Genomic DNA, 60,948 nt, shown 5'->3' on the forward strand with positions numbered 1-60,948 from the left:
CAACTCTCAGCACTGCAAAAATAAAATAGAACAACAATAAACAAAAACAAGGAATGCGGCCCCAGGCCCCATAAGGTAATTTTTAAGTAATAAAAAGCTGTTTCTCAATTCTGGAGGCTAGAAAGTCCAAGAAAGAGGAGATGGGATATTTAATGTCTGTTGAAACTCTTACACTTCATAGGTGGCCTCATCCAAGTGTCCTCCCAAGGCAGAAGGGACAGAAAGGCAAAAAGGCCCCAAAGTAGTTCCCACCTGCCCTTGTACAGGCACTCTTCCACACATGTGGGAGCTACTCACAGCAGTCTGTCTGGGACATGTAGTTTTTCCATGTTGTGTAAAATCAAATGCAGAGTGTTATGTATTTAGCTGATGGATAGTTATTTTATTAAATATTAATTTAAGGCTGGAGAAATGGCTCACTGGATAAGAGCACTGGATGTTCTTTCAGAAAAGCCGAATCCAATTTCCAGTACCCACATGGTGGCTCAACCCATTCATTACTCCATTACCAGGGCATCTGACACCCTCTTCTGGCCAGGAATGTATAGACATATAAGCATACAAAACATCCACATACATAAAATCAACAAGTAAAAGTTAAAAAATATTAATTTGATTTGCCTTTACACTAAAATTTTTCTGGCTAGAGTAGTCTATATAATAATTTGTGTCATTAAGTAAATCAGTATGGGGGAGCAAAGGGGATGTGGTTTGGCAAAGAAGACTTCCTGAAAAGAGATACCTTGCTGGAGTCCTGACGTACTTGCAGGAGTGGGCCAACGGAGGTGAGCAGAAACACACCAGGAGTGCTTCAATTTCAACTACAGGAGAAAGAAAGAAGTGGCTTTGAAGTCATGGTTCTGCTGTGAGGAAACTCATGAGACCGGGAAGTCAGGGGATGACAGGAGTAGACAGAGGAAAGAGCCCTGGGCCGAGGGAGTTCTGAGTGTTTAGTTGAGCCCATGAAAGAAACTAGATGAGCAGAAAAGCTTCAGTTAGAACAGTCTCTCGAGACTCTGTAATTCCCAGAATGCCATGGGTTTGGAGGCCATTTTGATTACATAAAAATCAAAGTCTTTTCCTTCTAGTTGATACTTTTTTACAGCAAATGTTAGAAGAGAACTTGTTTTATAACAGTGTATTTGTGTGCATGTATTCTGTGAAATAAGGAAAGATCTATTTTGAGTCTGTGGTGAAGTATTGGGTCTACTAACATTCCTTTGAGGGAGGGTTCATGGGGCACATGATTCAGCTTGGGGGGAGGTAATGTTCACTGCAGTGCATGAGGCCCAGCCCCTCTTGGAGAATATATAGGCAGTTAATCATTGTATGGTTCTTGAGGAGCACTCTTTTGTGATGTAGTGGACAGTAAGTTGTCCATGCTCCTATAGGGAACCCACACCCATACTCCTAGAGTAACACTAATAAAATTTCATGTTGAATAAACTAAACTTGAGTGGCATTGTTTTTTTGGTCTGCCACTGGTGCCCTATCTGAGGTTTGTTTGTAGCTCCCCAGGAAAGGTTCAAACACCACCAAAGAACACTCTAAGTAAGTGGGGAAGCCTGACAGAGCAAAACATGGATAAGGCACCACCCAGGTTCTGTACAAGTTTCTTTCCTCTCTTCCTCTCCCCCATCTCCTGTGTCATTAGTTTTCTCTTCTCCTTTTATGCATTTCTAAGTTTCCAACAACTAACACAAATGGTTTAGTTTCTAAAAGTGCTCAAGATTTAAAAGTTAGCATGTGCTCCTAGGGAAACTCAGTGTTCATAATGTTTCTCTCTCTCTGCTCCTCACATGTTTACCCTTTTCTCAGTTTGTTGGTGAGCTTTTGTATGGGTTTATGTTTCCAGGAGTCCCGTTCTCCTTTTAATCCATAAAAGTCACCTTTGAGTGGTGGAAGTGCTATACTCTGAGTCCCATAGCCCCGGCCGGGTTTTTTTATTACATAAATGTTGCTAAACCAGTTTCTTGGGAAATCTTCCTAGATTTAATCTATGTGCTGGTTTTTGTCTCGTTCCTTTCCTGACGTATTAACGAGCATCGATCCAGCCTTGTTTCTGGTGCTTTAAATGTTTTATGTGTGCTTTTTCATTGACACAGCTGATAGCAGTAGATCTCCTTAGGCCAAGAACTGCAGCTTTTCTTTCCTTTCTCTGACTCGTCTCTTCTGAGCGCGATAAGGCCTAGCATTCAGACCATGGGAAAAGCTGACAGGGTGGAAGAGAGCTATAAGCAGAGTTTAAGGATGGCTCCAACCAGTAAGATCAGAGTCTTGACATGTACATTTTGGCAGACTTATCCTTGAATCTTCTCAACATGGAAGATATTTTAATATATGCATTACCATTACTTGACTAAATGATGCTAACTTGATATTCTCATGTGAAAATGTGATGTGATTCTTTTGCTCATCCTGAATTTCTTGATTTTATAGCCTACCTCATAAACCAGTGTGATATTGACAAGCTGATGAAAGTGCTCACCCAACAGACCAGAGTACAACAAAGAAAACAGCTGTCAGCGCAATGACAGAATGAGCTGTGTAAGACTATGGTGGTCTCCATTTTGGAGCAATTCTCCTTCAGTGAAGGTGAGCTGTGGAACTCATCTACCGGGAGCTCTGGGAATCAAGGTGTGAGTCAGTCCTCATTGGCTGACTCAGTCATATCAGTTTGCAGTTAGAACACAGCTGCAGTTTTCTGCTTGGAGACTCTTTTGGGATGAAGATTGCACTGGGGACCCATTCCCTGTCTGGCTTCTCCATCCTGGTCTTCTTTTTCTATTTATTGCACATCACTCCTTTATTATACTGATCTGGAAAGATTTAGTAGTTACGCCCAAACGAATTCTGAACCCACATGGTAGGGCCAAGCAGCTGGAACATGATTCAGACAGTGAAAGACAAATTCTGGACATGATCAAGAGGCACTTCACCTCTACAAGACACGGCAGAAGTAACCAACACACAGCAAGCACTCCTGCCCCAGGACAAGGAGTTTATCCCATCTGACAGGAGGCTTATTTTCTGGTGACCACATGGAACTATTTCAATCACCACTAGAAACAGCAGAGGGGCTTTTTTCTGCTGATAAATATACACGTACTTTTTTTTTTTTTTTTTTTTTTTTTTTTTGTCAAAGTAAAGTTAACAGGATTGATCTCAACCTTCCGGGGCCAGCAGCTCCTTTATGCTCAGAGGAAGGAAGAAGGTATTAATCACCATGTGAGTTACTTTCACCTTCCACTGGAAATGACTACAGCCCCCAGTTACCTAACTGCAGGAGAGTGCAGGACAAGCTCCAGGGACAAAACCTGGCTGCAGCTTCTCATTGGTCATTCTACTGCCTGGTTCCTTCCTGACCTCTTCCTAAAGCAGATCCTTAGTAAACAGAGGACTAAGAAAAACTAATCACTACTCTCAATCCTCCTGGTAAGAGGAGCCATCCCTGGATGGTGAACCAAGAACCTGCACCCCAGAGGTGTTTTCCTGACTGGGTTCTATGAAGGGAGTGGGTGCAGGGGATAAAAGACTAAATGAAAATGGGAGCCACAAGTCCCCATCTACAGCTACAACTGAAATTTAAGATCCTAAAGATGTGGTCAGTGTGGCAGGAGTTGGGGAAGGGTGCAGGAGGTGTAAACAGGCAGGGAGGAGGGTATTAGGGTAGGAGTCTGCCTGCTCGCCTCACTTCTTGACCTTGCCCTGAGCGGCCACAGCTTCCATAGCTTTCCGCACGGTCTCTTCATCTCCCAGGAACTGCATGGGTTTAACAGGCTTCAAGTTCTTGTCCAATTCATAGACAATAGGAATGCCAGTTGGCAGGTTCAGCTCCATGATGGCCTCTTCTGAGAGCCCCTCCAGATGCTTGACGATCCCCCCCCCCCCGAAGGCTGTTGCCATAGGCTGCAATTAGGACTCTTTTTCCCTCCTTGATCTGGGGGACAATTTCTTCATTCCAGAAGGGCAGTGCTTAGCAGCAGTTTCTGCTTTATTGAGACCAGTCAGACGCCCGTAGTGTCGCTCATTGAGGCGCCTGACCACTGGCAGCCACATCTGGTCAGTGGCATCCAGGACTGTTCAGAGGGTCCGGATTGCTCTCTTTTGCAGATGTCAAATTCATAGCCAGCATCTCGCAATGCCTGTCCACCGCGCTTCCCCTCCTCGTGGTCCCCCGGGCTCAGGTAGGCATAATACCAGCCGCTGAAGCAGTTCTCTAGGTTCCAGGTGCTCTCCCCGTGCCGGATCAGCACTAGCTTGTAGGCGGCCATGGTGACAGGCAGGAGAATGTGGCAGGGACTCTTCCCTCCACATTTTTCTTGAACACGATGACAAACCTAACTTTGGGAAGTTGGCTGGCTATCTCTTTTCTTCAGTGGTCTGTTGTCCTAGTTGTCATTTGGTACTCTGGCAAGGCTTCTGAAGGGAAATGTGGTGGGGACCACCACCCCTGCATTTTCCAAGTTCTTGACATTGGCCCTAATTTCTACAGTTTCTCCAAGGAAGCAATACCGTTTTTGAGTCACTATTTTCTTTGACAGAGGCAATCTTAAAGGCTTCCATTTAGCCTTTTCAACCAAAGTAGCCCTCACTCCACAGGTCAGCAAACTAATTTGAGAATTCTGATAATTTCTATCCCATGTATACATTCTGGGAATGGGTAAATAACCACAGGATGAGATTCACTGGACCTATTATGAGTTGAACTTCAAACAAAACTCTATTAATTCCTGGCCCCTTAAGTCTCTACTCTAACTGGAGGGTCACAGTGTTTCTTGGGATCTTGCAGAGTCAGCATCAATTCAGAACCAGTATTCAGTACACCCTGGAAAGCCTGATTATATCCTTTCCCCCAGTGTACAGTTACCATTGTAAGAGACTGTAGGGCTCTGTGGTGAAGGACTGGAGAAAGGGTCTACAAACTGGCTCAGGTCTGGAAATTGGTTCATGATCCAAAATTCCCATTTGTCGAAATTCACTGGAGCCTTTCTTCATTAGATTGAGATTTTTTTTTTCCTGCTTATACAGATCAAACAAATATTCAGTAGATGTGGTAGTTTAAAGAAAACGGCCCTAGCATGCTCACAAAAGTGGCATTATTGGGAGATATGGCCTTGCTGGACTAGGTGTGGCATTGTTGGAGGAAGTGTGTTACTGGGGGCTAGAGTAGGCTTTGAGTTTTCAGATGCTCTAGCTAGGTCCAGTGTGGCTGTCTCTTCCTACGGCCTGTAGATCCTAATGTAGAACTCTCAGTTGCTTCTCCAGCACCTTGTCTGACTGCATGCCACCATGGTTCCTGTCATAATGATAATGGAATAAGCCTCTGAACTCTAAGCCAGTTCCAATTAAATGTTTTCCTTTATAAGAGTTTCCATGGTCATGGTGTCTATTCATAGGAATAAAATCCTAACTAAGATAGAAGATTGGGGTATTGCATGGATAGGCCTGACCATATTTTTGTTTGAATGAAGGCAGACCGATTTTTAGGAAGGCAGTTGGACACTTTAAGTAGGCATTAATGGGCCATCCTAGTAAGAACACGGAACACCATGGTTCTGTGGATGATTTGAACTGTGGTGGCCTGGCTCAGAGGTTTCAGAGGAGACCTAGAGACTGTTCTTCTGATATCTTGGTAAGAATGTGGCTGATTTTTGCCATTGTCCAAAAAGTCTTTCTGAGGCTGAATTGAAGAGTTTTAGATTAATTCTTTTGACACAGGAAATCTCAAAACAGTCTAGTATGAACTCTGGCCAATGATTATTAGTGTTTACTCTTATGCATGTCTGTTACAGGAATTTTGTTTATATTACTGCTTAGTTATCCAGTTGAAAAGAGCAGAGTGTTTTCAGTCTGAGAGGTGGAGTTTACTTCTGTTGGTGGGAAGGGATCAAAGACCTGGGAGAAGAGGCAGAGTGAAAAGGTGGAAGAGTTGTTTTCAAACTGGGAAGTGAGTGGTGGCAGGTGGTTTCTTGGTCACTTGTGCGACCTTACCTCAGGTTTTTCTCTGTAATATTTGCCTATGAGTTTTGTTTTCTAATAAATGGCTAAAGAAATCTTTTCACACATCTGTAATGAAAATGAGCAAATTGAGCAAGGAAAAATATGAAATATACATTTTAGGAGAAAAGAACACCAGGAAGTGGAATGGAGTTAAAACCCTGTCTTCAAGGAGATAAATTGATTAAAGGAAATCCTTTAGGAGTGATAACCTCAGGGCAAGATCCCACCCAGCTAAGCTTCCAATTTGTGAAAAGGAATTAAAGAAAAGTGAGAAAGAATTAAGGAAGGATAAACTCACATCTTTAATCCCAGCACTCAGAAGACAGAGGCTGGTAGATCTCTGAGTACAAGGCCAGCATGGTCTGTAGAACAGCCAATCTTATGTAGTGAAAGAAAACATCAAAAACAGAACTGGTGAAAATGTGTGCCATCTTCAAGCCCTAACAAGCAGCAGAACTTGGCAGCTTTGACCATGTGGTTCTGAGTTTTGAGTCAAGGATAGAAGAAATGAGTTTTGGAATCTCCATCTGAGACTAAGGAAAGCCGCTGAGGCCAAGTGTGTGTCAGGAATGTTCTTTCATGGAGGCCTAGAGAGGCCATCGTGTGAAGCTGTGAAGATGAATCCTGGATTGCACTGGAAACCTCCAAAAAAATGTTGGCGATTCCAGAGCTGTGGGAGATACCTGCTAAGGAAAGCTGCTAACAGGGAATGGGACCAGCAGAGAGACATGTGTGTTGCAGCCAACAAAGCCGAAAGGAGTTAGAGATCTGAATTGCTTTGACATCAGACATGGAGATGTAGACTTTGGAGTTGGCCCTGCTGGTTTTTGATCTTGCTTGGTCTAGTATAGCCTCATTGTTTTTCCTTTCCTTGATTTTGGAATGGTAATATATACCCTGTGCCATTATATGTTGGAAGTATGTAATATGTTTTTTGATTTTCATTTTATAGGGGATTACAGTTAAGAGATTTCCATGAGTCTCAGGAGAGACTTTAGACTTTGGACTTTTACAGACCATGGGGACTTTTAAAGTTGGACTTAATGCATTTTCTGCAGTATGATATGGCTACAAGCCTATGGGGACCAGGGAATGTGGTGGCTTAAATGAAAATGGTCCCCACAGGCTCACAGGGGATGGCACTATTATGAGGTGTGGCCTTGCTGGAGTATGTGTGGTGTTATTGAAGAGGTGTGCTACTGGACATGGGCTTTGAGGTTTCAGATGCTCAGGCTAGGCCCAATGTGACTCACCGTCTTTTCCTACTGCCTGTGGATCCAAATGTAGAACTGTCAGCTACCTCTCTAGCAGTATGTCTTCCTTCTTGCTACCATGCCTCCCATCATGATGATAATGGACTCTAGACTTAAGCCAGCTCCAACTAATTGTTTTCCTTTATAAGAGTTTCCAAGGTTATGGTGTCTTTTCACAGCAATAAAACTCTAACTAATACAGTAGACTTCTTATCTTCTTTGTGTGGCCTATATTAAAGGTGTATCTTTCCACCTCAATGGTCTGGATTAGAAGTTGGTTTTCCCACTGCCAGGATACCTGTCCCCTGTTGACTGTAACTTTATATTGGTTCTATTGCTCTGATAGGCTCTCCTGCTGCTTGTGCTCCCTGTCAACATCTCAGCTGCACTTGAACCCTAGTCTACATCTCCAGCCCACCCACAACAGTCTCACCTTCTATCTCACAGACCACTTAGCATCCCATTTGTAGGGTTATAGTTCTGAGCAGAAAGGTTTCACCAATGGAAGTGTTACAGCTCTGAAGGAAACAGTATTTTGGCAATTGGGAGCCAAGGAATACCACAAAGTCACACCACACAACAAACTCCACACACGAGATTTCTTGGGAAAGACACAAAAGGGTGGTGGCCTCTGCAGAGAAGCAGCAGGAAACTGAGCAGGAGACAGGCTTTACATAGGATTTCTCAGGTTGGCAGTGGGCATAGATTTCCATGGTGGCCTGGGATTGGTGGGATTTTATGACTTGATCTTGGGGCAAGCTTAGGGATTGGTGGGATTCTGTGGCTTGATTTTGGGCTTTTTCCTCTGTAGGATGGAGCTTGATCACCTGCATCTTCAGGGTCTAGAAATGGCCTTTTTTGGCCAATACAGTAGTCTGCACTGGTGCACTGTCCACTGGTGCTCCTAAAGGGGCTCATACCATCAACCAACAACAATTAGCTAACTTTGCATTTTGCTCAGTGTAAATGCTTCCTTGAAACCTAGGAAAAGACCACTGAGTGTCTGTGGCACCCCTCTGGTACTCTGGGAGGTGGAGGTATGCTCAGCAACAGTCTTTAAGTCTATACCTGGCCCTCTTCACTTGAGCCCATCTTCCCTGATCTTAAAGCTGCAATCCTGCAGTTTCCTTAGACTCAACCCAGCTATTGCACCCTTTCTGCCCTCTTCTTCTGCCTTCCCTTTGGAGCTGCTCAGAATCCCACAGTTCCTCTAGAACCATGTGGGGTTTGTGACTTCATTCCCTTACATTTCTACTGGATGAGATTTCATTTCAGACCTTGGTGTTTTTGTTGCCTCCTGGAATGCCCTGGTACCAGGCACCAAGTCTTGGTTGGGTCTTAGCCCTGACCCCAGTTGATTGTGGTAACCACACACTCAATCAATGGCTTAGCCATCATTCAGTCTTTCCTGAGTCCTGGGGATGCCCGTGACTATAACCTCCAGTGACATTTTAACTTTCCCTTCTCTTATCCACGGGACTAGTGTCTTCCCTACTCTCTCATTTCCTTTTGAGATGCCTCTGATAGAAAACCTCCAGCCCCTGCTACTTGGTACCCAAACTGAAGGGCTCTAATCTTGTTTGCCATTGCAATCAGATTTGGCCTCAATACGTCTTAGATAATGAATCCAAATGGCCACTTAATGCCACTCTAGATTCCCAATATTATTCAAGACCTTTACAAATACTGTGAGTGATCATGGAAACAGAGATTCCTCATTTCCTATGTTCAAGTTTTCTCTTTTCTCCACTCCATGCCCTATTTGTTTTTGTCTCATCTCCCTGATACATTGTATAAATATCCTGTGTTTTGAGTTACTGTTGATGAATCTGTAAAATTGTTGCAAAGTGGGAGCAAGGAGCGGGACCTACTAGGAGGGGGAAAAAAGCAAGGGAGTAGGCCAGCACACACTTCTCACTGGTTGGTGCATCTCTCAGTTCTTTCATGCAATGTCCTCTGTCCATAGTAAGGGCTCAAAAATTTGCTATCTCTAATGCCTCTTTGTTCTCAGTTTACTGGGTTCAGTTTTACAGGGACTCGGGTATCTTGTAAGTGTCTTTTAGGTATGAGTGACATCAGATTTTTGATTTTTTGCTCTTCCACTTCAATTAAAAGCTGGCTCTGGAGTTTGATAATGGCTCCTTCTTCTCTAGATCTGAGCAGGTTTCTTCCAAAATTTCTGCCCCATATCAAGCAATCCATCTGATTATGTGACGGAGAAAGGAGATCAAAACAAACTAAAAAGGCAGGCTATTCCCAGAGGGGATGATTGCTGCTCATGTCATACTCTTTTGGTTTTGGTTTAACTCTTCAAAATTTTGCTGAGGTATAAATCTACACATAGGTAATCTTAAAGGAAATATGTGGTTTTCTACCACCTTAGTTACTGTCCTCCCACTGGGATGGAGGCAGTGATGTGGCTCATAGTCTTCTTTGATGGGGTTGGATGGGATGGGTTTTATCATGTGACTTCACTCCAATCTTGATTAAAAGTGACCATATAATATAAGAATACCAAGAGAAAACAAACAACAACAAAAACTCCTCCTAGTTTTGAAGCCCAAACCAGATAATTTTGTCACTGTTTTTGATCATGCGGACAAGCATCCCCCTTATCAGCCTCAACTCATAGGCCCTTCTCTCCCTCTCTAGCTTCTCTTATTTCCCATCCTCAGTGACAGGACCCTACCTACAATCGATCCTCTCGGATGCCCACTTTCAGCCCAGTGGCAGCCCTTACTTCTCCTGCTATTTGCTCCTGCTCTGTCATGAGATTCCCTTTAGCTCCCCATACCTGGCCTAAACTGGCCACAGTTCTGCCTTGCAGGAGGTTTCTGGGGTGGACAGCTTGGTCAGGGACATGTCATTGTATTAATCAAACACTCTCAAATAGAAAAGAATTTGTGTCCCACACTGCTACATCTTCCACCTTTATTAAAACAGTTCAGTGTATTACCCAGCTTTACAACCTTTGCATCCATGATGTTTATATGATTTGTACTAATAACCTGTGGAACACAGGTGAGTCTGGGACCAGACCAGAGCACTTGCTGGCAAAACCCATGAAACTAATTAATGCCACCCACCTAGCTGGGTCTCAGGAAGTCCCCAGTCTTGACCTTGAATGGAATTACAAAACCCCAGCAGGCAACCCAGCTAGAAATCTATTTATAACTGACCTCCTGGCCAGCTTCTGCAAGGCCACCCTAAAAGTGGTAAATTATTTTAAAAATCCAAGAGGTCATCTAGGACAAACACAAAAAACCCCACCTCAATTCCTAGACTGCCTTACAAATGCCCTCTTACAATGTATCAGTCTTGATCCTGAGACCCCAGATGACAAATAACTCCTTATGACCTACTTCTTCTCCTTGAGTTTCCCTGACATTAGGGCCAAACTTAAATGCCTAGAGAGGGGCCCTGATTCCACAGGCAGAAGTCTTAGCTGTAGCCTTCAATGTGTATCATGGGAGAGATGAAAAAGACCTCAGACTAAAAATACCCAATGCTAGCTAAGGCCTTTAAGCTGGCCATAGCAATTTCCCAGGATCCCTTGCCTCCCAAAGCCCATGAACCTCCAGATTCATGCCTTAAATGTGATCAGTAGGGTCACTGGGCCCTTGAGTCATGTCAAAGGTGCCATCAAGGGAAACATTGGGCTGTTGACTACCTAATGTCCCTCATGGAGTGAGGACAGTAAGCCCAGCTTGCCCTCCAGTAGACCTCCTAAGACTGGCCATGGATGATTGAGGGGGGCCTGACCACTACCATCTTTGACAGAGAGCACCAGGTAGTCTTTATGGTATCGGGGTGACCCAACTCCTTCCTTTTGTACACTGGGATCACTTATTCAGTCCTAGTGTAGTTTTAGGAACTGTTTCTCCTTCTCATTCCCCTATTGTTGGGGAAGGGGGACAGCCTTACCAACCTCACCAAACTCCATTACTTAGCTGTATCTGTAGGGGTATTCCCCTTCCCACTCCTTCCTACCTGCACCAACCTGCCCCATCCCCAGAGAATAGCCCCAAATTTAGTTCAGTCAGATGCTCCTAAAAGTAAACCCCCACAAGATTATGGTACTTCCTGCCTTCATGCACTCATGGGTAAGCATATATCCTGACATACTTCCTGATCAAGCACATCCTGTGCAGTTGGGGAAACCAACCTTGTTTAGTAAAGTGGAAACACGTGGCTTTGTATCTCATAAGAACCACAGCCCCCAGCATTCCAGGAAGTTATCTATCCTTGGACAAGTGGGGCTTACAGATCAACATTTGCACTTATATTGCCCCCTCAAATTGTTGTTAGTGGGAGCTGTTTATACTTCACTCTAATAACCATTAGTTTAATGGCACCCAATGGGAATTTATGTATCTAGTTAAGGCTTTGATGATGCATGTGCTGATAGTAATGAGTAGAAACAGAAGGGCCAAAGGCCCTGTGATAGCTGATATCAGAGTTACTGTGTGTCTTAGGTGGGGTTTTTTTTTTGCTGTGAAGAGATACCATGACTATGGCAACCACATAAAGGAAAAAATTTAATTGGGGCTGGCTTACAGTTCAGAAGTTCAGTCCATTATCATCATGGTGAGAAGCATGTAGGCAGACATGGTACTGGAGATGGTGTTGAGAATCTTACATCCTGACTCAAGGCAACAGGAAATGATCTGAGACACTGAGTAGTATCTTAAGCACATATGAGACACCAAAGTCTGCCTCCACAGTGACACACTTCCTCTTATAAGACCATACGAGTCTACAAGGCCACATGTCCTAATGCTGCCACTTTCTTTGCGGGCCATTTTCTTTCAAACCACCACACTATAAGAATGAGAAGTAGACACTGTTTATCTTGCCCCCCTTTTTTCCTACAATATTGTTTTTGAAAATTCTAATAATTCTTGAGTGATTTGTTCAGAAACAACAACTTTCTCTTAGAGTCACATATCTCCTTGTTCTACATAAGGCAGATTAAATGCCCTGTCATATTATAGAACTATTTCAGCTAAGGAATCTACCTTTTGATAGATTCCGAACTATTTGGTTTTCACAGGTACCTTTCCTGGCATGTCAATAGGCACTATAGGCAGTCATTTTCCTTTTGACCTAATATTACAGCCTATTGAGGATATGAGGTGGTTTTCTCTCTTTCACTACTCCCTTCTGAAACTAGGATGTTGGTGTCGGGCCCAGGAAGGCTGGAGTGCTAGTCAAAGGCTGGGAGGGATTCATTCAGACAATGAGGCATTCATCAGAAGCATCTGGTTAGCTGACCCAGCTGAAGAGACAGGGAGCAATCACATTGGCTGGACCAGTTCACATCAGCTTCCAACAAGTCCAGGGCTCCCAGCCATTTGGAGCGATTTGTAGTCAGTAGCTGATTCCTGGATGGTGTCTGTCAGCCACATGGAAATCTGTTGAAACAGATATAGACTAGGGACTAGGGACAGAAATTAAGATTCATACATTTGGATATTCCAGGCCCATAGTCCCAGTAGTTGGGGAGGAGTTCAAAGAGCAGAGGAGAGAGAGATCACACCCTCAGGAATACACAGGCGGGGAAATTCAGGCTGTATTAATCTGGAGTGCATTTGATTTGTGAGAGACAGATCCAAATCTTATGACTTCCTTGACATCCTGACACTTACATGAATTTGTTTTAAAGAAAAGATAAAAGTTTTTGATATATCAGTATCACCACTGTTTGTAATCCATATTGAAACCCATATTGTAGGAAAGGCAGCTAACAGGTGTCATGTCTTTGAGTCACAGCAGAAGCTTTGGTTTAAAAAACATGAATACTTTTCTCTGATATAGAGTGATGGACATATAGACTTGACAGAGATGTTGTTAGCATGATGAGAAGCACCTTCAAGTGTAGTGAGGTAGTCCTTCTGTAGCACTGACCACGCCCATTGGGGGGTGGAGCGATGGGCGGAGAGGACCTGAGGAAGGAGGTCGGAGGGGGCCAGGAAGGCGCTCTCTTTCTGGCGTGACTCGGACAGGAGAGGATCGGGTTGAATTTCCTGGTGTTCATCTGTCTAGGTTGTAAGTTATTTCTCCCTGATTAAACATCTATTCGGCCTATTTGTTTATCCTGATCCTTATTTACCGCAATATTCAAGTCTATACTTAGAAGAAAACCAAAGCTTGTGGCTGACAATAGTAGTCAGTGCTGTATCAGTGTATCAGAGTTCACTTGTCACTATTAAAACTCTGAACCTTCACAATAGAGGGGAAAGAAATCTGAAACATTTTCATTACCTTAGATTATTTTCTTATACCTACTTGTGTTACTACCTTAAACCACTGGCTTTCACATCTTCATACACTTTTTAGACCCTCAGCTTACTTAAGCTTTTACATTCTCCATCTAACCATTTACCAGAGATATGAATAGTTTTTTTTTTTTCAGCAATCGTTGCAAAGAAAGTTTCTTTAAAGCCTGTTGTCTTGTTTTGTTTTCCTTTCTCTGTCACAGTACAGCAACCTGCCTGAAACAGGACAGAGCTTTTGGAGGAACCCTCTAAATAAACATGCTTGGATCTAGAGGAATGGAGCCATAGCCCAACTCTAGAATTAGCTTTCCAATAAAGCAGAACTTTAATATTATCCACACTCAAAAGACATTTGAATCCCTGCTAAACTGAATCCAGTGACCAGAAAGCCCAGAGATGAATTCTGAGCCCTGGCCCTCAAAGCAACCATGGCAAGTGGCATCAATAGTGGTGGCTGGCACCTGGCAGCAGCAGGAAAAAAAAAAAAAAAAAGCACAACCAGAAAACACAGAACAGGGAAAGCTCACACACTCAAAGGAGACCAATCAGAAACAAACCACACAGTGGCCACCATCATTCATACACTCACTTGAACCTGACCCATGTCTGTCTTGTCTCCCATGTTTGTCGCAAATCCTGTGGACACACCAGGAAACACAGACCCATCTGCACATAGAAAACAGAGAAAACTTTCCAAATAACTAGAACCAAGTCTCACTTTTTGCCCTGGATGGGAGTAAAAGAGTTTTATAGTTGACTAACGGGAGGGGAAAATGTTTGGCTATAGAGAGGTTTTAGGTGTCCCGTATTCAGCAATGCACCTGGGAGGCTGGCGAGGGTAAAAGTATGTTGGGTTGCATGGTTTTGAGGAGAAGGAGGAGCCTGTGGTCAAGAGAATGGCAGAGTGAAGGAAATAGAGGTTCCCACATTGGCTAGGAGGTCCCTTTCCAGCAAGAGGATGGGATAGGTTGATATAGGTAGGTATAGGTAGGAAGGAGTGGGTAAGGGGAATACCCATATAGAACAGATAAGTGGTTGTGTTTGGTGAGGTTGATAAGGCTATCTTCTTACCCCAACAATAGGGGAATGAGAAGGAGAAATAGGTCCCTAAAACTCTACCAAACTTGAATAAGTGACCCAGTGTCCAAAAAGACATGTCACCCTGATACAATGATGACTACCTGTGGCTCTCTGTCAGATATGGCAGTGGTCAGGCCAAGGGTGCCTGGGCACCCTCAGTCATCCATAGTCAGGCCTAAGGGGGGTTATCTGGGTCTAATGCCATGATGCCATGAGGGGCATTTCCAATGTCACTTTTGATGATGCCTGGACATGATCTAGGTGGTTTATGAAGGCTCAGGCTGTTCCAGGCCCAGTGACCCTCCTGACTGCCTTTGAAAGAGGAACTGGGAGGTTCTTGGGCTTTGGGAGTCAAGGGAGCCTGGGTAGTTGCTATGACCAGCTGAATGACCTTAGCCAGATTTTCCCCTGTTGCTTGGGTAGAAGGTTTTTGGTGAGAATCATGTAAATGTCATGAAAGGTGAGGTTGTAAGATTGGGTGATATATTGGAATTCATTAATAAGGGTGAAGGTGTAGCGTGAATTTTATTTGGTTTTAATAATAAAAACCTGGAGTCAGATATAAGGTTGATGCTGAAAGATCAGAGAAGCAGAGCAGCCAGCCACTAGTTCTTACCTCCACTGAATTCTCAGACCAAAGGGGGATCCTGTCCCTATGGATCCTCAGACGGAATGCTCTGGGATTCTGTCTCCTCCTATCTTATATTCCTCTCTCTGTCCAGCCATATCACTCCTGTGTCCACCTCCCTAGTTCTTGGATTAAAGGTGTGTGATCCCAAGTGCTGGTATCAAAGGTGTGAGCTCTGTTTCTCTTTTAGACTGATTCAGACTTGTATAGTCCAAGATGGCCTTGAACTCACAGAGATCTTTCTGCCTGTCTCTTGAGTTCTGGGATTGAAGGTGTGCGCCACTACCACCTGGCATCTATGGCCAACTAGTATGACTATCTCTGCACCCTGATCTTCAGGCAAGCTTTTTTTGTTACAGCATAAACAAAATATCAGCACATGGAAGAATTAATGGTGGGACACTCCAATCTTTTTTCTATTTGAGAGTTGACTTATTGAGAAGGGGATATGTATCCCAACCAAGTTGATCACCCTAGCAGCCTTCTGCAAAGAGATAACCATGCCAAGTTAGGCTGGGAAGGAGGAGGTAGAAGAGGTCTTATGGCAGGGCAGGAACAAGTAATGGGGGGACTAAGGGCTGCTGGTGGGCTAAGAGTGGGTGCCAGGGAGAGTTGAGTTGGGTGGTCTGTCACTGGGGAGGAAGAAAGGGAAACCTGGCTGGAGGAAGAGAGGGAGCTGTGGGTTGAGGCTGATAGGGGAAGGCTTATTAGCTGGATAGAACGTAGTGGAGAAGTCATCTGGTTTGGGCTTCATGGCTGGGAGAAGCTAGGTGGGGGAACAGGAAGAACAGAGAGAGGGCTTAGAGCCGAGGTAAGAAAAAGCTTGGGGATAGGGAATCTCTTTCCATTTCCTGGATGGCTGATGTCACATTTGTTATAAAGGTCCCAAATAATACTGGGATCTAGGGTGCTGTTATGCAGTCATTTTAATTGGTTACCTAAGGAATATTGAGGACAATTTTGGTTGCAAAAGGAATCAGTTTGGAGCCCTTGAGGTCAGGTACCAGGTGGAGAGGCTGGAAGTTTCTTAAGAGGCATCCTAAGTGGGAATGAGAGGGTAGAGTTAATACCATTCCCCATGGATGTGACATGGGGGTAGGGAAAAAAGTTACAGCAGCCTGTAATTGAGGGTGTCCTCAGGACTCCGGGGACCAGGCAAGAATCAAGCTGTTTAGTGTATCATCAATGCACTCAATGAGGGTTGGGGTTAGGTCTAACTCCACAGGAGACTTGGTGCTTGGTACCAGGGCTTTCATTGAGGTCTGAAAGCTTGACAGAGGCCATGAAAAGCCAAGCTCAGAAATGAGGTCTAATCCACAGGAAAGAAATAGTAGTGGGGTCGTATGGTATCATAAAAGCCATGAGAGCATAGAGAAGCTGTGAGATTTCAGGCAGCTTTGAGAGGGAGGTGGCAAAGGATGGGAAACATGAAAAGGTTGCAATAGCCCAGTCGAGCCTTTGGAAGCTGCAGAATTGCAGCTCTGGTAGCAGCGGTGCATAGCTGTAAAGACTAGCTAGGGGTATGTCTGCCTTCCAGAGTACCAGTTCCAGACACTCAGTAGTCACTTCCTCAGACTCAGGGAAGTGTTTACACTGGTTGAAGGGGAAACTTACTGAATTACCACTGGTGAATGGGATGCTTAGCAATCAGTGAGCCAGAAGGTGATCTGTTGTGGGTGGACTGGAGATGAGGGACCAGGTCCTAGTACAACTCAGACCCTGAGCGGGAGCACAGGCTCCAGGATGAGCTTTGAGTAATGACACTAATGAAAGGGTTTTTTTCCAGCCCAAGGGCATTGTCTTGGCTGTCAGGAGCCAAGGAATACCATAGCCACACAGTGAAACAAACCTCACACAAGAGATTTATTTATTGGGAGAGAGGAACAGAATAGCACTAATCTGAATGGGAAAAGACAGCAGCTAGCTGGGTGAAGTGGCAGCTCTCCCCCCCCCCCCAATCTGGGGTTTTTGGAGCATGTACACTGAGGGAATGGAGCACTCGAAGGGAGCTAGTGGAGAAGTGCATTTCACCTGGAAGTACCGTTTGACCCTTGACCCTGGTTTATGGCGATGAGGATTTCCAAGTCCCAGGTTTCAGGTGCAGGTCAAGCACAGGGTGATTTTCATCTGTATTACCTACATATACCAGGCTCAGTCTCTGTCTCTCTCTGCCTGATGACTGTGTATCAGGGTGGATAGCTCTCAGCTCTTGCTCCAGCACCATACCTGCCTGCGTTATAACTTATGGACTAACCCTCTAAAACTGGAAGCAAGCCCCAAATCATATGTTTTATGAGAATTGCCTTATCATGGCATCTCTTCACAGCAATAGACCAGAATGTGAGAAAAAATTCCCAAGAGAAGGAGGTGTTTGCAAAAGAGGAAAAAGTTTTTTAACCTTTTTATTGACATGCTTTTACTGGGCCATAACAGAAACTGGACTAAGACTGAAGTAATTGTTAGGAGATAGGGTAGTTATCTGGGATATGCAGATATGAGTCAATGAAGGGTGTGCCCACTGTGAGAATGTTCTCTTGGCCCAACCACTGGTGATTATATGCTGTTCCCATGCTGACCAGTCAGCTAGTAATGGTTGGACCTCTCTGTGCCCACCCTGGTTTCTGCTTTGTCAGATGCTAGCCTTGACTGCCCAGTAGTTGTCACCTTGGCCAGTGTTACTACCCTCTAACCTTTCTGGTATTTTGTTGTTACTCTTTGTTTCACATTTACATGATTAGCCTGTAGCTTTGTCATGGCACAGAGTTAACTCTATCATAGCCACCATGATGTAACTGCAGGCTTTCTTGGGTACCCCATACTTAGCTTCTTGTGTGTGGGGTGGTCCTAGGTACAAGCTTCGTGTTAGAAGCCATTCTTACAACTTGTTCTGCTACAGTTAGTTGCCTTAGAAGTAAGGATATGTGAAGGAAAGGGTACAGTATAATTTTTTCTCAAAGGTGTTTGGGGCCCATCTGGCCCAGAGCCCCTTTATTCCTCTTTCATGTTTAGCTTGGTTATCTTATATCCAGATGCAAGCCCTCTTTTCTCATCCTCAGTGTTCCAGAGTTTGCCAAGTCAACCTTTATTCTTCCTTTTAACTTCAGCCCTGTTCTCAAAGAAGCATGAGTGACTTGCAATTTCACATGGGCCATCTTCCCTCTGTCTACAGAGAGCTGTCTCCTGCACCAATGCTAAGACCTTCATTTCATATGTTCACCCATGCTTTGCTGTGTAGAGAGGCCTTACTGGGCTTCTCATCCAATCTATTATCAATCAAACCTATGCAATTAAATACCCATAAAATCCAGAAGGAACAAGGTCTGGAGAACTTGCAGATAGCTGAACATGGATGTTCTATGCCTCTCCTCTCATGCCTTACGCTGACAAATTTTCATTTGTAACATCCTTTATAATAAATTGGTAAATGGAAGTAATTGTTCCCCTATACGGTTCTAATAGCTGATTTCTTGAATTAATTGAGCTTGTGGAGCAGATTGTAGGGACACTGATTTATGGCCAGCTGGCTGTAAACACATATAGAAAAATCTGGATCTTACAACTGGCATTTTAGGTCTTGGATACTGAGACCTTAACTTGTGGAATATGATACTAGATCAAGGTAGGTCATGTTGGAAAAGAATGTTGTGTTACACCACAAAGACAGACATAAACAAAATGAACCTGGCAAGGCCTTTTTTTTTTTTTTTTTTTTTTTTTTTTTTTTAAAGAGTATGGTGTGATCCAAACCAGGCTAGCTTGCACCCTGAGGCAGGAGTCCACTTGGTTTTTGTTCTAATGCATGAAGCCACTGTGTCTCATTCCACTGATGGGAGCTTGACTTTATTGTCTAATATAATCGGCTAATCAGTCTTGTGGAATATTCCTTTATACTGTGTGAAGATGTGTCGCTGTGGTTGGTTTAATTAAAAAAAAAATGGTCAATGGTTAGGCAGGAGGTACAGGGGGGACTTCTGGACAGAGAGAGCTCTGGGAAGAAAAAAGGGGGAGTCAATAGCCAGATCAAGAAGAAGCAGCAAGCAGAGTACAGAGTGAAAGTAACTGAGCCATATAAAAGAATGTAGATTAAAAATATGAGTTAATTTAAGTTATAAGAACGAGTTAGAAGCAAGTCTAAGTGAAGGCCAACCTTTTATAATTAGTGATGTCTCTCTTGTTTTTTTTTTTTTTTTAAATAATGAGCTGGCACCCCAAAGAAAAATCCATCTACAAGTTAGTCCAAAAGGGAAGAATGTGATAGAGAATCAAGTCCCAGGAATATCTAAGGGTTAGGCAAGCAGGAACATCATAAGATGGGGAAGGTTTATGGAATATTGGTCTTTGGTAGGCTACCTAACTTTGGTAGAAAACAAACATTAAAAACAACCATTTTCTTGCAATAGTCCCAGAATTAACTGGGATTGGAGAATTGAGAGACATAAAAAATACTGACCAGTTTCAACTTGATGACTACAGAGAGTTGGTATGTTAGTATTCAGAGCCAAGTTCATTACCCACCTCTATGTTTGACCTAGTATCCATTCTTGTGAGTATAAGGTAAAATTCTTTCAGGGACTTTCCTGCCTTGCCAGAGGTTTGGTCCATTGTCATTATGGTGGGAAGCATGGTGGCATGCAGGCATACATGGTGCTGGAGAAGTAGTTTAGAGTTCCATATCTGGATCTTCAGGCAGCAGGAAGAGAGAGTGAGACTGGGCTTGGCTTGAGCATTTGAAGCTTCAAAGCCCACTCCCAGTGACACCCTTCCTCCAACAAGGCCACACTTCTTCATAGTGGGGTGGATACTTTCCATTCAAACTACCACACCTTTGAAGTGAGGGCAGAGCTTTTAATCAATGGAGGACACCTAGTCTGTCTGTTGTGTAAGAAGGATTGCTTACCTGCTGGTGGGGAGAAGCCCTCACCCAGTGGATATCAGGGGTCCTCTGTTGACTGTGGTATAAGAGTAGAGGAAGAACAAGATGCCATTTTTCCCCTCCTTGGCACACATTTTATTTTCTGGGTTTGTTAAATGTGTGTATACCTAAGTTCATTCTTCACTTGTTCCTCCAGCCTTCACCTGAGAGCCCAGGATAGAAGGCCAGGCATTACCAACAGCAAAAGATTGTTAGTTCATGAAGCATTACGGCTCTTTTGAAAAAGAAAATCTCAGCCTACAGAAGAGATGAGATTGCCTTTTAGTTCATATGGCAATAGCTAGGGCAGCTACAAACACTGCCAGGTAGGTATTGTGGTCTTGAGTACATCATGTTCTTTCTATTGCCTGTATGTTCTGGCTCTGGAGTATGGTACATCTATGGCCAACATAAGTAATGGGAGTGTTCTAAAGGCATACCTGTGCCACTCCCTTTGACTGTGAAAAAAATCCAGGTAATTAGAATTTCTCAATATATTGAACTCAACTCAATATATTGAAGCCTGACTCTAGTCAGAGGGAAAACTTAACCCCCAGAAAGAGATTTCATGGTGCCACAATCTGTCAGAGGATTTTGGAGGATGAAACTTAAGTCTAGACAGTGATGTGTGTTGTGAGGCATGGGAGGCAACATCATGCCTTGACTGAGGCTTCTTAACTATGCACAACTCTAGCCTTCTTCTTAAACACTGTATCCTTAAGTCAGGACCCAGAAAGAAGAGGCAGTGGGATCTCTGTCCATTTTCCTAATGTGGATTGGATAAACCTCTTTTTTTCTACTGTTAACTATTGAATTGACTCTTTTTTTATTTGCATAGCAAAGATGAGTATGGCCAAGCCTGGATCATAGGGTTCCCAGGGGCACAGGCTGACCCTAACACCTGGAGTAAATCCATGCTATTCTGAACAAGACAACCCATTTGGACATGATTCATCACATGTACACATACACACACTGTCCTGTGAACCATCCAATTGCTCACCTTCCCTAAGAGGCCAATTAAAGAACAGAAAAGAGACCTATACAATGTGATCACACTAGGAAGAGTAACAAAGTTGGTCCAGTGACCCTTTAAGATTATCTTTGGGGCCCTGACATGAAGTTTAAGTTTAAATAAAGGGCAAGATATATATATATATATATATATATATATATATATATATATATATATATATATAAAGATGCAGTCCTGATCAGCATATGGTGTCACCAGTAACTGATCTGTCTTTGTCCCTGCTCCAGTCTCTCAGTTACAGTGTTCCGAAAAGTTGACAGTACTGTACAAAATGTCTTCGAAGGAGATGATTTCCTCTTCTGGCCAACATTGGGCTTCAGCATTTTTCGTCTCCCAGTAGTGAGTTTCCTAGAGAAAAATCTAGCTTCTTGGGTCTATTGTTTCAATAGTGTGATAGCCAAAGGAAGGGACATAAGTGTTACCCTTTAGAATATTTTCACTCTGGCCAGAATGTTTCTATTAGTACCTCTCCTAAATGACCTAATTTTAAAAACAATTTATTGAGATGCAACAATTTGCATTCTATAAAATCACCTGTTTAAAATGTACTGTGTGTTGTTTGGAGTCCTAGAATCATTACCATAACCCAATTTTATTTTTTTTCTTGTTGCGGATACTTTAGTCATATTTTTCCAAAGGTAGCCAGCCACTGTACATTGGCATGGAATGCTGCTCTGAAATTCTTCTCCCCTGCCTTTCTTTCCTATGCGGTCTGATGGCACAAGTAAGCTTCTTTCGTCTCTTCCAGAAACTGGCTCAGATCTGTGTCAGCCCTGTGTGTGCTGCGTCAGTCTCTGTGAGTTCATATGAGTTCACTATTACTCTCCTCTTTAAACACCTCTATCATCTTCACAAGCCTGTTTTAATGTCTTTTTCTTTTGCTTCAGATATGTTGGAATACTCAGGGACTGCTGTGGTAGAGACATGCCCTGGATGTTATTGACAGTGATTTCATGCTGGCTTCTAGGCATCTGCGATGGGGATGATTACAGGTCCAGGTGCTGACTTCTGCTTTTTTCTTTGTATGGGTGTTTTGTTCAGTGGTTTCTGTTTCTTCTCGGGATTTTAGGAGAATGTGATGACTGTGTGTTGCCTGGTAGGAAATTTTCTGAGGATCTGATAGCTTTCAGATCCTGGAGTTTTCAGGTAAAATGTGTTTGTGGGTATTGGGAGATGACACACAGGAATGGGGATAGGCTGGATGTACTTCCTGAAGAGGCTCATAGGAAGGAGAGTCCAAGATCTTCTTATTTAGTCTCCTTGGAAAAGGCGGTACAGTGAAGAGAGGTCATCCCAGAAGGTCAGCGATAGTGCTGGTGATGAGATGGGCAGATTGCATCTGTTTCCCTGGCCTCAGGAAATGCCTGCTGGTGTTGGAGACTAGGGTGATGGAATAAGTCAGGTAAGGACGGTTGGTGGAGATTTTTGTGATCCATTGTGGATGGGGTGAGAGGGGAAAGAGAGCTCACAGAAGGTTTTCTGCTACATCTCTGGCCATCCTCCAGACCTAGGAAAGAGCTAATCAACTTTTATAATCTACTTTTGCCTGTTGCAGTGATTTTGCTGCAAACTAGCTTGTGTAATGTGTGCTCTTTCACTTGGCATAACTTTCAAGTTCATCTATGGGATATCCAACTATGATGTGGCCATCTATGTATGTCATTACTTTTACTTCCATTGCTTATTCCATTGCATGAGTATATTGCATTTTAAAAACGTATTTACCGTGTGTGTGTGTGTGTGTGTGTGTGTGTGTGTGTGTGTGTGTGTGTGTGTGTGTAACTTTCCCACCTTGGATTTCTTAATATAATTAAAAATGTCACTCTTACAGCACCACCTTGTGGACAGTAGTGATAATACTTTGTTTGGTTCAGTCACTGAACCAAATGAGGCAAAGTTTTGCAGACATTTACCATTTACCAGCCACCCCACGTCGTCCTTCTGCCTCAGCTCACTCCTTCTTTGACTTTTTGAGTGCTTTCCTTAAGGGGCACACTTCAGTCTCCTCAATTGGCTCTGATCGGTCTCACCCACGGATGCCCTAGCCCTTAGTCCTAGTCTCCTCTGGGCTCTTGCCAGTCTGTTTTCACACCAAGGCATTTGTTAAGAATGTAAATCCTGCCAGGACTATTAAAAATCCTTCAAGATTCTAATGCCCCCGGGTGTAGACCGCCTCATAGTGGGCCTGCCTGCCTGCCTGCCAGTCCAGCTGTTCCTCACCCACTCTCCACCTCATACTCTGCAGGTCGGCCCTGCTGGCTTCTCTGTTCTTCTGGCAACTGCACTGTGGAGCTTCATACCCATTTGTTCATCCTTCACTCATCCAGTTACCTCTGCTCAGCCTTGATGCGGCAGCCTAGCTGACCCTTCCTTGGAGATGCATTTCCCCAACCTTCTTATAAAATTGGCATACAAGACTACACCATCCCTCTAAAGGCTGACCTCAGTTTTCAACTTGGAATCATCGTGGTGGGTTTTTGACTCTTGCCACCTCCTCAGGAAAGTTTCAGTCTCACGAGAGGTGGGAGGAGGGACGAATCTTGCTGATTTTGCTGTGTTTTCAGAGCTGCAGCACAGTGCCTGTCACACAAGGTGGAAATGGCCCCTGTAGATCTGTATTATACACTTGGTCCCCAGCTGCTGGGGGACATTCTAGAAACGTTGGGAATTAAAGTCTAGGTAAAGGAAGTAGGTCACCGAGGATGTATCCTTGAACCTATACATTGCCATGGCCCCCTTCTAGTGTCCTGTCCACCATGATATGAACTGCTCTGCTCTGGTCTACCCTTCCCACCATGATTGAAACCTATGAGACAATGAGCCATTAGAAAGAATTCCTTTAAGTTGTTACCAGATATTTTGGTCAAAGTGATGGGGATATAAGAAAAGTTGATTGAATGAATGAACAATTGAATGAATGGAATGAATAAAAGATGGTGTCTCAAAGGCCCTAGCAAGGCCATTGTGACAGTTGATAATATTTTTATTCATGTGTAAGTAAGGACAGGTCCAGGTGTGACTGAAGGTTGCATGTGATCTGGACAGCTCAGCATGAATCTCATCTGGTTGCTTTGGGCTATTTCTGCAGGATAAGGTACAGGAAACCCAGGCCTACCTGCCCTTTGCCTAGTCCTATCTTGTCTAGTGACATCAGTAAGCTTATACTTGAAAAAAGATGACCCATGTTTCTCCTCTGATAGTAAACTGTTGTTCTGAGGAACACCCTAGCCTAGGTTTCTCTTAGTTAGTTACATTGCTGTGATAAAATCTTGAGCATAACACTTGAGGATAAAAGGATTGATTTTAATTTACAGCTTATAATCCATAATCAAGAAATCTGGGCAGGAACTCAAGGAGGAGCCTGGAGGCAAGAGCTGCATGGAGGAGTGATGCTTATGGACTTGTATCCCATGGCTTGCTCAGCCTGCTTTGTTATAGCATTCAATACTACCTGTCCAGGGATGGCATCACCCACAATGGGCAGGGCCCTTCCACATCGATCAGTAATGGGAAAAATGCACTAGTAAGTTGTGTACAGGCAAAGCTTATAGAGATATTTTTTTCAATTAAAGGTCCCTCTGCCCAGATGACTCCAGCTGTGTCACATTGACATAAAACTTGCCAGAACAAGATTGATATTTCAAAAGGAAAATATCTCCATCTCCTCATCATCTCATTCCCACTAAAAGGCATAGTCAGTTTAGATCACTATTCAGGAAAGTTAATATATTCATTTTCGTGTAAATAGTTTCCCCTTAGTTGAGAAACTAAGGGAAAAAATAATAAAATTAATTTCCTTCAAAATACAAAGTAAACTCAGATACTCAAATACAAAGTAAAGCTCAGATAGCTCAGGAAATGTAGCGCCTGTGTGAGATGGGGTGGGACAGGGGAGGTTGGAAACCCTGAGAGAATGAAGTCCCAAGTCAATGTGAATGTGTGTTGTTGACATAGGCACAGTCATGTCAAGGACCATTTATTTACACCAGGGGAAAAGCCTTGTCCCACTTAGGGTGAGGCTCAGAGAGATGGCAAAGTCTTTCTTTGGTTGGTGTGTGGATGTCAATAGTCTAGAAAATGTCTATCATGTTTTTTTCTTTCCAGATATTTATGGCCTGAAGCCTGTTCCCCTACAGAGACTGCTCTGACCTAGATTGGCTAAGCCAACCAGCTTTATATAGTAAACCCTGCCTTCTCATTTATCAGGATGTAATAAGTCTGCCTCTTAGTTCAGTTGTGTGCTATAACACCCCACTTCTATAGTCTGCTGTATAAATATATCGAGCTTCCTGCTATTGAGGTGCCTCCATATGAGAGCTCAGTTCATCCATCCCAGCTTGTCTGTGTGTCTCTCTTTTCTTCATTTTCTCACTACCATAGTCAGGTTCACCCCTGGAGCCACACTGGGTGCAGCAATTGTAAGTAACATATCTCCACCTTAAAAAAAAAAAAAAAAAAAAGATCCAGATATGAACAGGTACTTCACATCAAGATAAAATAAAAACTCATTTACACAGAATATTGGCATGATATACAAAGTGAAGGATACCTTTAGGTGCAACAATTATTACCTTCACATGTAAACATAGGAACTTAATCTTTCCTTCATTTGTTTATTAATAGAATTTTGTTCCAGAGATAATTTAACATAAATTATAACATATGCAACACAGCAAACTTGTCTAGCTATTAAAAGAATAAAACTTCAAAGACTATGAGAAAAAAAAATCAAAGAACAAAGGCAGGATTAGAAAATAGAGGAGTTGGGCTATTTTCCACAGGCTGGTGTAAGGAGTGCTGAGCTTTGGGGGTCAGTTTCTGGTGTTTTCTCAGTAGTTATGACCGCTTTTTCCTTCTGCAGACCCTGAATTTGTGTAGCAAATACACTTGTGCTCTGCCATATAGGAGGGACCACAGTTGATCTCAGAGAGTCATGGACCCCCTCCCAGACTGGGGCCTAGACTGTTCTTGTGCCAAAAGAATGTCCTCTTGGATGAACTGCTTCCTGACCTTCAAGCTTTCTAGTCACAATTGGAAAAGAGACAAATTAATGTCCCTAGAACAAACTGAAATTTGTTTTAGACCCAAACCTCAAAAAACCCAAACCAAAACAACCAAGAATCCCATAATGCTGCTAATACTGTAACATGAAAAAATAAAAGACTTGGAGACTGATACTGGAGTTCAACCTGAAGATCAGGGAAGCAAAGCTACCAGAGAGCTCTTACTTATAAAAGGCTTGGGGTGTTTCTATTCTCAACGCAGCTGGAGAATGAGTGCCTGATACTGACTACTGAAGATCCTGCTCCTGTCTTTTATAACCCTCTAGTGCTGGGATTAAAGGCGTGTGATCCCAGGTGCTGAGATCATCTTTGTGTGAGCTGTTTCTCTTTAGGACTGGACCAATCTTGTGTAGATCTGGGTGACCTTGGACTCATAGAGATCCATCTACCTCTTAATCCTGAGTTTTGGGTTTAAAGGTGTATACCACCATCTCCTAGCTTCTGGCTGCTGGGATTAAAGGTGTGTGCCTGGCTATCGCAGTTAAATAAGGATTAGGATAAACAAATAGGCCGAATAGATGTTTATTCAGGGAGAAGTAACTTACAACCTAGACAGAGGAACACCAGGAAATTCAGCCAGATGCTCTCCTGTCCGAGTCACACCAGCAAGAGAGCTTTTCCTGGCTCTCTCTGACCTCCTTCCACAGGTCACTTCCGCCCATGGCTCCACCCCCAATGGGCGTGGTCAGTGCCACAGGAGGACTATCTCACTACACCTGGCTTCTATAGCTTGAGGCTGACTTTGCTTTCTGAATCCTCAGGCAAGCTTTACTAAATCATAAACAATATATCACCACACTGAAACCAGGGTCTGTAGGGCTCCTCCACTCACTTGTCTGATGTATTTAAAATTCTGGCTGAACCCACTGATGATGAAGATGCCATGATCAGCAATCTGAGCCACAGGCTTCCTCTTCACACACAATGTATTACTGACCCTGAAGCTTTCTTCTCTATATTCATCTCAGGTTGTACACTATTCCTGAGCCAAATGAAAAGGCTTCTAATAAATTAATGTGGACACTGAATGCACAGACATTGTCCCTTGGAACCTGACCTTTGGTTTCCATATCCAAAGCCCTAAATCTATGAGTCAGCAGATAGGGTATGGGGGTGGGAAAACATCTAGATGCTTTTCCTGTACATCTTCTAGAAAGAATATGTGTCTAGTCCATGGATCTTTTCAGACAATGTGTAGGCATTTAGCATAAGAGAGAATGATCACACTCTTTAAAGAATTCTTTTCCTCCTCTAACACTGAGATGAGGTTTTATTTTTGCAGAATCTTATTTTGTGTAGGAGTAAGACTGTCTCAGCTTATGCTTATTGCTATTATTTATATCTAGTTTAGGAGAAAGAAACAAACAGAATACTGGTAGGAAGAACACGCCTTTCTGCCTGATGCTTGAGTCTTCTGCACCCCTGCCAGTGCTCCCAGCCCACAGGGAATAGACCCCTCGCCAAGCAGGATGAAACCCATTTCCACTTTACTGAGAAAACTCATCTAACGTGGCTGTGGGAGCTGTGTCCTTGGAAAGGAGCACTGGCTGTACCGGGAAGGCTTGAGGAGACTTGAGTTCTTGCCATTGCTAAAAGCTGATGATGTATTCCTGATGACTTCATCCCCAAATGGAAGTGAGCTCCCAGCTTCAGTCCTAGTGATGTCTCAGAAAAAGAATCGTTTGGGAAACATGGAGAGGGGAGACCATATTTTCTCTTCTGAATTTAATAAAGGAACCACTGTTCAGAGCTTGGGATAAAAACACGTTCTCTACATGACTGCAAAGGTACAGCCAAGAGTAAAACGAGAAACTGCAGTGGTGTTTTTCAGTGGGGCTCATGAAAGAAGAATGTGGGGATTAAATGCCTACCTCTCTTCAGCCCTTTTGATATGACCCTTCAGACCAGTTTCTAGTCTTCTTTTTAGAAAAAGGGACTAGTTCCATTCCAGTTGACAGTAGCCTCTCTCCATTTAGTTCTGATTGCCATTTCCACTGGAGAAAACCGTCTTCCTGATCCATGTTTATCCTCATGGTGGTCCCCTTCCCAGTGATGGGAGTGAGTATCTGAGGATGGAATGGCAGCATTGACAACCAGGCCCATTGACCTATTCCCAAAGAAGCCAGCACACAAGGGAAAGAGACAAGGTGGGTGGATCTGGCCCAGGAAGCCTTAGAATTGATTAAATGGAGGAAGGTTCTTGCAGATGATGGGTTGAAATACACATTAAGAATACATCTGTACTAGCTAGGCTTGCTGATATTACCAGGAAAACCGGCAAATGGAAGAAATATTTAGAAAGGGAATCTAGAAGCTGTTTTCCAGGCCTAGGTTAGTCTCACATGAGCCAGGTGAAATTTGAGAAATACTTAAAATACCATTGCTGCACTTCATTGATTCATTTAGTGGCTAAACATAGCAGCAACTATACAGACAGAAATAGATATTAGAGTACCTGCTTCATATGGCTATTGGGAATTTAATGCTGTGTTACATACATTCTCAACACAGTACTCAGAATAGAATATGTGGGATGTTTGTAAACTGAAAAATATAGGGCTTACCTCATAGGACAGTAAAATAAAAATGGTAATAATAGATACTAAAGAATGTGTGGCCAAAGTCACACTAAAGTAAATGAGTTAATATGCATCTCTCGTAATTAAAGAAAAGCATAGGAGCTACACAAATATGTTCTGACAGCCATTTCTAAATGCAGAGAGAACAACAAAAAGTTAGTTAACTCTAGACTTATGATGCTAAATGCAAAGTCAGTCATTGACAAAATCCCATAAGTGGAACCAGGGTTGCTGGACAGAAGTCAGGTTTGTCCACTCTTGACATTTTGTCAAAGATGCCAGTATTTAAAGACATCTTACGGTTAATAATTTTCTGCATGAGTTTAAGGAACTGGAGCTGTAATTGAGGGAAAAAAAAACTGTCTGTCTGCTTCTCCCAGGACAGCTTAGAGGTTTGCTGTTTATGTCACTGGATGATGCTCCTGTGTTAGCTTGTATACAGAATTGGCCAGGTGGAACTCTGTGTCTCCTTTGCTTTTGCGTGCGTTTCCTGGGGTCTTGAATACCTCATGATTAAAGTTAGAGTCTTGGAGAAAGATTTCTGGAAATTTGACTCTTCAACCTTTATTTTTTTATCTTAATTAGAATTTGTTTATTTTTGTGTTATTTCTAACGCCTACACATGTGTGCGTGCACGTTCGTGTGAGCACACACACACACACACAGGCTTCAAAGCCCCACACAACAATGGATTTGGATCTAGGCAGGGGCTTCATTTTAGAAACCTAGTCTAAGTAGTTCTTGTAGTGGCAGCACTAATGACCACACAGCAGTTAGACAGTGACAGCCACATCTTTGACTGCACTAAAGCCCACACTTGGGAGTCTCAAGTGCTCACCTATTGTAAGATGTACAGGCTTCTTCTGTGAGGGATGCCCACTGTAAAAGTGCAGATCAAAGACACGCTCCATCTTCCAGTCCGACAAGAGCTGCCTATTTGCGCAGAAAAGGATGCTATAATTTCCATTGATGTTGCACAGCCAAATAGGAAATGTGGGGGTCTTCAGCATGCTGCCCACCTGGAATGGGAAAGGAGCATGAAGATGAACATCTAGATCCTTCTCAGTAATGAAAGATGCTGACGCATGTTCCCGGTTAAAAAGCAGGTCTGAGCTCCTTGTTGCACATATACCTTGCAGGCCATTGTATGTGATATACAATCCCAAACCAAAGCTTTGTGGAGAATGAATTTGCACTTACAAATGGTTTGGTAAAATAATAATGCCTTGCTTTTCTCTGAATGGACTGTACTCCTAAAAACACAGTGGCCTTAGGGAGAAGGCAAAGATTTTCTAGTTTGGCTTTATGGTGAGGTCATGTAAAGTGAGATATAAACATAGGTATGGAAAATGAGAATGGCAATTTTTATCTGTCATTGGCTAGTGTAGTTGCTCCCAGTGTAATTGCCAAGCTTGGGCAAAGTTTCATGCAGCCAAAATCAACTCTCTGCTAACACTAACCATTTATACTGGAGGAAAAAAGCTCCTAGGAAATGGAGACACACTTGTGCACACATACCTACAAGTTAGCATGTAGATTATTGGTGAAGATATACATACAGTAATGGTGCATCAAGTTATAATTGCAGTACTCAGGAGACAGAGGCAGGGGATCACAGTACAAGGTCAGCCTGAGTTGCACAGTAAATACTAGACTAACCTGAACTGCAGAGCCAGGCATTGTCTTCAAGTAAGAACGAGGAAACAACAACCAAGCACCAAAGCTTCTTTGTTTTTGTTTTCCTACTTTGAGAGACAAACATGAGCTACTTGGAAAAAACCATGATTTCTGCATGAAGATGGGAAGAGCAAGTGGCCTCAGAGCTTGTTGTGTTCCTGGGATGGAATGGCCCAGCATTCCCCTTTCCTTCAGTCCTTTGGTCCTGTTTGTTCACGAGTCAACTCAGTTCTATGTAAAAGCAAGCTTTGAAAGATAATAACATGTGCTATAGACCCAAGTACTATAGGCTAATAACATCACAGCAATAATAACCCTAAGACACTAGGTATCTCACCTTCAAAGCAGGGGCAAGCATACACTAGCTACAAGCAAAGAGAAATAGCCTGGGGGTTGGTTTCACACACATTTCCCCGAAGTTGTGAATAGGTAATTACTATCCATCCGTTAAACGGAACACACTTTTCTAGGCATTCTTGCAATAGTACTTGCCTGGAGTAAGATTTATATGTATACAAATATGACATACAGGAAAAGCAATTATTAATATTAATATTTTGAGACTGTTTTGGCACATACTTGTCATGTAGCCCAGGCTAGCCTCAAGCTCATGACCTTTCTGCTTCTGTCTTCTAAGTGCTGAGATTGCTAGCATGTATCACCGCACTCAATTGGAACAGGCAACCATTAATGTAAGCACAGGATGAAGCAGCTAGAGATTGAATGCTATTTATGATAAAGTGTCATGCCATTTGAATTTAGGTATATCTTACGATTGATTTAAAAATCAATGGAAGTCCCTGTAAATTCTGGATGGATGGATGAACTGCATATATAGATATACAGATAATATATGTCATAGAACATTTGTAAAATGGGAAAAATTCTGCTGACCTGTGGTTGCACATGCCTGACATTGTGCTGGCACCCCAGTACTGTTACTTTATATAGTAATTCAACTGATGTCTATCCTGAATTCAAAGATTGCTTCTGAACCCCACAGTGACCAGACTTTGCCAGGAGCAGGCAGTGTGGCATGCCGGGAGAGACTGTGGTGGAAGGGAAATGCCCCTCATGACTATCCATGACACTTTGGGTAACAGGAGATGAGCCTTGACATTACCATTGAGACAACAGCTGGTTTAAAGTAATGTAACAGGTGGGGAAGAAATGAAAATCTTCCAAAGAGACACTTGCGGCTCTCTGTGTGACTATCAGACTATTAAAACAATGTATCTTAAAGAAATGGGACTTGCTCCGGGGATCTCATGCTGGGAGAAGGAAGAGGTCCCAGCCAAGGAATAAACTCAGCTCCTGGACAGTTTTCAACCAGTTCTAAAGTGTGTCAGGCTGCATTACAGGACTAGAACTGAACACGGATGGGACAATGATAGGCTGGAACACAGTGCCTGGGACTGTTTAGCTTGCACATCCTTGGCCCTCTATTCAAGCTTTGATCACATTCAGGACCCAAAGATAAGCTTATGGGGGTTGCTGGATCTGTCAGTCCTTCTCAATGTGGCCACACTGACTACATCCCCCTTTCTGCTTTCCACTCTTACTGTAGCTCTTTTAATTGGCTTACTGAAGATGGGTGGCTGAACCTGGCTTGAACCATAGCTGTTACCCCCACATTTGAAAACAGCAAGTTCTACAAAAATCAAAACAAAGCACCTTCTGGTTGAATCTAGCAGCTGTTACCCCACCCCCTGCCCTGTTCATGTGTCCATCTGACTGACATTTGCCAGTTCAAGCATTTTAATTGTTTTTGTATAGACGCGGTTTACCAACCATTCCCCCACCCCCTTTGCAGGATTCTAAATATATTTTATTGGTGAGATTCCACCAATTCTGAATTAGTGCATGTTGCCATGGTAAGAAGGAAATTAAATTTGATACAGTGGTACTATAAATAAAATACCTTTCTCCTTAGGTTCACTCATTGTGTAATAAGCCCAGTCCTTTCAGTATTGCCTTCGGCAACCAAACCTTCTGTCGCTCAAACCTTTCTTTAAGTCACTGTAAAATGATAAGGACAGGAAAGACGGACACCTCCTAACATTAGAGAACAAGAATCGAGTCCAAGTAGGTTTTCTTTTTTGTGCCACAAGTACAATGGTGCTTAGAAAGTGCCTTTGCATAATGAGCTCAGTATTACAAGCCCCAGGGCCCCTGACTGGTAATGTGAGCGGGAGATGGTGTCAGAAATGGTGTGCTTTCTTCATTGAGCCCTGGTGACAATTCCCGTGCATAACTGTTAATGGTCTGGCTTTCCTCTCTGCCACCTGGAACACACAGTTGATGTAACTTCTCTGGCAGAGTTTGCAGGTATGTCGTAAAAACAAATTAGATCATGCTTGCGGGGTGTCACCTTGGTGACTTAGTGGCTGAGTGCAGTGACTATCACTTCATTGGTTATTTTCAAGGTTGGATTTCTTCCCGTCAGGCTCTCCAAAGGGAGGATGTAAAGAGAGAAGAGGGTACCATCGGGAGGGAAGTAGACACTGCCAGGGCTACTGTGGGAATGATTCTGGAAAGACCTAAATGACTCCAGTCCCTTCTAAAAATCAGAGTTGATTTTTCTTCCCACTGGCAGGTGTAACGATAACGTGAACCTCCTAAGGCTTTCCAGATGGTGTTAGACTGAAACTGCTTTATGTTCTCACTTAGGTATTGGAGCCTCACACTCAAACTTGTACCTTCAAATAGAAAAGTAACAGGGAGGCTTCAAAATAGTACTTCGCCTCGTGGGTAGCTGGCTGCTTCCTGCAGGAACTGTCAGTCTGGTGGGCTCTAGGGGGCTTGCCTCATCATCTGATGAGAGGGCCACCTTTTTCTTTTTGAATCTCACCCACTGAGCTGTGACATTGCTACCGAAAGATGTGTGTGTGTGTGTGTGTGTGTGTGTGTTTTGCAATCTCTGCAGTTTTATCACAGCAGAAGAAAAGATTGACTTGGGAAGACAAAGGCAGAGCTATGGAATGGCTTTCTCCTCAGCCACAGAACCCAGCTGCTGGGCACCAGGCAAGTTGTTTTCTGAGCACGGAACCTTTCTTCTGCTATGTTTTCCTCATCAGTGCACACACATACTATTCAGATGTATTGTACCCACCCCTGACAGGACCCACCAGATGCCCTTAAAACAATACATGCTCAGTTGCACAAATGTGGGTCTCATGCAATGTTATCATGCCTTGGAGCAGGAAGGAAGGACTCTGGCTGTGGAGGGTCTCCAAGCCAACACCATGTGTAACACCATTCTGAAACCTTTCCATTTTCTTTCTTAAGTAAATGCCTCCTCTGCAAAGTGTTTCCATTTCAAGCTTGGATGTTGTGAAATATTTGACTTTAGGGTCGACTGAAGTCAGTGCACATGGGAATTTGGTTAGCACATGTCTAAGCACCCCTGAGCTTGTCCTAATGAGGATAAACAGTGTTGGTACTGATAGACTTGATCTGCCTGTCTAGAAGTTGGATGGAGGCAAACACTTTAGACAACACATGACCAAGTACCTGTCATTCATAAACCCATAACAGCTTTAGCATTAAACTATTCAACTGTCATTCATTAAAAAATCCCTGCCACTGTCAAAATGTAGGATCCCACCACCAAATGCTAGCAAATACTAAAGGTGGTGTAAGACCAACCTGCATTTATAGCTGATTTTTAAAGTGCTAATTATAGCATACAGTTCCAAGAACTAGTATTTATATATTTATAATTGATTGGAGAATGACTGGCGTGGTACAGCAGAGACCGTGAGTTTTGACTGTAGATATAACAGGCCTCTCAAGCCTGCTCTGACAAGTAACTGGTCAAGGCTTTGGGCACGGTCCTCTAACTCCCTCTGGCCTTTCTAATCTCTTAACTGAATGACCGAGAACAAACTGAATTTAGGATTGTAGCTTTGAGTTATAAGTGAACAAGATACCATAGCTAGTGTCTATCGCTAGCACTGAGTCTGGCAAAACTGGGTGATCTCTGCCCATGGCTGTCAGTGTTACAGTGAATGAGGCCACTCCATGTTACACCCTCTCACGACTCTCCACCAGGGGTAGGGAGAAATACACACGTGATTGTGTGTGCAAAATTACATCAATGCTTCATGAGTTGAAAATTGTTTTTGTCCTACTATAGGGAGATGATATGGAAAGAATGAAAAAAACACTATGTAAAATCAACTGTGAATGTGTGTGTTTTGTATATCCACGTTTCAGAAGGTTAAGTAAGATGACTGTCAGCCTGTAGCTACTCTGTGATACATAAAAAAAAAAAAAAAAAAAAAAAAAACAAAAAAAAACCTCTGAGTACATGACAGAAGCATCATCATAAATGTCCTCAGGGTTTCAAGCCATTAGTGTACAATTTCAGGCAATTTCCACTGAGGGCACATTTACAGACATCTCCCTGGGGAGAGAACACTGAGTCCAAGAAAGCAGAATGAAAAGTCACATTAGTCACTTTCCCAAAAGCTGGAAGCATTTTAGATTTGATTTCAATGTAGATTTTCAAGTGACCTCAGGCAGTCTCTAGCCTCTGCCCTACTTCGAACTGGCAAGCAAGCTTTTGGATTGTCCCTGCGGTTCCCTACATCGTGCCCTCTCCCCAGTGGGAAAGCTCTTGCTTTTTTTTTTTTTTTTTTTCCACCCATGTGCTGTGGGCTCTCAACTGCCTTTAAGGTCCTTGAAAACATCCTCCTCTTATTAGAGGATATTTTAGGCTCTGCAGGTAATTTTCTTTAGAGCATGGCTTAGTGCCGGATCCCTGCTAATTCTTGAATCTGCTGCGTGCTACCTCTTCGTGGTGGCATTTTCTCTGATGCGCTCCTTTCCCTCAGACCAGCTTAGCTGCTGCTTTGCAAACACCTGTTCAATTTTAGCCTCAGATAAAGCCAGCAGCTCATTCCCAAAGCCTTGTCAATGCTGAAAGGGAACAAAAGGCTGCCCACCTCGCCAACATTGGTGAGGCGAGAGTACGCTGCTTCTTGTGGGTTCTGTTGAAATAGCTGGCTTCCCAGTTCCTCACACCATGGATTTAATCCCGAAGCCAAAAGAGTTCATTTAATTTCCTCCTTCCTTTAGAATAGTACTTCTCATCTGGGGACAATTCTGCTCTCACCACCCCCAGGGGACATTTGAAAATGTCTGCAAATGTTTAGCATTCTGATCACGGGGATAGAGCCACTGGCATTTTGTGGGTGCAGCACAAGAGCTTGCAGTGGGTAGCACAGGTCCACAGCCATAGGCAAATATTCACAATGCCCAAAGCTGAAGCCTCCATGGGACAGAGGTTTCTAGCTCTCACTGACTGTGGGGGGGGGGGTCACCTGTGAGATGAGTTCACATGTCCACTGTCCCTCAGAGGAAGTAACATTTGGAGTCAAAATGGCTTTTTATTTATAGGACCCCATGAAAAACGAAAAGGTAGAAAAACTTAGCAACATGGAGCTCTATGTGACAGTATGAGTGCCTTACTCATGAAGTCAGTGCTGTCCGAGGATGCCCCAGGCATTGATAGTTTCCAGAGCTTTCTGAATGGGTTTCATATGCAGTCAGGTTAATATTGCCCACCAGCATTTATCACTGTGTGCTATTCTAGAATAGCAGTTTGCAACCTGTGGATCAAGCTCTCTTTGGAGGTCAAACAACCCTTTCATAGGGGTCACCTAAGACAATAAAAAACATAGATATTTACATGATGATTCATAACAGTTGCAAAATACAGCTATGAACTAGCAATGAAAATAGTTTTACGGCTGGGGTTATCACAGTGTGAAGACCTGTATTAGAGGGTCATGGCACTGTGAAGGTCGACAACCACTGCTCTAGAATAATCAGCATATGCCATGTGTGGCCCACATAGGACTCCTCCCAACTAAGTGATTCTGAGTGAGCCTGGCTGACTGAAGCATTAGAATGTTATTTCTTGTCATCTACCAAAAGTCTCATATATGCACAGGATATTTTGACTTTCCACAGGGACTAACACTCATGATTGTGTTTGCTTCGCACCTTCCTATAGCCCAGAGATTGGGAGAACTCAATAGTCACCAGCTCAGAAGGATAAGTGGTTGGGCAGGTCTTGCCCCCCTGAGGTCTCCAATGTTTGTGGATTTCCAGGTAGGATTATTTTCTACTTCTGTAGGACCTAATTTGCCTTTGCTCCAAGGCTTCTAAACATGGGAGGCATTGCCCATTGCTGGCATGTGACATAGAAGCCAGTGTCATGAGAAGAAATTTTAAGTAAGCATTTATTTATTTAATGCATACAAGGGGGGAGCCCTTTCTTGGTTTATATCACCAAGGAGTAAAGGTTAAAAACAGTCTTCAAATTGAGTTGGTTTAAGGAAGAACATCAATAGTAGCACAGGTGATGTAGAACCATGACACATTAAACTACAACACTGTGAAAGAGCTTTGTCATAATACATGGAGCACTAACATTATTGTCATTTTTGTGTTCCATCCTTGGAATGTGATCTAATGTATTTCTCTATTTTTTTTTTTCAAAACAGAATCTTGGCACATAGCTGAGATCTGAAACATACAGAATACAAGTCCATAGCCTTGTGGTGACTATGTGTGGCTATCAGAAAAGCAAAATATGTAAAATGAACCCTTGTTTCTGCCTGGGTTTTCTTCACTGCACTTGCTAAAGTCTAGAGTGAACCCTCAGCTCTTCTAGAAAATGTGATAAGGGACTATGATTGTAATCTGTCTGTTTTTGTCCAGGATGTACAAGGTTTAGTCTTAAGAATGCATATAAAGTCCCTCACAGAAGGGGGAAGGGACAAGTCCCCCAGAGCACATGGGAAGTGGGGAGGGCAGTGAATGGAGAGAGGAGTAGGAGAAAGAGAAGGGGAAGAGAGGAAAGCAAGTACGACTAGGAAGATTGAGCCAGGGTAGGAATACAAGACAGGAGACAGAAGAGAGAGAGAGAGAGAGAGTGAGAGAGAGAGAGAGAGAATGAACATAAAAGAGGGAGCCATTATTGGTTTGAAGAGAAAACTGAACCTAAAGAAAGGTGTAGAGACCTACAAGACTGCCACCAACTAACAATTTGAGAAACTGTGAGTAGGCTACCATAAATGCCCTTCCCGGATAGTGAGATCAACAACTAACTTATCCACCATCATGGAGCCCTCATCTAGTACCTGTTGGAAACAGAAGCAAACACCCATACATAAACACTGAGTCGAACTAGAACCCAGATGCAGAGAGAGAGGACAAGATCAGGTTGCAGAAACACATAGAGACAGCTGACCTGAACAAGGAGGAGCTGATGGGCCCCCAGACTGATAGCTGGGAATCCAGCATGGGACTGACTCAGCACCCCCCCCCCCATTATGGGTCTCAGCCAGAAGGACTAAGCAGTCTAAGGGACCTCAGACAGTGGAGCCAGGATGTATCCCTGGTGTACAAAAGGACCTTGTGGACACATCCCCCATGGAGGGATAACTGCCTTAATCTAGAGACAGGAGAGAAGACCTAGTCCCTACTTCAAATGACTTGACAGATTTACATGACCCCACCTGGATGGCATTGTCCTACATGTGGAATTGGGGTGGGGGGATGGGAGGGGAGGGTGGTCAGGGTGCATGTGAGGGGGGGAGAGAGGATAAGAGGGAGGGAGGGAGGGAAGGAGAGGGAACTGGGATCAACATGTAAAATAAAACATAAATAAAAAAGAAAGAAGGAAAAAAAAAGAATGCATATAGTCATTTCTTTGCAACCATCAAGGGCACTAAAGGCCAGATTCTCACCAACATATAAGGATAAATGTGAGAAAGATTCCAGGAGAGTAGTATGGGGAAGGAAAAGAGAGAGATGTGGTTCTGTAAAGAGATACCACTGGATAATGGGAGTGAGTGAATTTCTCTTAGTTTATTTGGCAATTCTCGTGTGTGTGTGTGTGTGTGTGTGTGTGTGTGTGTGTGTGTGTGTGTGTGATGTATCTAGATTATACAATTAAGGAACAATAAGGAAACTTTCAAAACTCATTTGCGCATAAAAGCTACCAGCCTGCCATGGTGAAATGCTATTTTCTTGATGTCATCCAGACGTGGACACAGGTGGAGAGGTGGGAAGGTTATGGATTTGAAGACATCTTGTGAGAAATTTTGTATACACGAAGGGCATCTGTATCAGGAAGAGGAGACCCGACAGGCAGGATAGGTACTGAGCAGGGCTTTGCTTGTTACCATGGTTAGACAGGAAAGGCAGGGGTAACTCCATCAGTGGAACTGTCTTCCAGCAGTGTCAAGGCTACTCCAGAGAACTGCTGCTTTCCACAGTCTTTGCCTCTTCTGTGGTCAGGATGAAAACCTTGGTGCAATACCTCCTAAGCCACTTTGGTCTGTGGTCTCTGTTCCTTATTCTCTGTTTGTACACGGTCTGCTTTCTGGCCATCATAAATTGTATGGTTCCCTGAGCTAAAGATGTCTGTGACAGGTGTATCAAAAATGGGGCCCTCATTCTAGCATTTTTTAAAAAAAATGTTCAGCAACAGAAAACATATGCACACTCATTTGCATAAATAAAGGATTCGGAGGACACCTGGGACTGTGGCTACCTGGGCATGAAAGGGAACCTCCATCCATCTGTGTATTTCAAATACTGTTTTTCAGTAATGTTCTCATGCGGCTTTCATTATATATACTTTGTAGGCATTAAGTTATGTGAAATAAAGTACAAAGAGCATAAACTTGAATGTTTCCATGTAAACCCTGTGGTGTGTGTGTGTGTGTGTGTGTGTGCTGAGAAGGAGGCATACAAAGGGAAAAGAGGTTCAGATTTGAATTAATATAGATATATTTAAACACAACAAAATACTTGCTTTCTGGTTACAGAGTTAACAATCAAAATGCACTAACCTGTGAGAGTCGGTCACGCTCAGAAGTGTTCTTACCCCACTGCAAGTAGCCAACATCACTGCGGGTCAGGACTCCATGTAATGTTTCCTCAGAGCTTCCTTTTTCATAGCCATTAAAGATGTTTGGACTTGCTCTCCCAGTCAAAATCATGTTTATAACTGCCTAGATTGAATAGTTTCTTAATATTTACATTTTAGGTAGCAATGAAATGAAGACGATTTTCTTTAAAAAAGTATTTCAGAAATGGTCTGGGGGGGGCAGTTCAGGGGCAGAGGGCTTGCCTCTCAGGCTTAAGGGCCTAGATGCAACCCTCAGCACAAAAAGATGGAAAAAAAATCATTTTAAATGGCCATCTTTTTTACTAAAATGAATGCAGCTATGCAAACACAGTTCTGTAAAATGCATGTGTGATATAAAATCAGTAGAATTAAAACCATAGTTGTTTTTTTTTTACTCCTCCCCCCCCACCCCCCCCCCCCCCCGCAGTCTTACGCTAGAACTCACCCCTCTCACCCATTTACTGGCTTTTCTTCCTGTGTATTTGTTTTAAATGTGTTTTGCATTGTTGTGACTTAGGAAGCATGGAGATAAAATGTTGTATGCCATTTGTTTTGTTGAATATTAGGGACACCTGGTGAGTCTTGTCAAGGTATCTTTGTTTCTGAGATCTCTGGCTCTTGTGGGTAATCTAGGAAGGACTATGGAAGCCAGAAGGTAGGGTTTGAGGTAGTAATATTTCATCAAAGACAGCGTGACCAGGTTTTTGCTCAAGGAGAAAATGGACTCATTAAAAAGCAAGCCTGATTCAGAGTCTATGAAGAAATGAGAAGTCTTCCTACCTACCTGCCTGCACAGGATGCTTCCAGCATGAGATTGCAAGAGATGAGTGGTGGTGATATCCAGGTCTTTCTGAAGCCTGCAGGATAAGGGGAGCTGTCAGCATCTGGTCCAAAACAGTGATCATATTAGGGAATACAGCCATAACAAGGCCTTAACATGCCCTTCATGTTTCTACATCTCTGGGGACTAGGACCAGGGCTGTAGGAGTGACAGAGAAGCGATGGTTTGGATGGTGAAGTAAGGAATAGGTGGTAAGGAAGGAAGAAGAAGACACATATGCCATACAATAGAATCCCTGTGTGTGCTCTAGATGGATGCTGGGCTCACCCTAGAAGAGGCTAGAGGCTTATCCTATATGGCAGATGTTTGGCTGACAGCGGTGACACATGGCCTCATCAGAGTGTTGGCTCAAAGCAGGACTGAGCAGGTTCACCAACTGGAAACCAGACTGGCTGCAGTTTCATTTCGTGGCTTAAAGGTCAGAGACTAGAGGACGGTTCTATCCTTGACCACATAAGGTGATCTGTGGCTCTTGTCACCTGGGAGAAGTATAGTACTGAGTTGGAAGCAGTATGTGTTCTTGAGTTGACTTATTCGTAAGCCTGGAGGTTATGTCCTCTGCAAATGACACTTGATGTCATGATGTGACTGAGGACAATGCTCTTCAAAATACAGCATTAGAGAAGGTGGTAGAGATTAGAGCATTTAAATGTTAATAGAAGCTAAATGTGGTGGTGCTATAACTCCACCCATATGGGAGGCTGAGGTAGAAGGATGGCAAATGTGAGTTCAACCCAGGCAATTTTACAAGAACATGACTCAAAACACAAAAATGCAACATTTTAAAGTAGCTGGGCAGCTCAGTTCAATAGTACAGTTTGCCTAGTATTTGTGAGGCCCTGTGTTCTAATCTCAGTGTGCATACGCGCGCGCGCGCACACACACACACACACCTTATGATGATGTATTTATTTAAATATAGGGTTTTAGTTATTAATCTTGGTTTGATCCTTAGGCCTCATGCATGCCAGTCAAGGACTCTAGCACTGGGATATATCCTTAGTCCTCTTTTGATAAAACCATTACACAACTATGGACTCCAGGAGGCAACTTGTGAGGATCTATTCTCTCTCACACTGTGGCCCAAACTTAGGTCCAAAGACCTGGTGACAAATGTCTTTTGCCTGTTGACCCATCTTGCCAGTTCCCTAGCCCCACTTCACTCCTTATTTTGAATGAAAATCACACTAAGTTGCCCATTCTGGCCTTGAACTTATCCTGTAACCTAGACAGACAGTGAACTTGTGATCTCCTTGACTCAGCCTCCTGAGTGGCCAGGTTTACAGGCCTGTGTAGGCAAGCCAACTACATCTTTATCATAGTAAATGACTTAGAGGATTTGCTTATTTATTAATATTGAAGACATTAACGGAAAGAATATTAATGTTTAGAAACAGGGCTACACTTAAATACATGTTGATTTAAATGAACTTACCAACCAGATAATAGCATAGACTATACAACTGTGATCATCGTAAAAGACAAGTTTCAGGAACACTGAGGAGGTTTTGTAATTCTTCCCTCCTAGGAGCCCCTACCCTTTGTCTGACTCAAAACCTTGTGTTCCTTTTAGTCTGGAAGAAAGCCTACCTCTTACATGAACCTTTCTGTGCATACCCTAGGACCCTTCCTCCTCTAGAATCCACCAGGAGTTGTTATCCCTACTCTACTTTGGGATGTCATGTGCTGCCTGGATTTCATCTACTATTTCTGGGTATATCTGTTATCTTCCCCAAAGTGGAACCAACAGAAAATGAGAGGCTTATCATCTCTTCTCTATATATCCCATGTGCCAAGAACAGAACTTTGCATAGCATAGACAAAAGTTAGAATCTGAGGGGATATTTTTGTGGATAATAAAATATTCACAAAAGACACCTTGCCTATTCATATGGACGAATCAACTAAAGAAGAAGACAGTGGGCAGAAGAATAACTATTGGATAAAATATGAAATGAGAGTATTTTCCCACCAAGTCCACATCTATGTGATCCCAATTCTGTACTCAATGACCACTTGGGCATTTGTGAAATTTACCTCTCAAATGTTCTGGAGAATATCAGGCTGTACAGGAACAGCATGACACCGTGGCTTCTTTCCCCTTTGAACTGTGAAAAACAAGACCAAAGTCTTTGCTTAAAAGCACTGCAAATACAGGGCACATGTGCGAGTATGACTTCAAGGTCTTAGACCTAAGAAAAGCCCACCCCCTTCCTAGTTACTGGAAGAGTGATGCTGTCTTCTTCCCATCCAAAAGCCACCAATGGGCTGACCTTCTCTTGGTCTTCAACTTAGCCTTCCTTTCTTCTACTTCTATTTAGTGATTCTCTTTATATCAGACGTACAGTCTGTTCCCTAGCAGGACCCTAGGTGCTACACCCAACTGACCTGCTTTGCTGACTATGCGTTTTGTAGTTAATCCATTGAATTCAGAAGGAGCAGGAGACTTGGAAGGAGCTTTGGCATTGACAGGTGCACAATGACAGCTTTATCCACCAGCTTCTTTAGTTTTATAGGCAACTTTCAGGAAATATTACATTTCCCCCTTCCCCCGGGATTTGTTGCAAAGGTTAAATGCAATAATGTACAGTACACATGTTGGTTCTTGGAACACTTTGGATCCAAAGAATTTGTCCCTCTTTAAGGCTAATCTTAGAACTTTCAAAAGGTAGTTTGCGACCCTATGGATCATATCCAGACTGTCTGATCAAATCCAAGCCTCTCAGGGGCTAGCCTTAGCTATTTGTCAGTATTCTTATCACTGCAAGGCAGCCACTTTGCTGGCCTTCCAGGTAGTCAGAGCTAAAGCCTCCTTCTAAGGTACAGCAATAGGCAGGCTTTTGACAAGACACAATTGTTTTTCTTGTGGATTAGCATAGCTACATGTGTATCCATAACCTGGTAGAGCACAGAACCCTCAGGCCTGAGAAGGGGTCTAGTGGCATAGCAAACAGACAGGAATTCAAGTGAGTGTTCTACAAAGTGTAAGAGAAATGGGTAGTGTGGGACCTGAGGCTAACTGGAAAGCTGCTGGGTATTAGTTACCTAATTGCTGCTACAACAATACCACAGACTTGGTGACTGAAAACAACACTGAGTTATAATCTAATGTTCCAAGCCCTGCACAGATCTTAATGGGCACAGCTGAAGTGACTACTAACCTGGGTTGTAATGGAGCATGACCTCTTCCATCTTTAAGAATCTGTCTTCATCACTTCGTCATGACCCACCACTAGTCTCTTCTCTAGCCCTACACCTCTCCAGCATTCCCACCTTCTTCTTTCCATTTGTAGTGATACAAACTACCAGTACAATCCAGAGTAATGCCCCTGGCTCCATGCCAAGTTCCTTTTACCAGGTGTGACTCACCATCATTCTGTCAGCATATCTGTTAGAATTAGTAGCATACCAGTTAACTGAAGATGTAAAAGAATGTAAGCTCAGTGTTGCCATCTTTTCTGGGATGAATTCTGATTCCATGATGCTGGTGTGAAATTACCTGTTTGTTTTTGACGTGTACAGATTCAGATGTGAAGAGCTATGATGATATGCAGGCTCACACTCAGCTCATATGAGACAGGCTATTGATTTCCTAGGGTGGCTATCACATTTTATCATAAAATTTAATGTCCTAAATAATAGGAATCTGTATCCTAACAGTTCTGGAAAGTGGAAGTTTAAAACCAAGGTTCAGAGTAGGGCAGTACTTTCTCTGAAGGCTCTAGGACAGGTCCTTCCTGAATCATTATGCATTGTTTGTTGAAGCCAATGGTGCTTGTTGGCTCTCGGGCCTGATACTGAAGACTTCTCTCTGCCTTAGCTGTGTCTCATGGCACTCTTCCCCTGAATCAGTCTGCAAATTTTCCCTCTTACAAAAGTATCAGCTATTGGATTTCAGCTCACCCTGATCTAGTCTGACCTCCTCAGAACTTGACTACATTTTTTAAACAAAGGTCACATCCCTAGGAACTTCAATCTGTATGCTTGCAGGGCAGGAGGAAGGGGCCTAGGACCTCAGCATTTCACTTGATTGAGGAGGTGGGATGGTGGTGGGGGTGGGGTCAGCTGACAGCAGTAGTCCTCCTGCCCACAATCACCCCTCAGATCTCTATGTTGAAATCTCTGTCTAAAAATAAATGGGATTCAGGACAGATGCAATTGACAGTAAGTAGGATTTGACTAAGGTCTGTTGAATACAGTGTGTAGCCTTACCAGAGGCTTCCCCCTCAGTCAGGAAATGGTGTCTGCTCCTCCTTAGTGGGGCTGTGGTAATAGCCAGCTTGGGCTGGCCAATTCAGGTGACTCTAATGTCTCTCCACTAGGACTGCATAGTCCTCATGGGTTTAAGATATTTTCTACTCATGCCTGCCTAATGCCTAAATTTTGATGGGGAAATGTGTTTGTAGCCTCAACTCAGATCCTCTGGTCGAAACCTTGTCTACATTAGTTTAACCAAGATCATTGGCAGTGCATATGTAAGTATTCACACCCAAGTGTTCTGCTTCTATTGCCTTTGCAGTGAGTTTTATAAATCTCATGTCTGCCCATGTACTCTGCAGCTCATGGCTTCATGACTAGTCTGCTAATTACCTCTGCTTACCCTGTAGGTTTCTAATTCTTTAGAAAATCGTGTTTCATTTCCTTTTCCTTGTTAGATGTCTTTGAAAAAACACCTTTCACTTTTCTACCAGTATTATCACTACTTTGTCCCCTCCTTACCCAGGGTGGAGAAGAAACAGTGCAGTGGTGCATATTGTGCTGTGCCATTAGAAGAGGTGAAAGGAAGCTGTTTTGCCAGGTTCTAAGTCACTTACTTGAAGTCAGTGTGAAGGATTTTTCACACAGCTTAGTTTTCCTCCATTTTGTTTGTTATTCATTAGATGAGGTAAGCCTCATCTCTCCTCTCAAAGGAAATCCTGGTATATGGTCTGAAAGGTGCTATTTCTGGGATTGATTAGCTGAAGAGAAGGAGGCATCCATGAGTGGCTTCTGTGTGATCTGGCCTCTTTCCAGGCTATGAGGAGGGAAAGGTGGGCTTGTCTGTCTCTTGTTCCTCAAAATGATCTGGTTTTCTTAACAAGAACTATTAGAAATATGCTCTTTGCAAGAATGAAGATTTCTGTAAGATCAGTTCCACAGAAACGGATTACCTCAACATTTAAACACTTACACATTGTAAATGATCATAGATGAATTTCTCAGTGGCTTCTTTCTCTGAAAATTCAAACAGCTGGAGCTACAGATCAGGAATTGGAGATAAAAATGAGAAGGAAGATGAAAGGCATCTCTAAGAGATATAATTTCACTGCTATTACCTAAAGGGAGATTTTTGTTTCATTACAAAATCACATTGCTAAAAACTGACATCAGACACAAGGCCATATAAAACATACGTGGTAAAGCTGGGTGGTTATGGCATCCATGTTATATCCCTCAATTTTGAATCACTATGATATCCCAAATAAAACCACCAGCAGATATTTTTTTCCCAGATAGAGTTTAACTATTTTTATTTTAACAGATAAAGGCAGTTAATGCTGATCTCAGATGTGGATTTTTTTTAAGGTAGTGTGAATGAAACCCAGGGCTTAAGATACCCTGAACTAAAGCCCACCATCCCACATGTGGTACATTCTTGATTCAAGTGAACTTTAGGTGGCTATTTTGGCCACCAGTCACTTACAGCTCTTAGGGACTGCATCCTCTCCTCTGAAGGTACCTTTGGCTAATTCGGGTCCTCGGGGGCTGGGTTCCCATGACCATGTGCACACTCAGTCTTCACTGGCTCTTTACCTAACACAATGGCTGGAGTGCACTTACCCCTTCAATGAAGTTGTCACTAGAGTAGTCAAGAATCAAAGTGCTATGGATGTCTTTGGTGAAAGAACAGACGATGGCCTTCTGAGAAGCTCCTGCAGTCCATAGGATGCTGGCTAGCACAGCAGCTAGGGCTTGCTCCTGCTCATGCTGGCTCAGGTTACCTAAACTGCAAGGCAGGCAGTCAGGGAAGAATACAATGGAATGAGCCACCTGGCCTCTGATGTCTTTGTCCTTTTCTGTGTATGGGGGTGGGCAGCCTACTGGCTCCCAGCTCAGTCTGCAATATGAGGGTGTTGAAGGATAGTCTGATCTTTCTGCTTGGACTATAACTGTGCATTAATCCTCTCAATAGCACCAGCCTGTCTCATCCTATGTGTTCCCCTGATGACTGTCTCTGAACGCCAAAACGGGTCACCTTGAATGTGTTGCCAACTAATGTAGTCATTTTTCAAGTCCAATCCCAAATACTCCTTGCAGTTTCACCTCCCACATGTTCGCTTTGAAAAACCTCTTCCCACATGGAACCCCAAGGACCCCCTGTACATTCCATTCCTATGTCTTTCCCTAAAGCACATGCACCTTCTGTTTCTGCAACCTCCCTTCCACCTGGTCACATCAGCTCACCCTTGGCCATCGCTCACTTTGATAGGTACTTTGCACTTTTTACTTTATTTAATCCATGAAAGTGTTCTATGGCAATACCAGATTTGTTCCCATTTTAGAAATGAGGGAGTGAGATGAAGAGGATGAGTCATTTGGGCCATCTGAGTCCTGAGTTTGGTCTTTATTATCATGCCTCAGAGGACCTTCAACTTCCCTGGGAAGTGGGAACAACCTCCTTTATGTTGATTTTCCCCCCAAATCTTAACATGTGGTTCACAGAGAAATACTGACAGAGATTAGCAGTTATTTTTATTGTTTGTCTAGCTCTTTGATGGGACAGAATAACTGCAAAGCTTGCACAGACAGAATGACAGAAAGACAATGTGCTTACAGGGAGGAGAGGGAACTTGTGATGGGGAAGGTTCAGGAAGGCTACATGTTTTATCCCAGGCCAACTGCTAGGTATGTGCTTATGTAGTAAATGGTGTGTGTTTTAGCTCAAATCTCTTGTACTCTCACATGATGGGTGTGTTCCCCATCTACTTTGGGTCCTGCTCCTTGGGATTCCGACTTTCCAGCTTTTCTAATGGCTTGGAATCACTTTGCCCAGTAATGACCAAGTGATGTACTTTCTCCCTAGAGTGCCCTTGCCTATGACTGGCTGGGGTGGGAAGTGTGATAGCCCTGTCTCTCAGCTGTAGGGGGGCAGACTGAAGAGCAGTGTGCGTCCCCTAACTATGCCTCGCATCTCACTGAGCTGTCTGGGGACCACCCCCTCCTTAGGTGTTTCTCCCTCCTGGTCCTGCTTCCTTACTCTCTTATAGAGGCCTCCTGAGGACATCCCCTTAATAAATCCTTTGCATAAAGAACTTACACTCTGGACCCTGCTCCTACTGGACATGGCTATTCCTGATTTTAGAATGCATTGTACTTTGAGCTCCTGTTTTGGGCAATAGCTTATCTTTCTGGAGGACAGATGCCTCTTTCTGATTTTTAATCCTTTAATATCTAACATGGGGGTCATTAGAGAGGTTTGTTAGTTTCTAAGTTTGAGCTGATTCTGTAGCAAAAGGCAAGTACAAAACAGTGTTCCATGTCAGCAGGTGAAGTAGGAAGATGACTCCTTCATCTGTCAGCTTCTTCCTTGCTGCTCCAGTCTCTGTAGGGGCATTATGTTGGGCCTTCCCATCTCATGTGGTCTGCAGTAGAACATGGAACCTGTCAGGCTGTCAGGCTTATTCTGTAGGTGAACACTGAATGTGACTTCAGGAGCGTCCTCCCCTGGTTAACCAAGCTTCTCTGGGAGAACCCGAGCCATTTCTGTCTTAAAGGACAGGCATCCTTCCTGATGCAACCTGAGACTTTCATTGTGACTGTTTAGCATGTGAAGAAGATGCTAGGTCAGTAGGCCACCTTTTATGTGCTAACCACAGTCCTCTTACCTGTGAAGGTTGCAGTCTTTTTCCTCTCTAGAAAACAGTAAGTATTTGATGATGGAACCTTGTACCGCCATCTGAATGCTCCGGACACCTCCCTAAAGTGGGTTAAACGAACAGTGAGATGGAAGGCTGGAGCTGGAACCCCAGGGACAGCATTACAAGAAGTAAACCTTGGAACTCTATACTGTCCTTGTTTGTACTTCTCTATATCCTCCCTTTTGTGCTATCCCTTGGAGCTTAGCAAAGGGTCCTACTCCTTCTCTGTGGGCTATGGCTATGGCTATGGCTGGATGGCATCACTAAGCTAGCGTCTGCAGTGACTAGGTCTCTGTGGTGCCTTCAGCATGATGCCTGGGGACCAAGGTCCTCTCCTTCTTGCCATCACTGTGCCTTGCTTCATACCATGCTTTTATATCAGATGGAGGCAAGAAACTAGTTGGTTAGCTCCTGAAATTTAGGTGTGATTAGTGACTTTTGAAATGAACTCCTGATATTTCAAACAAGCCAGAAAGGTTTTCTGGATTTCTTTCTGCCTTGTGAATCATTCTGAGGTCCTGAAATTTGGAGAGAAGCAGCACAATGAGAACTGAGAAGGGTTGGAAGAATGAAGAGATGTGGACTTGGTTAGAACCTGAACAATATTTGGTAACATTAAAGAGCCTTTTATTGTTCATAGTTGTGCATTCATTTCTACATTTGATTATAATGACACTTGCATCCATAAAGAGGTTTAGACCAGCAAGATGGGATTAAGAACTGGAAATGACTGAGCCAGCTGTCACCTTTTCTACTTGCAAAGCAAAAGCCAGATCAGAGAAGGGACCATGAAACTTGAAGTGTGCCTTCTTCCAGTCACTGCCCAGGACATGGACAGTGTTTCCAAAGAGAATTCTTCGCAACATCTGAAAAGGGGGGATAAAAAGAACAGTGACGTAAATGATTCAGCCAAAGGTAAATTTCACCTGGACACAACCCTCCTGGTGAAGCCATCCAGTCTTCTCATCTATGTTCAGATTCGCCTTGGACTTCAGTTCCAGCTTTCACTGTAAAAAGACCTGGGCGGAACTGTCACATCAGGTTTTCTTAGAGCACTGTCCTGGGAATTTTAACGTGTCTGGTTGTGTCTGTGTCTCATTTCCTCTTTAGCCAGCTCTATTGTGTGTTTCAACACAGGCTGCTGCTCTGTTCCTGTGCTTCTTGTCCCATTATCTGACTCTATAATGTCTATTTCTCCCATTACTGAGATGTTCACTCTTGATCCGGTGAAGGAGATGGAACAGATAGGACCCCATATTCCTGTGCTTAGTACAATAGTAAGTGATTTCAACCACGTTCACCAAGAGGTCTTGGATGTTTTCCCGGATACTTTATAGTACACTGAGGTCTGTGAGGGACTTTCCAGAAAAAAATAAAAAAGTTGCTATTAAATTGAACCCCTGAAGAAAAGTGATGGCTTTGCCATCACTATGACACACTATCTCATGGGTCCAGAAGATTTAATCCTATCTGTTTATCTGTTTAATCCCACATTTGTGTGGAAAGACATGGCAGAGCAGAACATCAAGGAAGTGTGTGTGGGAATGTTGGAGCTTCGATATTTTTCCTCTCTTACACTGTCAGGGCCTTCAGCATATGAGAAAGGGCCATTCACATTCAGGAAAGCTCTTTCATCACAGTAATTCCTCCAAGAAAGCCCTACAGGCATATTTCATCTACCTCAGTCTCTTAGGTGGTTCTAAATTGAGTCATATTGATTATGAAAATTAACTACCTCACCATTCATATTAAAAAACTTAACAGTCACAGCATATACTTACTATGGCATGCGATTTAGCTATGTTAGAAATCTAATGCCCCGAAACTGTGTACAGGCAGCAATGTGTGACATCCTATAGGATTGTAAAGTGCCATGAATAAAAGAGGGAGGAAAGAACATTGAAGTTGAATTACTCAAAAAGGCTTTGAGGCAGAGACTGGATTTGAATTAGGCTGGTAAACACATGTGTTGAGAATTTTATGTCTTCCACGCATGGGACTAAGTTTGGAGCAAGTTACAATCACTATATTACTTTAATTGTGGGAGTAGGTACTTTTACTTGGCAGGATCTGTAAATACCTGGGAGGCAAGCCTGTGAGGAATTGATCGATTGTGTTAACTGAGGCAAAAACACCCACTAAAAGTGGCTGGGATCCTGGACTGTATAAAGAGGAGGAGCTGACTGCAAGCATTCAGTTTCTGCCTCCCAGCTTGGGGCAGGTTATGACCAGCTGCTTCCAGCCCCTGGTGTTTTCATTTCTACATGATCATGTGCTTCCTTATGAGTGGAAATAAACTCTTCTTGAGTTGCATCTGTCAGTCTTTTTTTTTTTTTTTTTTTTTTTTTAACTCACAATCCATGCTTCCTGGCTGTTTTGCTCTGTCATGATGTCTGATGCTATCAGACAAACTTAATATAAGAAACTAAGACACTTAGACTCTTCCTTTTATCTAGATTTAGGAGCTGGTGGCAGAGAAGGGAGGTGGTACTTGCCATCACCAAGCTAGTGGAAACAATGAGGTTGCACCTATCCCTCTGTTCTGTCCTCCACTTTCATTCTATACGCTCCATCTTTCTGTTTTCTTTTTGTGTGCAACTCACTGCTCAATTAATATTTTCATCAGATTAGGTTGCTTTTGTAATTTAGCAAAGGCTTGTTGTAAAAGGACACTTTTACCACTTTCTCTAGTGAAAAGCAAAATCTCTTGTCACATGTCACCAGAGGAATAAAATGGAGGTTGAACAGTGTTAAGGATTACAGCTGGAGTCTGCTACTGTGACTTGGCTCTTCATCATTAGAGAGGTGAGCGGTTTCAGAGAGGAGTGTCTGTGTACTGTCCTTGACAGAGTCTATCCCATGGCCTGCCAGAGAGGGGAAGGCGATAACTTCCTCCAAGATAACAGCTCTGTAGTATGTTATTTAATGCCACATCCCTAGGAGCAGAGGCACTCACCCACACTCAGAGAGAGGAAGATAAGCTTATGTCAAAGGTACCCTGGGATGGAGGGATGAGAAGACAGGAGGGGCAAAGGGTGGCAGAAACACTGAGAATGGAAAGAACCTGTGGCCTGATCCCAGAGGGCTTTAAATCTTTTACTGAGGTGTTTGGAGCCAGTTGCAGAATATGAACTAACTGGCTCCAGAGTCCAGCTGGTCCAGGGCCAAGGTCCCTTTTTCCTAGCAGATCCCTTGGGTTTGCAGATGGAGAACTAGAAGAAGCACAAATCTGCCATGCTCTTGACCATCCAGCCCAGGGGCAGGTTTCATAGCTGACATTAATTTCTGTCCACCTCTGTTCCCACCTTCAAGAAAAGACTGTCTTCATAAGGACTAGACATGTGTGCTTTTCCTTGGGAGCCAAGGCCAAGAAGAGTCTTAAAGAAAAACTCCCTGAGTCAGTTCTCAGGGCAAGGGCATGGCAAGGGAAAGCAGCCAGCATGCCCAGTAGCTGCTCTTGGAGGTACAAGACAAGGTACAGACTGTGGCAAAGGGGCCACTGGTCCACTGTGTGTGCAGCAGAAGCATCACAAACCCATGAGAGGTGTTTCCTCTACACACAGTTTGAATAACCCAGAAAAAAGACTTTGATAACCCTGCCTCCATCTTAAGCTTGTAAGGCATCTTATAGTAAAGACAAACTAGACTCATTCCTGTTAATGATTAAAGCTCTGTTTCTCAGGGATTGGGTTATGCCCCACCTTAACCTTAACTACAAATGGTTCTGTATTGCCTGTTCCCAGAATTGCAAGCATGCCTTTGTTTCAAAAGGTTATTATGACCACCTGTTTTAAGACTGCCCTGTTATGACCACCCATTTTTATGACCAGTTTGTCACAAATATTTTGTTATGACTACCTTGCAACCATGTCTTTGTTTCAGGGGGTTGTTATGATCAACTTATTATGCTTATGTTCTGTTTATGTTCTGTGACCCCTGCTTATTTTCCTGTCAAATAACCCATTTGGAAACCCCTTACTCCTGAGCTATAAAAACCCTTATCTCATCCATGTCCAATTCTGATCTCTTGAACCCCACTTTTAGAGACAGACAGCATGTGTTTAAGAATCAGAAAAGCTTGCTTTGACTAATAGTTTGCTTTAAATAATTTGGCCACGATTTGAGTCAGTGGTCTTTCTCATCAAATCTGTGGGATTAACAGTTCCAACCTCAGGACTGGGAAGCTCCAACTGACTCTGGCCTCATTGACCATGGAGACATCTTATTTCCACACTGAAATCCCTCCCATAGCAAGCCAGTTGTTGAAGGAGAGGAATGGAAAGGGGCTTTGGGAACCATGAGTGCTGAGTGAATGCAGAATGTCACCATCCACATGAAAACACTGCCTGCCAGTGTATAATTGTCTATGCAGCGTGGAAGAAAGTCCCAACACAGATGGGAAACTGGCAAGAAGAAGGGAGGAATGCATTTGAAAGATTAAGACTAAGAAGGCTCAAGAGTCACATTCGATTTAAAACTGACTCTGGTTCCAGCCAGATTTCCTGTTGCAGTTGCTATCTGCCACCCTCAACTTATCTTCACCTTCCACTTGCACCTCTGGGGTACTCAGGACAGGAAGTTGGAGTCTTCCCCCACCCCACCCCCTGCCCCAGCCAGTGTGGCAAGATAACCTATCTTACTTGCATAATGTTCATTTTCATATCAGATTTAATTTATAATAAAATTAATCTGGCACACACTTAAGGATATTTATATGTTGTGCTGCCTGGGAACTAGATACAAGTGGCTGTAAAAGATGATGGCAATGGTTATTATGACTCCACACAGTAGGGCAGTTCATAATGTTTCTATTTTCATTTGCTAGTTTTCTCGTACTTGTAACATATATATTCAAACAGGTGCTCAGTCGTTCTCCGAATATCCAATCTCTAAACTGGGTATTGGGTCAGTCAATCCATAGTCTCACCTGTTTGGATGTGTATGTGTGGCACTTTGTGTGAATGATGATCACTGTCATTGTCACAATCATCTGTAGTGTGGAGCATGCAGCCAGGAGGGAGATGACTTTGTCACAAATACAAGACTATTTACAAACATTTGGGTGTTGGGGGGGGGTCACCACAGTGGTTTGTACTTGAATGCGGTCTCAGGGCAAGCAATTGTGACAGGGCAAGAAAGTGCAACAATTTCTCCCTCTTGTATTCTTGCTGAGGCCATTTCAAGTTTAACTAGAATCTGATCTCCTTGCTGGAGAATCCCATGGAAAAGTACCCACTCTGTTCCAGGAATCTAAGGTCTGGATGTTCAAGCTAACTCAGCTTCTGCTAAACTGCTTGCCTCTGCAAAAACTCCTACTCCATTTCTGCAGCCGCAAAGCAAGATGCCAGGATGTGGACACTCTGGACACTCGGGATCACACCTAACTAGATCTCTGAATACCTGGGTATGGGCCCAGCTGGCTAGAACAAGACATTTAGTTGGCTATAAGTTGTGTCATTTCTGGTGGGCTACCCATAACACAAGAGTGGGAGTCATCATTTATGACCTCGAGATGGGAGGCAGTGGGGGTTTGAGCAAGGAAAAGGAGCATTCTCACCTTGCTCGACTTTCTTCTTTCCCTCTCACCAGTCTCATCTTAGGGATCCCCATTGCTCAATCCCAGCAGAGGCCAGAGTAAAGGTTTCCCTATTGATAGGGGTGACTCACTTATAACCCTACAGTTGAGGTTCACAGGCAGAAACATGATGGACTGTTCATAGAAGATTCACTAATGGGTTCTAAGATGTCTCAGAGGGATTCACAGAGGGAAAAAACCAAGAGCTCCTTATGAACCAGACCTCATGCTGGTGCACCAACAAACATACCTGCTATCACCCTAGCAGCGCCCATTGTTCATCACATGCTGGAGATTTGTGGGAAGGTTTGCACCTATATCAGGGGTTTGTTTATTGGTTGCCAATAAGAGGTCACCAAAACATGTTCCAAGCTGGGTGTGGGAGAAGGGTCTGGAAGTGGAAGAGGATGGGGACAGGACTGGGTAAGAGCCCAGCGATCATGACTCTTTTTGTTTCATCAGGGGCTGTCAACTCTTTCCATCCGCCAAGTCAGGAAGGAAAAACAAAAAACAAAACAAAATCAAAAACTCTGAGACAAAAGGCAAGAAAAAGCGAGAAAGAGGAGAAGCGAGGCTAGATCCGGTGGGCAGGTTGCTGCACCCAGCCCCCATTTCCTGGGGGGGGGGGGAATTCCTAGCCAAGAGACAGCCTGTGCCCTGTCAGGAAGCATCGTGCATCATGCTGCAGCCACACAAAAGACATTCAGTGAGTGTTTTGACTCAAGAGTCTCTGATAATTTGCCAGGCGGCTGCACTCCCGAAATGCTGATTAGAACTGGTCAGGCTTCCAAGACTCCTCCCTGGACCAGGCGCATTCAGAATCCCAAGGTTGTGCAGTGCAGTCCCAAGGTGTGTTTAATGAATGCTGCCCTTATTCAGAGGGCACACTAGCATCTGGGCCACGTACTGGGAATAAATCCAAATTCATTTTTTAAAGAAAAATCAATTCTCTCCACTTCTGGGACTTCCTTAACACTCCATCAACTCGGTTTCCACTACGCTGGTCGGAAGCTTTTGTTTTACAGCCTTTTCCAAAGGGAAAGAACTGCCCTGGGGAAGGGGGCGGGGAGCTCCCCTGGCCTCTGTTGTGTTTGCTAGTGGGAGGAGCTTTCAGAGCTGTGCTCTCTGCCTCCCCAACACACAGCTTCCAAACATCTGTGAGTGCTGTTTTTATTTTTAAAATTTGTGTGTGTGTTTTAAAAATAGACAGTACATTGTGTGGCTCAAAAGCCAGAGTACAAAATGTGTACTGTGAAAAAAAGGATCCCTCCCATTTGTCTCCTTGTCCCCCACCCCCTTGTGGCCTAGGAAGCCTCAGAATTTAGCTCTTTATTTACAGTCAAATACCAATATAGAGTCACGGTTTTCTCTCTTTTTCACATAAAAAAGGTGGTCTGTTTTTCAGACAGGTACATTTTAAAATGATAATCCACATAGACATTTCTTATAGATGTCAAGAACATTGTCTTTATCTTATCAAATAAAATGCATAGACAAGCTGAGTGGCCTTCATCTAGAATGCTTGGGATGTCATGGGTTTCAAATTTTGGAGTATTATGTGTGTACACTCAGGTGTGCATGAATGTGTGTGTGTGTGTGTGTGTGTGTGTGTGTGTGTGTTAGGATACCTTGGGAACGGGGCTCAATTAAGAATATAAAGCTAGTTACACTTTATATAACCCTTGAGCCCATTGCACAGGGATAGTTGATATGACATTTACTGTATCTGCCACCCTCCCCCCAACATGATGTCAGGTGTGCAATTTTCCTCTCATCATGTCAGTGCTCAAAAATGTTTTGGGCTTTGGAACATTTTAGGTGCTGGATGAGACATGAATGGGTGTATTTGCTGTGACTTCTCAACTCTATCACAGTGTGGGCTTCATAACCTCAGAGGCTACAGGACTCCCAGGATTACTCACTGCTGTTCATTACTTAGAAAGAGAACAGCTAACTGGAAATGTTAGGCACAAGTTGAGACTCCATTTCAGGCGTCAATGAAGTTGAGCGTCTTGGATCTTATGAAAGCTCCGCTGTCTGCCTGTTCTTCTATGAGCCAAGGAGAGGGGAAAGGGTGTGAGGAGGGTGGATCTGCCTATGAGAAAGTGCATTCAGCCTTGGTGCCCAGGAAACCCAATGGAGATTTTAGATGGCAGTTCTTCTTTCCAGAAGAGATTACAGTCCCTGCTCATTCTTCTCAGGTAGGCCCTGGTAGTGTGCACAAGCTACAGCTTCACGTATGTGGTGGGTTTGACCACACAACAAATGCTGTTGGTCTTTGCCAAGATGCTTAGGTTGTGTTTGATTGTCTTTGCAACTGCCCAGGTGCACATGTCTTTGAAGGAAGTGCTTCTGCTAACACTAATCTTTAACCCTTGAGGTTCTAGAATGTGGCATGGACATTTGGAGGATGGGGAGAGTATGGGACATTGTCTTGGAGGCCCAAATGTTATTAAGATTTAGAGGACCCTATTAGACAACCTAATCAGAGAGAACACTCACCCTAGCTTATACTTTTTCCTGGCTTAACCTCACCTCACTTACCAACTTTCAGTTGTATCTTTTGACCATGGTGCAAGCTCCTTCTGACTCTTGTGAGGACCTTGCCTCCAGCCCTGGCTTGTTTGGCCCTATAGAGTGACTCTATTTTTCTCCTCTGGCTAGGCTTCCATCCAAACTCTCACTCTTACAAGGACCAAGACTTGAATTCAATAGCTCTGGCTGTCCTGAACTCACTATGTAGACCAGGCTGGCCTCAGAATCCCAGAGATTCCCCCTGCCTTTGCCTCCCGAGTGCTGGATTTAGAGATGTGTGCCATCATGCCTGGTCTGAAACTGTTTCTTTCTGAGATCATTGCTGTATTCTAAGACCAGACCCCACAAACTTTTCTGTCTCTCCCACCTGTCCTTTTTACACATTTGTAGCTCTCATCCACCTGTCACTTAGAGGGCCTGCCCTAGTGTATGCTAAAACTCTTGCTAGCTATCAGATTAAGGACATAAGGAGACGTAGAGTCTGTGAGGAAAAGACCGTCACCGCCACTGTCCTCAACAACTACCATAAATTTTAAGTCATTTTAATTATATATTCCTTTACCAATAATAGCAATCTGTGGTCTCATCTTCAGTAGTCCCTCACACCACAGGAGATCCAATTCCCCAGTGTTGTTGACTGGGGGAAGATCGCGTTTCATTTCATGTTTAATTAACAAGCAATACTTACTGTGGCCATGGATGGGGAGATGGGAAAACCATTCAGTTTTGAAGAGATGGTGGAGAGTCTGGGGACAGAACAAAAACTATTGGAGGGCAACTGTCCCTGTCCTTTGGGCCAAAGCATTCCTGGTTTGTCTCCAGTTTCCTCAGCAGGTATGTGGCTGTCATCAGGATCCTGTATGAAATGACACCAGCAAGTAAAGCAAACCGCTAGTGAAGAGCTAGCTTTAAGTCTTCAGGTGTTCAGTTGTCTCACTTTTAAAGATGTCTACAACCATGATAAACAGTGGGAAAGGGCTGAAAAGTTCCAATGTCTGTGTCAAAGGGATTTTTCCTGTGTTTTGTGGGACTGTGAAGGCGAACTGTAACCATGGAAACATAATTAATGCTATCAAGACCTTGACATGAAATTATGTTTAGGGAAGAATGCAAACGTCAACACATCTTGTTTTGGGATGACAGCATTTTGTAAGTCTTGAATGAGTCACCAGTCCAGGACAGGTTATCTTGTCATCTTGTTAACCAAATAATCAAAGAGTTGGGTTACCTCCCCAACCCCCGCCCCACCCCTTTAATTCTTTCTGATTCTTATTCCCCATCCTAAGACTGTGATACTTAAAACACTCATCCCTAGCTTTTAAAAAATATCTATTTTTACGTTTCTTGACTGATGCTTGTGGAATTTCTGTGTTCATCAACATCAACACTCGATTTGTTCTTTCCTATATCAGTGCTTGGAAAACAGCTTCCTGAGTGACCACGAACGGCTCTGTCTTCTCGGTGTTTCTGTACTCCTAGAGGTGAGAATGCTTTCTTATCTCACGAACACAGCGTCTGAATCACAGACACTGATGGGCTGAGATGGATTTTGTTACTCGAATGGAAAATCATCACATTCATACCAGTGGGCTTACCCCTCCTGTGTAAAACCGCAATGTGACATTTATTTACTCCTTCCTTTCAGAAACTGTCTTATCTTCTGAGTGCCCTATCTCCCAAGTGGTAACTATGAAAATTTAATATTTCCAGAACTAAAGTAGAGACATTATCTCCCTGATTCTAAAGTACTCTGTGGCTAAGGGGGCTTTAGGGAGGAAAAATAAGGTTTTTGCTCACAAGTTACTCCCAAGAAGGAAAGTGCTTTGCCATGTCCTTAAAATATTGACAGTTCAATTGACTACATATATTAGTGCCAGGAAAAATCATCTTAAGGGTTTGTGCTGTGCTGGTTCAGAGACTGAAGCATACCCTGAGAAAGGTCAAAACCTTTCTCCTTTTTTAAAAAAGACTATACAGATTACAAACGTCTTTCATTTTACATTGCACGAGAAACTGGAAAATGCCCTTTCAATACCTAAATATAAGTTTATTTTCCTTATTTAAAAACAGCAAGGGAAAGCAACTTTTCAGAAGCCAATAAAGACAATTATTTTTAAAGCTACTTTTCATTAGGGACATGACCACACTCGGTTGTCACAAGGTAGCTTTATTTTTACAAGTGTTGGAACTTCCTATTCTAATATCACCCTTTATAAAATAATAGCAATATGGTGTGCTTACTGATGAAGAATATCTCTTAAAAGTTGGGAGAGGCCAGGTGGTGATGGGGACACCTTTAACCCCAGCACTCGGCAGAGGCAGAGGCAGAGGCAGAGGCAGAGGCAGGCAGATAGATCTCTTGTGAGTTCCAGGTCAGCCTGGCCCACAAAGTGAGTTCCAGCACAGGCTCCAAAGCTACACAGAGAAACCCTGTCTCAAACAAACAAACAAACAAACAAACAAACAAACAAACCAAAAAGAAAAAGAAGAAGAGAGAGGACTATATGAAAAAAAAGTCTCCCATGGTCTTTCTACCTTTCTCCCTTTTCCAAGTTAAATGCAGTGCCTGAGTGACATTATGTGCATTGAGTAAATGCAAATCATGCTGTTTAATGTGATTGTTTGAAGACAAAACTAGAGAAACAATACATTGGCTTTGAGAAAGTAATTACCTGAGGATTTGTGTTATTGGTTCCCAACCTATAAGTGAAAGAGAAAACATCAGGTAAATTACTCAGTCCACTCAAACCTCACATCCTCACAGCTCCCCAGACCCTGCCTTGCTAGGGAGGGAGTGTCTGTCAACAAACAGATGTGCAGGAAGCATTTTAAAGTCTATAATGGAAACTTATCATGCAGCAAGCATAGTTGATGACTTAAACACCTAGAATCCCTGGTTTGGAGAAGCGAGACAACGACTTCTTACCTACGATTCTTACCTGAAGATTCCCCTCCATTTATCAAGAAATAAAATTTTCCCAGTAATTTCATTTAAATCCAGCTCTAGAGGACTTCGTTCCTGGACTGAGATCTCTGTATCCATTTAGATAAAGCAAAGGCTTCGAATAAGGAGGCTGTTCAGATGGGGAAAACAGCCTGACTGTGGAGAAGAGAGGCATCTGGAACACAGCCCAGAGCTCAGTCCACACAGTTGCTGCTCTGAGCAGATCCCATTAAACTTTCATTAGAGGTGGAGTACGTTTTTGTATTTTTGTCCACTGTGAAGGTGCCATGAATGTTTAATCCAAGATAGATTTATAAACAAAAGGATTTCAATTACCTGCATCAATTCATTCAAGATAATGTAATTGATGAGATACTATGCCGGTGTAATGTGATTGTTCCATGTGCTAGGGTATCTCCTGGAAAGGGTTTGTGCAGCAGAAATATGCTGACACTAGGATTGAAAGCCATCATGATCACATAAGGAAATGTTTGTACAGCCCAAGGACAACATTGGCTAACAAACAGATATCCGGTGTAGAATTAAGTGGACAGAATTCTGGCTCAAATGCAGAATGGCTGGTGTGATTTGTTTCAAGGAGAAACCTAAAAGTCTGATCTCTCCCTGTTGGATGAATGCAATGTACTTACAATAATTGGCATAATAAAACATATTAGTAGCTATGACTATGCAGATTTTTCACTCCAGTTTGGGTGATGATGCAAAGACAAAGGATTTGTTACCAGCAAAAGTTTTATTCCCTCTTCTGACTACTGAGTGTTAAAATTGAACATCTGTAGATCATCTCTCTGTAGACATTTCTAGACATCAATTCCATAAAATCCTAGGCATGCAAAAAGGTCACTTAGATTTATTGTAACCAAAGTAATCAGGCCTGAGAGGATTGGTGACTTGCATTATTGCAAAGACCTTGAGGCTTAACAAAGCACCAAATGCACAGACAAATTTAGTCTTCTCCAGTCCGGCTTAGGAGCACTCCACCACTGCTTCTTGAACCAATTTTGGGTGATGCCATTTCATGTTCACATGCCCTGCAAATGTCTACCAGGTTTAGTGTTCTGTTGTGACCATAAGCTGTATAAATGAAGCCTTTCTTATCACCCCTCTTTAACCATAAATTTTATTCCAAAAAATAAAAGGCCTTTGTGTTTTCCTGTTTATAATTTTACAGTTTTAATGGTGGTATCAGTGTTTAATATTTATTAGGCACCCCTACTACAACAAGAAATAAGAAATTGCATAATTCTTGTTCTCAACTAATATAATAATGAGAAATGTTCTCAAAATTCCTATTTAGAAAACAGTATTAAAAAAATAAATTCTAGACCTGCCATTTAAATTATTTAAAGACTCAAAAAAACCAGGAAACAACAGCTAAGAAGGCCATTTTTCTCAAGAATCATTATTAAATCTGTGTGTTTTTGTTCTAATTTGCATAGAATGCTTTGAAGACAGACACATAAATCCCAATGATTAGACAAGTTACCAATAAACATGAGGGGCACTTGCAGATGCCAAGGTGAATAAAATGTTCTCCTTCTCTGTTGAGGAAAGGCTGTGAGGATAGCACAGAGCATGGTCCAGAGAAAAGCCAGGCTAGCTGCACAGTGTCTGGGCCTAAGTTACTAATCTCTGGGTCACAGCTTTACCTACTATTTGCAATATTGGAAAAATTATTTAATTTTTTGTACAT

General features: G+C 43.1%; 1 protein-coding gene and 1 pseudogene across 1 annotated transcript; both read right to left on the reverse strand.

Moving 5' to 3' along the window:
• Positions 1 to 3,272: 3,272 nt before the first annotated feature.
• Positions 3,273 to 4,274, reverse strand: LOC127216382 (phosphoglycerate mutase 1-like; annotated as a pseudogene).
• A 23,865-nt stretch (positions 4,275 to 28,139) lies between these two features.
• Mindy4b (MINDY family member 4B) lies at positions 28,140 to 59,375 on the reverse strand. The gene is made up of 12 exons (XM_051177037.1): positions 59,227 to 59,375; positions 58,963 to 58,996; positions 56,979 to 57,146; positions 48,927 to 49,046; positions 48,148 to 48,239; positions 46,103 to 46,268; positions 45,453 to 45,518; positions 42,320 to 42,390; positions 40,226 to 40,298; positions 39,383 to 39,544; positions 29,671 to 29,851; positions 28,140 to 28,319 (listed from the first exon to the last, which is right to left on the reverse strand). The coding sequence occupies exons 1-12, from the start codon at positions 59,331 to 59,333 to the stop codon at positions 28,177 to 28,179; spliced, it is 1,383 nt and encodes a 460-aa protein (XP_051032994.1). The 5' UTR covers positions 59,334 to 59,375; the 3' UTR covers positions 28,140 to 28,176.
• Positions 59,376 to 60,948: the final 1,573 nt, after the last annotated feature.

Source organism: Phodopus roborovskii, unplaced genomic scaffold (assembly GCF_943737965.1).
Source record: "Phodopus roborovskii unplaced genomic scaffold, PHOROB, whole genome shotgun sequence".
Classification (NCBI taxonomy): Eukaryota; Metazoa; Chordata; class Mammalia; order Rodentia; family Cricetidae; genus Phodopus; species Phodopus roborovskii.

What these genes read in the sequence shown, in the direction of transcription:
- Mindy4b (XM_051177037.1), bottom strand. Translation starts at nt 59,333, where the DNA reads ATGGATACAGAGATCTCAGTCCAGGAACGAAGTCCTCTAGAGCTGGAT. An exon ending in TGGAGGGGAATCTTCAGGTA is followed by an intron (nt 58,997 to 59,226) that starts AGAATCGTAGGT and finishes TTTCTCTTTCAC; the next exon opens with TTATAGGTTGGGAACCAATA. An exon ending in TCTCCCCATCCATGGCCACA is followed by an intron (nt 49,047 to 56,978) that starts GTAAGTATTGCT and finishes CCCCCTTTTCAG; the next exon opens with ATGTTGCGAAGAATTCTCTT.